The 72,089-nt window shown below is 43.1% G+C and overlaps 1 protein-coding gene across 1 annotated transcript; it reads left to right on the top strand.

Moving 5' to 3' along the window:
• Window positions 1–34,512: 34,512 nt before the first annotated feature.
• On the top strand, window positions 34,513–70,088 carry LOC145398810 (cytochrome P450 2L1-like). Its single transcript, XM_080271619.1, has 7 exons — window positions 34,513–34,846; window positions 35,969–36,168; window positions 39,812–39,926; window positions 57,457–57,637; window positions 57,949–58,066; window positions 61,891–62,035; window positions 70,036–70,088. The coding sequence occupies exons 1-7, from the start codon at window positions 34,513–34,515 to the stop codon at window positions 70,086–70,088; spliced, it is 1,146 nt and encodes a 381-aa protein (XP_080127745.1).
• The last annotated feature ends 2,001 nt before the right edge of the window (window positions 70,089–72,089 follow it).

The following is a 72,089-nucleotide window of genomic DNA, read 5'->3' as shown; positions in this document are numbered from 1 at the left end:
GTGTTCGGAATATCTTCAAGAGACAGGAAAAGATCAACTTGAGAGAGAGAGCAGACCAAAGTTAAAGACATTATAGAAGTCTTTAGAACAAAAACTATCGGAAGTGTTATTATTGTGAAGGGCTAGCATAAGCATAAGTTGTGCCACCACAGCTCAGCCATGCATACGGATACGGGCAAAAAAACACCAAAAGTTGCCCATGTTCCCCATTCTCTCTCTCTGACTACACGCACTTCATAGAGAATTTGAGGCCATCAGCTTGAAGTCGAAGGATTGGTGAATGTTATGACATTTTTTTATTTTTGGTTAAGTACTAGCTGAGATATTAAGGTTTAAAAAAAGGTTATTTTCTCTGATGTCCGGTTGGGAGAAGGGTCGGCAGAAATATGTGCCAGACGTCATGGGCTAAGGTGGAATTGGAGAAGAAATTCTGGGTGAAGTGTTCTGATGTATCTGTAGAAGAAATAGCTACAGGGTGATCAGAGTGGAAAAGAGGAGGGAAAGATGATGAAGTAAAGTTGTTAAAAAGTTTTTGGCAAGGTGCTAGAAGGACAAAAGAATATGAGTTGAGGAATTCAGAGCATTAAAAATGAATGAAATTATTTTTAGCAGAGCGAAGAACAGACTTCCCATAATTATGGGCAGAAACATAAAAGAGGTGAGACTCAGGGATGGCTTGGCTCCAGTACCTTTGGTAGGCTTTCTCCTTGTTGTGGACAGCAAGAGAAGAAGTGAGATTAAACTATTTTATTTTTTTGAATTAGTCATACGATATCATACGATATGAGCAAGGCATGTATGTTTCCATTCCTGAAAGAATAACCTCCATAATGCGGAAGACTCACTAAGATGGCTCTTGGCCATGGAAACATCAATCATTCCAGGGAAAATCAAACAAGTACTGCCTAAGGGTCTCCCAATCACCAGCTCCAAAGTGCCACAGCTGACGCTTCTTGGGAGGGTATATAGGCCTTACTGGGGTGATAGGACAGGTTAAGGAGATTAGGTTGTGATCGGAGGAGCCCAACAGAGAGGAAGGATTAACAGCGTAGGCAGAAGCTTTAGTTGTAAGGAAGATGTTAAGTATGTTGGAACGGTCTCCAAGGTGGTCAGGATAGGGTGCTGTACAAACTGCTCCAAGTCATTTAGGATAGAAAAGATGTAGGCTTGTTTACCAGGTGGATCAGTGAGAGGGGAGGAGAGCCAAAGGTGGTGATGAACATGGAAATCACCTAGAATGGAGATTTCAGAGAAAGGAGACATTGTTAGGATCTGTTCCATCTTAGAAGTAAGATAGAGAATTTTGCATAGCCAACAGATTTAGGGGATAAGTAAACGGCATATATATTTAGTCATAGAATGACAGGATAGCTGAAACCAGAGAGTAGAGAATCCGGAAGATTCGAGTTCAGGAACACGAGAGCAAGGTAAGTTGTTGGATACATCTACACGATAGTCACGTTTGGCTTTGAAAAGAACATAGAGAAAGGAGGATACAGAGAAAGGTTTGTTATCAGTCGCCTCAGACAGTTGTCTCAGTGAGGAAGAGATGATGAGGTTTTGTGGAGGAGAGGTGGTGTTCAACAGGAAGAAAGTAAGAGGAAAGGCAGCGAATGCTGCAGGTATGAAGAAGCGAGTGAGACAGTGGTTCCAGGCATCTTGCTTGGTCGTCACTGGGAGAGGGGCTGATGTTGGTGACTTTGATGGTCCCCCCTCCCCTGGGGACTCCGAGGCTTGGTGATAGGATGTTATTTTTTGTTAGATTTCTAATAGGAAGTGTAGTATGTAATGTGCATATAGTGTGGTGTTGACAGTTCGAGGAACCTGTATTAGAGAGTATGCTGACCTACTCTTTGTGTTACCAAAACACTGAAAAAGTTCAGCACATGGAGATGGTCAAAAGCTAGTCCTGAACGCTGATGAAGTAGGAGCTCCAGCTCTCTCTCTCATCAACTTTCCATCCACACTGAGAGTACCACACTGCTCGACTGGTGTAGGCCCCTCGAACCAGAGGGAGTTAACCGACAAAATCATTAAAAGCCAGAAAACGCAATTAAAATATTGGAATTTGGGGGGAACCATATTTCCGTAAATATTGAAGATACAAGAAAAAGTTATTTATGAAAGAGATTTGAAGTTGTCTATCGGTGTGTGTGAAGAAAAAAATGGTACTTATTTTTTTATTTATTACGGTCGATAATTAAAATGACTTCATAACTGAATCATAATTAAAGTCAACCTAATTCTTTATTATTTCGCCAAAAGTTAGGGCAAAAACTAATCAAAATAATTGATTATTAATAAATTTTGTTAAATAATTATCACCTCAAAATCCACTTTACTTGGGTTTTCTTGTGTATAATATTCATAACATGCTTCATTGCTATGAATATTATTGTAATTATCACTTATTTGGAAAAATATAGTTACCACATTCAGAGAGACAGCACTCTTGCCTGGCAGCACTTTTCACGGACACCATTTCATTATTGTTGACGTAGTAATGATATTGTTTCAACTCTTGAAGGAAACTAAAGACACTTCACTGTTTTCTTAACTAAAATTATTAATGAATGACAAGGCTACTACAATAAACTTAAATAGCAATCACGTATAATATCGTTCTTTCCTGCCAATACTCTTCATTTTTTCATGGTTATTGCGTAACAATGCTCCTACTCGTGACAGAAATTAAAGACACTTCACTGTGTTCTTAACTAGAATTACTAATGACTGACAAGGCTATTATAATAAAGTTCAATCGTAATCGCCAATAGTATAATTCTTTCCTGGCAATACTCTTCATTTTTTCATGATTATTGCGTAACAATGTTCCGGCTCTTGACAAACTAAAGACGCTTCACTGTGTTATCTAAAATTATTAATGACTGACAGGACTACCATAATAAACTTATATAGTAATCACCAATAGTATCATTCTTTCCTGGCAATACTCTTCATTTTTTTCTTGATTATTGGCAATGACGACCTAAAAGCAGAGTGAAAGAAGAGTTCTGGACAAAAGTAGATGCGTGCATGGAAAAGTTTGAAAGGAATGAGAGAGTGTTTTTGATTGGAGATATGAATGGAAAAGTAGGGAATGTGAAGGTGGATGGAGTAGTTGGTGAGTAGGGTGTGTCTGCAGAAGTGGATGACAATGGCAGTGCTCCAGTGGCCATTTGTGCCGGGAGGGGGTTGTTGATAGCTAATACCCTCTTCAGACACAAAATGATCCAGAGGTACTGTATATGTGGCGAGTGATGAGAATGGTGGGTGGTGGACTGAATGAACGGAAGGCGATGATTAATTGTGTGTCTTTGGAAGACAGCATGAGAAGGTGTGTAATGGATGCAAGAGCATAATATAGAGGTTGGGGGAGTGGACTTTCCGACCACCACTTGGTGGTGATGAAAGTGAAGGTTGAAATGAAGTGGAGGAATAGAAGAAAGGAAGGACAGGAGGAAGTAGTTCATACAAGGAGGGTGGAAAGGTTATAAGAGGATGGAAAAAAGTCAGAATAAATATTATAAAAGAGAAGTGGAGGAGCAATTGGGTAAATATGATTTCGAGCAGATGGCGGATGTGGAAGGTGTGTGCAAAATATTCACGGAAAAAATCTGTGCAGCATGTGAGGTGGTGTGTGTTGTGAAGAGAAGGCGAAAGGGGGTTTAAGGAACAGCATGGTGGAACGAAGAGGTGAGACAGGCTGTGGCACGAAAGAAGAAAGCATGTAGTGAGTGGATGAGAAACAGGAGTGTGGAGGAAGTTGAGAGACAGAAGAGAGAGTTATGTGTAGAGAGGAAGAGAGAGGTGACAATATTTGTAAGAAAGTAAGAAGAGTGTGGATGAGGTATTTGGAAAGAATTTGGGTATAAAGTGGAGGAAATGTAAGAAAATGTTCTGGAGTGAGGTAAAGAGAGTTAGACAGGGTGTAAAGAAGCTAGTCGGGGAATGAAAGATTAAAATGGTACCGTAGATTACTAGTGGAGAAGGGAGAAAAAGTGAGCAGATGGAGAGAACACTTTAAGGAATTGTTGAACATGGAGAATGAAAGTAATGCGAGTATAAGTGGCTGGGAATGGCTGGGAGAAGGAGAGATGTGAGAAGAGAGGAGGAAATCAGTAGGATAGAAGTTGTGGAAGAAAAATGGGGAAAGGCCCAGGGATTGATGGAGTGTGTGCTGAAATGCTGAAGCATGGGGGAGAGATAGTAGTAGAAGGGATGTGGAAGATGTGCAGATTGGCCTGGGAAAATTATTCCCCTGTACAAAAGAAAAGGGGAAAAAGAAGTGTGTGGTAATCATTGGGGCATTTCTCTAATTAGTGTAACAGGAAAAGTATATGGTAGGATGCTAAGTTATTGACAGAGTTAGGGAAATAAGAGAGGAATTAGTTGAAGAACATGGAGGTTTTGGGAAGGGAAGAGGTCGTGTAGATCAGATATTCATTCCAAGGTCTTTAGTGGAAAAGTTTCTAGAGGAGGGAAATAAGTTGTATGCGGCCTTCATGGATTTGGAGAAAGCATATGACAGGGTGGATAGACAAGGACTGTGGAAAGTAGTGAAAAAATATGGAGTAAATAGGAAGTTGTTGAACGCCGTGAAAAGTATGTATGAGGGTGTTAAGGCTGCAGTGTGTGTGGACAATGAACTGAGTGAAGTTTTCTATTTGAAGGTTGGATTGAAACAGGGATGTGTCATGTCTGCATGCTTGTTCATTCTGTATATGGATGGGGTTATAAACGAGAGAGAAGGTAACACAGTGGATGTTGGAGTGGCCCTAATGAGAGAAGGCAGTGTGTGAAAACTCCCTGTACTGTTGTCTGCAGATGATACTGTGTTGTTAAGTGAAGACTAAGGGGAGCTGCAAGGCTTGGTGGATGAGTTTGGGAGAGTATGTAAGAAACGGAATCTAAAGGTGAATGTAGGGAAGGGTAAAGTTATGGTCTTTGAGAGAAATGAAGTCACTGAATGTACACTGAGGCTGAATGTGGAGGAAATGGAAAATGTGAATGCATTTAAGTACTTGGGTAGTGTGATGAGAAAGGATGGAAGTTTAGAGGGTGAAGTGCTTGAAAGGGTACACCAGGGAAGAAAGGTGCCTGGTTCTTTGAAAGCGGTGGTAAGAAACAGGGAAGTGAGGATGGAAGTGAAAAAGTTACTGCATGACAGTATTGTGATACCAACTCTAACGTATGGAAGTGAAACTTGGGCCTTTTTGGAGGGACACAAGTCAAGAGTGAGGGCAGTGGAAATGAGTTATTTGAGAGGAGCATGCAGAGTCACAGGGAGAGACAGACTGACAAATGAGGAAATGAAGGAGCACTGTTGTGTGGATGCAGATGTGATAGGAAGAGTTAGGAGAAACACACTGCGGTGGTTTGACCATGTGGAGAAGAAGCAGAGCGAAAGACTGACGAGGAGAGAGTATGTGAGTGAGGTGGAAGTGGGGGAGAGGGAGAGGGAGGCCAAGGATGAGATGGAGGGATGGAGTGGAGAGGTATATGAGAGACGGGGGTGTGAGCTTGGAGCAGGGCAAAGAATTGGCAGGGGACAGGGCGACATGGAGGCGATTTGTTTGTGGCCACTTTTTACGGCATTAAGGCGTCTGGTAATAGATAGATAAATAGATAGGTATTTGTGAAACGTTATGGGGAGGTAAAAAGAACAGCCAATGCAATCTGGCGGGAACACACTTCCTTTATGACCTACAGCAGCTTGTACAGCACCCTACCCATATCCCTGACCGCCTTGGAGATAGTTCCAACATACTTGACCTCTTGCTTACAACTAATCCTTCTGCTTATGCTGTAAATCTTTCCTCTAAGTTGGGCTCCTCCGATCATACCCTTATTACCTTAACCTGTCCTATTGACCCAGTACCGTCTATGGACACCCCAAAGAAACCCCGGTTGTAACACTTTGTAGGTGCTGAATGGAAGGCCTTCAGCATTACTTTGATTTTCCCTGGAATGATTATTGCTTCCATGGCCGAGAGCCATCTGAGTGTACCATGCACATTACGGAGGTTATTCTCTTGATCATGGAAGCATACATTCCTTTCTCATATCCTCTGACTAATGCAAAAAAAAAACACTTAGTTTGATCACGCTTGTTCTAATGCTGTCCACTACAAGAAGGCCTACAAAAGATACTGGAGCCAACCCACCCCTGAATCTCATCTTTTTTAGGTTTGTGCTCGGAATCGTGCTAAGTCTGTCCTTCACTCTGCTAAAAATAATTTCATCTGTACTAAATGTTCTCAACTCTCCAATTCGATTTCTTCCCACTTCTTCTGGCACCTTGCCAAAAACCTTTCTACCACCTTTACCTCATTATCCTTCCCTCCCCTTTTCCACTCTGATGGCTCTGTAGCTATTTCTTCTACTGATAAAGCAGACTCTTTGCTCAGACTTTGTCCTCCAGTTCCACCTTAGATGATTCCAGTGCTGTCCCTCCATCTCTTCTCCCCTCTGACTTCCTCATGGCTTACATTAAAATTTCTTCAATTGGTGTAATTCTGCCATCTCTGGCCTCAGTACTAACAAGGCTTATGGGCCTGTTGGGGTCCCTCCTGTTGTTCACAAGAAGTGTGTTTCTGTGCTTACACCCTGCCTAGGTAACCTTTTTCGTCATTTTGCTTGTCAGCTTGCACCTTTCCTTCTTGCCGCAAGTTTGCTCTCATTTAGCCTGCCCCAAAGAAGGGTGACCATTCCCAGCCCTCTAACTATCGCCCAATTGCTTTAACATCCTAAATTTCAAAAGTATTCGAGTCTGTTCTTAACAGAAAAATTTTAAAGCATCTTTCGTATCACAACCTTCTTTCTGATTGTCAGTATGGCTTCTGCCAGGGACGCTCCACCAGCGATCTTCTCACCTACCTTTTAGACTCCTGGTCATCCTCCTTTCGGGACTTTGGCGAAAGCTTTGCCATTGCACTTGGCATCTCAAGGGCTTCCAGTTGAGTCTTGCATAAATCTTTAATTTCCAAACTACCCCTTTATGGTTTCTATCCTTCTATTTGTGCCTTGATCTCTGGCTTCCCTTCAGGTCGTTCTGTCGCTGGTGTTATGGACAGCCACCGTTCTTCTCACAGAGCTATCAATAGTGGTATTCCTCTGTCCTATCACCAACTCTTCCTTTTATTCATCAGTGACCTTCTAAGCTGTACTTCTGACCCTATCGACTCATATGCTGATGACTCCACCCCTCACATTTCCATTCGTTTCTCGCAACGTCCATCTCAGCAGTTACTTCAACAAACGAGGGACGAGGCTGCAGAACACCTAATGTCGGACTTGGCTCATATCTATGACTGGCGTAAAAATAACCTTGTTTTTTCAATGCTTCAAAAACTCAGTTCTTACATTTATTAACCTGACAAAAGCTTCCACAGGAGTACCCTCTAATTTATTACAATATCCAGCTCAATCCTGCACCATCTTTAAACGTACCTGGGGTTTCATCCTCTCGTGATTTATTTTGGAAAGAAAATATTACCTCTCTTGTAAAATCTGCTTCCAAGAGATTAGGTGTGCTAAGCCGACTCCATGCCTTCTTTTTCCCTGCACAGTTGTTGATTTTATACACGAGTTTTATTTGCCCTTGTCTGGAGTACAACTCTCATGTGTGAGGAGGCTCCCCACCCACAGCTCTTCTCAACAGGGTGGAGTCAAAGAATTCTCGTCCCATTAACTCTCCTCCTCTTACTGGCTCCCTTCAACCTCTGTCTCTTCGCCACACTCTTGCACCATTATCTCTTTTCTTTCGCTACTTCAATGGGCGCTGCTCCTCTGAACTGTCTGCTTGCATCCCTGCACCACTACGGAGGGCACACAACACCCGTCAAGCAACAAACTCTCATCCCTTTTCTGTCCAACTCTCTAATGCAAGAATTAACCGCTACTCCCAGGCCTTCATATATGCAACAGGTCAACTCTGGAACTGTCTCCCTCTGTCTGTTTTTCCTGTTGCCTACAGTCTCCAGTCTTTCAAAATCAGTGTGTCCAGGCATCTCAGAATGAGTGGATCTTGAATGTGGATCTCTGTTGTCACGGTTTTGTTTTTTGTTTTTGTTTTTTTTCTTGGAGGGAGCAATTTGCAGGCCCATGGCATTTGGTTCCTTCTTCCTGGAAAAAAAAAAAGTGCTGTACTCCTCCATATGTCACCACCACCTAGGCACTAATGCCTAATGCCTACCGTCCATACTGAATACATGCTTGGGTTGTCTGTTCAGAACTGGTATGATGGTATGAACAGGGATTTTTATAGCATAGTAATGTGGTGGAGAGGTATATGAGAGAGGGGGGTGTGAGTTGGGAGCAGGGCAGTGAAATGGCGGGGGACAGGGCGACTTGGAGGCGATTTGTTTGTGGCCACCCCAAACGGGATTGAGGCGTCTGGCAATAGATAGATAGATAGATAGATAGTAATGTGTTTTGTGAAGAAAACAGTAGTCTTTTTTTTTTTTTTTTTAATATGTGTCCGACTCTGGGCATAGGCTTCACAGCCTGCTATCAAGGCCCAGCAGTCCTCCTACATACCATACACCTCTACATGTCACCACTTCGGCGCTAACACCCACCGTCCATATTGAATACATGCTAGGGCTGTCTCATACAGGACTGGTGTATTGGTATTAGCAGGGGTATTTTTACGACATGTCGGCGGGTCTTCTGGTAGATCAGTAAAGCCTGATTTAATGAAATTCAAATCCTTAAACTGTTCCCTGCCCCAGCCGGGATTCGAACCTAGGTCCGTAAGCTTCAGGCCGCCTCTCTACCGATTAAATAGTTAAGACCGTCAACTGCTCCAGTCTGTGATCGGGCTTGCGTCCATTTAGACAGCAGACTACTTCTCTAGCCACTTGACCATCACCTCTCTCTCTCTCTCTCTCTCTCTCTCTCTCTCTCTCTGGCAGCATGACGTTGCATGGAGGTAGTGAAATTTGACCCACTTTATGCACAATTCTTCTTTAGTTTCTGGGGTTCTAACGCCCATATATCAATATTTCCAGAGGTATATTTCATGGGCCTGCTTTAGAGGTTCAAAACATGATAAAGTAACTGATTGTGTAGCTTGAGGTGGTAAAAATATGAACAAGATAATTTATAGTATCGAAGCAGGTGATAAAAAAAGTACCATGTTAAATCATTACATCGCCGCAGGTGATTGATTCATATTATTGCTTTATGTGGTAAAAGTATGGCAAAACAACTTATGGTATCACCGCAGATGATGAATAAATACTAAGATGATTCATGGTATTGACTTATACTGAGAAAGATTAGTAAAATAAATCATGGTATCACCCCAGGTGGCAGTGACAGGCGTTGGGAGTGATGGTCGTGCAGGTGGTGTTGTGGGGGACGTTGCTGCTGCTGATGTGGCTCGTCTTCCTCAAAAAACCTTCAGCACTTCCACCAGGTGTGAGATCCTATTATCTGTTAAAGCTTGGCCTAAAACTGCCCTTTCTCCTTTCTAAACGTTAAGTTGTTGCCAGTTCTCTTTCTCCCAAGCTGTGACGCCGAACGCCAATGTGCGAGCTTCGAAATATTCTGAAGCGGGAGAGCGAGGGGAGGGATGTGTCGGTGTAGGTGTCGGTTTATGGGGGAAGAACGAGAGCTGACGGGGAGGGAGACAAGATTGTCAGTTGGGTGAGATAACGGAGCAGTACTTTGAGTGTCTTTATCTGCTTGTCAACGTTGGCCTCGTAAAACAAAAACAAAAAAGGCATTTCATTACCGTATGATTGGTTTCACCATTCATCATCATTTTTATTATTATTATTATTATAATTATTTTTATCATTACCGTTATTAATATCTATTATTATTATTATTATTATTATTATTATTATTATTACTATTTTTATTATTATTGCAGTAGTGGTGGTAGTAGTAGTAGTAGTAGTAGTAGTAGCAGTAGTAGTAGCAGCAGCAGCAGCAGTCTTAGTAGCAGTAGTAGTAGTAGTAGTAATAGTAGTGGTAGTAGTAGCAGAGGTAGAACAACCATCTATTGTAGTGGTTACAGCAGTAGTAGCAGTGGTGATGGTGATGGTTGTATCATGTGTTTTATAACGAAAATGAATATAGCGAAAACCATAATTATATGCTACTTATTAGTATGGTCAGTACAGCAAGGAACCCTTAACAGCTCGTTCTCCCTCCCTGTCTGTTTCCACAGTCCAAGTCCTCTGGGATGTTGGTAGTTGAATATGACACTGCTGCGTCTCGCAATCAGTTGAAACAATTATTACGAACAAGCAAGCGAAGTTTACTGTCGGTGTATGAGCGACAAATTACCCATCAACGGTTTGGCGCAACCCAACCATGACGTTTATCAGAGGCTAACTATTTACCTACTAAGGGTAGAGCAGTTGTTTTTTTATTCATGTTTTGTCACCAATTCAAATTTGTATTTTATGATTCACAAATCCATTATCGCACCGTAACACTGTACAAAAGGTAAAACAATCTAAAAAGCTCGCTAGCTTGATATGCGCGAAAACGCACTTCGTACTGGTGATGAGACTAGAATACAAATGTCGTGTTTGTATGCGTCATTTACATCATTTATACGACTGAGACTTGACCACTGCCAAACCAAGATTATCTGGTGATTCCAAAGAAAAAGATCTCCACAACCGACGTAATATAGACACACACACACACACACACACACACACACACACACACATACATCATTATGTCCAGCCTGTAACATTCCACTGCAGGACATAGGCTTCTCACAATGTTTTCACGTGATTTTATCTGGGAGGGAAGATAGCCAATATTATTTGTTCTGGATGGTTTATGACTCAGGTTGGGAGAGTGCTTTTAGTCTGGCTGTTGCTGGCAGGCGCTTCCAGTATGGTTACACACATTTAGCTTGGCCTTACTGCTTCGAAGCAGTACTCAAACCTACTTTCCATTGTATGGTAGTACTACATGCACAAGCTCATCTCCACGTCCGAAAAGGGGTGGGGTATGAGATGGCCTGGCCGACCTCCTCCATGCCCTCTTCGTCCATACCCTTGAAAAACCATCACCGCCTTTTCGGCTGGACTCTGGCTCAAGAGGGTCTCAGGAAAGGTGGGGGAAGTGGTGGCCTTGTCATCCTTCTCTGTGCCCTCCTCGCCCTTATCCCCGAAGGGGGAGTCATATGATGTGGGTGGGGGGAAAGCCAATACACCCATTCTGATCGGCCTACTACTCAGGTGGGGGGAGTGCTTTAAGTCTGACTTTCGCTAGTAGGTCTTCTAGCATGATTGCGCCTTATCTGGACTGGCCCTACTAGGTCGAAGTAGTAGGCAAGCCTGCTCAACACTACGATGTAGTACTCCACGAGCGGGACACGCAGACAAACACATGGATAGATTAATAAACATAGATAGGTATCCGAATATCAGTATTTTCATTTACTTTGGATTTATGCGGATTTATGAATCTGGCACATCTGTAGGCGATACAATTGTATCTGTCACACAGTCTATACATTTTTCTATTATTTTTACTATACTTACACCTATGCTTGCGATGCAAGACTGGGTTATTAAATAGGTCGGAGTGTCTCTCTGCCTGTGTGTGTGTGTGTGTGTGTGTGTGTGTGTGCTAATAAATTATTGGTAGAAAATCTCGGCAATACATAAAGAAATAGGTAGTTCCAGGTGAATGTAAATGTCACTTAGGCTTCTCCCTTCCTTTCTGATATATATTTTTATTACAGACATAGATTACAAGGCATAATTCAAAGGGGAAATTACCATGGTAATGTAGCGAATGAATGCATGTGAGGTGTTGTCAGGTGATAATTAGCCAATTCCTGGTGTATACCACTATCACTTACCTTATTTTTTTTTGGTATATATTATTTTGTATAAGTATACGGCATAGGGCTTATTTCAATGGATGAAATCTGTGGAAAAATCCGGGGGAGATTTGCTTAGCGCAGCACGGCCTGCGAGGTGAGAGGACAGGGTAATGGAGGGGAGGTAGGGAGGGGAGTCAGGAAGGGGGGAAAATCGCTAAAATGTCAACAATGGATGGGAATACAGATGAGATTTGGAGTGCTGACTAGTGTTGGACATTGGCAGTATTGATAGATGATACAAGCCACCACTTGAAAGCCCGAGATAATTCAAAATAACACAGAATCACAAAAGTGACGCCCCGCGGTATGATCCATTGCACCCGAGCATCACGAAAGTGACGCCCCGCGGTTCAGGGGTTAAATAACTCATTTCCTACTACACACGTGTTAAATTTTATGATGATATCTTGAGGAGTTCCGAAGTTATCGTGCTCACACACACACACACACACACACACACACAAATTGAAAACAACACCAGCTTCGCTATCGCGGCTGGTAACAAGTGAAATCTGCGTCGTTCTCGTTGGCCTTGGGTCTTACACCCACAAGGGGACACATGCTTAACATCAGACAGGCATGACTTCAGACTGTGGCGTGATAGTGTTACCAGGATTATCATTGTGTTTTGAGATAAATTCTTTTAGATCACATAGTCCCGTACATAGTGTAACCTACCTCATTAGTTTTCTGAAACAGTTCAGTCACTATCACTATTTTTCTTCAGTCAACAGCAAGAGTTACATTCAGTGACCTTTACTGTTATGCTGCTATGACTATTTTTGTTTTCCTAAATCAGTCAACATAAAGTATTCATTTATCCGTCTGACTATCTATCAGTCTATATCTATCTATCTAGTCAGACAATTTTATCTCGGAAGGGGTGGCCACAGACAAATCGTTTCAGTGTACCCCTATCCTATGCCACAGGCTGCTCTTCCTCCAGCTAACAATATCCTCACGCATATTACCTCCCCACCCTATCCCTCCATATTCAGTCTTTGGCAAGAATATTACCTATGTCGCATATCCACAGGTATAGTATCAAGCATTGGTTTGCGATGGCACAATAACAGGCGGTTCACCCTGCGGCAGCTGCGGGACCTGGGAATGGGAAAGTCCAAGCTGGTGGCAGCCATGCACACGCAGGCCACGCAGTTGGTGAAAGAGCTCAAGAAACAGGTAGACAGTCCGGCGCCCTTGCCTCATGCCTTCAATGTTGCTGTCGTCAACATTATATGGCAGATGGTGGCCGGTAGGTTGATTGCAAGTACAATTGTACAAGATATATGCGGTAGCATCAGGACCCTAATATCAGACTTCACTAAAGTCGCTGAAGTCTGTAGGGATGAAGTTGGAGAATCAGGGTTTCACTAAAGTCTACAGAAGTGAGGCACCTCGTTTCAGTAAACCATTATGATCGACAGATGAACGCTACTGCTCCTAGAGATGCTCCTGGAATAAAAATGTAGGAAAATAACAAAGAAACGGACACATTTCTACTGTACAGCTTCAGTATGCATAATTATTTACATTTCTCAAAGTCTTGGTATTGCATGCATGTGCTAGTCTTGCTTCACTTTTTAAAAGCAATGAACGCCGACACTGGGTGCCAAATAGCTCCAACACGGCCAATGTGCGGCTATCGAGTACCATGGGCAAGTTTTTGATTTGACATTGTGTCCTTACCATCACCAATCCATAAGTGGAGCTACTGGTTTAAATTCGGGGTTTTCTTTTTCCTTGGCCATCTACCAGGCTTCCGGTTATACCACTTTTGTGGTAGTGCACATGTAAGTCATAGTTTCTCCTCACCCTGTACCCCTATCTCTAGATGAGTACCGCTATCTTTGGACTGCATGAGTAACAGTGTCACTACGAACAGTTTCATGTGCACTGTTCATTCAGTCAAACAAAGCTTCAAAGTACCAACTTACCATTGAACAAAAGACTGTGTTCGGGATGAAACCCAGGCTACGACTTCCTTCTTGTAAGGAGTGGGACTGAGGGTGACCAGAAACTGTGGTTATGTGGCTCGCAAGTGTACCTTTCAGGAATGAAGGTAACTACCCACATCATACCTCCAGAGATGACGTCCATTATATCAAATCGGAAGAATAATGTGCTTTCCATTTACCTGAAATGTAGAGCAGTTTTGATAAAATGTCCAAAATAGTTCATGAATAGTTCATGAAGCTTTGCTGAATATTACAGTACCAATGAAAATCACGCAACCTTTCTACATCGGGGTACTACCAATTTAACTCGCCACCGGGAATCCACCCGAGGTCTGAGGGTTATATATTTATCACAGAACCCGCAAGCTTCATTCATCTTAATTAACTGGTGCATTAACTACATCGTTTTATATTCCAGGTACACAGTTTGCACCGGGGGATCCCAAGTTAAAGGAATTTGAAAATATCATGGACTCACTGCTTGAATCTCTGGATCGCATCGCCATCCCTGACTTCTTCCCTTGGTTACACAACATCCTGCCGTCCTGGTTCATGGCACGCATGTTTAAGCTCGATATGGCGGAGAATACTAAGAAGAGGTTCCTGGACTTCTTCAGTGTGAGTACCAGTCACTTATTTCCCTTTTACCCGTCTTATTCTATTTTCTCTTCCATTCTCCCATTTCCTTCCTCTTCTTCAATCACACTCCTTGCTTTTCACCCCCCTGTTCTACCAGGCGCTCTGCTCTCCTCTCCTTCTTCTTTCCCTCTTGTTTCTTCTCCCTTTTCTTCCCCCTTTTGCCTCCCTCTATTCACTTTATTCCAATCTCACTATTCCCCCCCCCCCTCCTCTCTACTAATTAACTTCATTCTGCCCAGGAAGATTCGTGGTGAGGGAGATAGCAAATACTCTCTCTCTCTGTCTCTCTCTCTCTCTCTCTCTCTCTCTCTCTCTCTCTCACACACACACACACACACACACACACACACACACACACAGCCAGGGAAGTACAGGTTATAGGAAGCTAAAACTTACCGACAAGCTGTATGGTAGCTGAGGACTGACCCAACTTGTTGGTAGCCATGCAGGAGTAGTTACCAAACTGGCGCTTCTCAATGCTCAGTACACGCAGGGTTGCGTCTGTGAACTCATCGGCTGTGGCGAACTGTGATACCCTGAAAAAAATGATGGCTTAGATATATGCTCATAAAATAAATGAAGATCATTGAGACAGACAGCTATTCAACTTTGCTAAGTCTCAGTCTTCTCTTAAATTATGACATGCAAACACTTAATTACAATCCAGGTCCCTCCTTTTCTTCAAGGTACAAACAGGATAGGGTAAAGAAGAATTTGTCCAAAGGTTTCACTCAGTAGAGGAATATGATACCCTGCTAGAAAATACTTAAGTTGAAGCTAGAAATTACTAATGATTCTCATGCTTTTCTGGATCTTTATACTGATAAAATACACAATACACACACACACACACACACACACACACGCACGCACGCACAGTCTGACCTCTGACCTGCTGTGGTTAAGATGCAACTTCCATCACTCTTCCCAAACCCCCCTTAAGATGGCGCCTGCCCAACAAGTCTCCTGCTCCTCGTGCCTGAACGGTTTCATCTGAGACTCCATGGTGAAAGAACGAAGTGGCTACACGTATTCTTCATTTTGCGAGATAGCGAGTCAGTTTAGTTTAGAAATTTGGAAAAACGGTAAAGCAATGTTAAAGTGATATGTTAGAGGGTGGCAAAGTACGACTGGAAGGGTGAGCGCTAAGGCAATATAAGCAGTGGAAGTGGAAATAGAAGTGTCGGGTAAGGTTGATAGCTAAAAAAACTAGGATGAGTAATGGTGAGACCAGGCGAGATTGTAGTGCTGGCTTCCAACCATTTAAGAGAAAATGAAAGGCTAAGGTAAGTAACAGTGATAGGAGTGTAACTTCTGGGAATAGGTTTCACGTTCTGCAAGATTAAGTGTAGCATGAGCCTAAACTCAGACTTGTCGGGGATTCATTGATTAGGCATCAGGAGAAGTTTTGTGCTAAGCATTCCGGGAGGTGGTGTTTTTGCTTTCCTGGGTGTAGGATACAGGACGTGACTGAGAAGGTTGATTAACCAGTCGGCAACACTTCAGGGGACTCGGTTTAGGTTACTCTAATGGAAACCAACAATGTAGCTTCAGGCAGGTCAGAAGAGATACTTCGGAAGGATGGGGACTTTGTAAGGCAGTTCAAGGAAAGCCGCAGAAAGTTGGGTATCTTCGGTTTTGTTACAAAGATTTAACGTTGGTTTCATGATCCTCAGTAGAATGGTAAGAATCAGTAGTAGGTTACGTCTATGTACGAAGGAGGGAGTGCTGTTTGTTAACTTTTTGGGCATTTTTTTTTTTTTAAGAGCTTGTATGGTAGAGGTAGCCTTCAACTCCATTAGGTAGGGTTTAGGTAGGGTTCTAGATGACGGGGATGCTTTAATTAATGGCATAGTTGTTAACAATTCAAACCATGAGGCTAATGTTTGCAGGGTAAGTGAGGTGATGTCAAATCACCAGGCCTGTCAGGTAGACATGACCTCACCTGAAGTACAGGTACTGTAGACAATCAGGGGATTTCCGAGGATAGAGGGGAGGTCACATCAATGGTTTATAAGTGCTGCAGTCTCTATTGATGATCTAAATTAGAGGTTCTCAACCTAGGTACACGAACCCACAAGGGCTTTGCAAGAGGGTTTCCAGGAAGTACTTGGATGGCTGACGAAAGTGTATTAAAATCTACTGAAGGAGAGAGAGAGAGAGTACGACGTTTATAGAGGCACATATCAGGATGCCTCACATGCAAACAGCAGCTGTGAGTAAGGATGGATGTACTGTGCCATTAGGGGCAGCTGGCCGCAACTGAGGCACGTACCGGTACTTGTTGCTCCACTGTCTCCAGATATTTTTGTTTACGCAAATGAGGTAAGTTCTTAACACAGTGATGTGTATGCTAGTGAGGTTTTTACAGTGTGATAATGATTTTCTTTACTTAGTGATGCTATGGCATTTTGGAAACTCATGTTTGTGACTGGTTGTATGTCTGGCTACTCAGCAGCAAGTCTTAGATTTTATTGGTGTTGGTGGAGGTATGTACTCTCTCAGTGCTCTAGTTGGTTTGTTCTTTTGAACTGGTGATATTATGACTACCTGAGACTGTTTCTATGGTGTGATTTTACTTAAGATAGTAATAATATGACTGCCTGAAATTGTTTCTAATGTGTGATCTTACGAAGGCAATGATAATATAATTGCCTGGTGGTGTTTTCATCGTTTGATCTTTTGATATCATGACTGCAAGAAATTGTGTCTAGTGTGTGGTGAATGCCTGAAGCTGATTGTACAGCGTTATCTTACTACGATGATAATGTACGTGCCTGATGGTGTTTTTATTATATAATCTTATGACGTGCCATTATTATAACTGTATGTCAATGTCAGTGCCTTTACGTAAGGCTTTAGTTATGTAAGTATTTTCTGTGACAGTTCCGGGTACCGTTATGGCCTCATCAGCGGAGAAACGTCAAAATGATGAAAGATTTATTCACTATGAATTCACTAGTATCTTAAACAACGTGTGTGAATTTCCTCATTGTGTTATGTGCCACAAATGCCTAATCACTGGAGTGCATGAAACCAAGCTTTCTCAAGTGACATTTGAATAGTCGTCATTCATATCTGAAAAATTAGAATGCTGCATTCTTCAAGCATTAGGAAGAGGAAATGAAACAAGGACGCTTCGATCGTTTGGGACAGTTCAGTCAACAAAATGAATCTGGGTTACGTGCATCGTACATTTTAAAACCGAGAATTGTATAGCATTGCAGAAAAGTTAATCACTCCCTGCTGTTACGATATAGTCTATCGTGTTACTGGATGTGATGCTGAGCAGGTCACATCGGTACCCCTCTCAAATGACTGTTCATCGACGAATATTAGATATGTCTGAAGATTTTTGAAAAATGATTGCTGAAATAAAAGTCATTTTTAAGCAAATTTTCCCTCCAGCTTGGTGAGTCGACTGACGTGACTGTTTGTGCACTCCTGGTGCTTGTACATCAGTGGTAGGGATTTTGTGGAGGATATCCTGTTCTGTCATGCTTTAGAGTTGACTACGAGAGAAAAAAACATCTTTCATGAAGCTTCTTTTTTTTTTTCTTTTTAAAGGGTATAATCGCAGAACACCGAACCACATTTGACCCAGACAACCCAAGGGACCTGATTGATGACTGCCTGATGGAAATGGATGAGAGGAAGGACGACCCTAATAATACATTTGATGGTTAGTTTTTCTTCAAAGGGTGAAATATTTATTTACATTTTTAGTCCCTCACGATGGTAATGCCTTTTTCCTTGTGTTCTGCCTGTTTCCACACACTTTATTTACCTCTAGAATTATTTGTGTGCCTTAAGGAATTAAAAAGGGAACTCCACTAACATTATACACTGTTCACTGCGATGGACGTGGTGACAGTCGGTATATATAGATAGATAGATAGATAAACATATATATATATATATATATATATATATATATATATATATATATATATATATATATCCATGAGCAGAACCCCACTCCTACCTGACGCATCCCCAGGTCGCGGATATACTAGGTACCATCTTAAACGGCACAAACCATGGGACCCCCTGTACATATATAGGGCTCCATTGAATAAACTGAATATGGTGTTACAAAAATTACATGTCACCAGAAACTATGTGGCAGGGAGGTGAGATTATTTGTCACAATCCTCCCAACCAAACATGTGTTCTATTGCAAAGTATTTGATGGGCGTTCCTGTTTGATCGTCATCTACTAAAGGTCCAACCACACTGCCTCCTGTGCTTACAGGTAGTGTGCCACAGAAAGTGAGTAGGCACTGTCTCGGTAAATTAGAGACCTGGGCATTAAACAAACTGAAATCCATGAAGATTTATACGTACAATGTAAGAAGCCTCGCAAAAGATCACAAACCTGATATCTTAAGGACTGAATTAGAAAACATTAGTTGGGATTTTGTAGGTTTGAGTGAAATCCACAGAAAAGATGAAAAGGTAATTCATCTCCAAGACACCAAACACCTATTATTCTACAGAGCAAGGGAAAATGAACAAGTTAGTGGTGTAGGTCTTCTAATTAAAAGAAACTTTGCAGACAACATTGTCAAATTCAGCAGTGTATCTGACAGTAACATGGACTGTAATTAGGGTATGCAAATAATGCACCGTGAAAGTAATACAAGTATATGCACCGACTTTTCAAAGCCCAGATGAAGAAATAAAAACATTCTATGACGACATTTCCCAGATTATGGAAAAAGAAAAGACCACATATACTATACTCATGGGAGACTTCAATGCAAAAGTTGGCAAATCAAAAAATGGAGATACATGTATGGGAAAATTTGGAGTGGGAGAAAGGAATGAAAGAGGTGAAATGTGTAACATGAGAAAAATGAACACATTCTTTCTCAAAAGAACAAGGGGAAGATGGACACAGGGAAGTCCAAATGGAGAAACAAAGAATGAAATTGACTTCTTTATAGCATATAAGAATAACACGATCATAAATGTCACGGTTATCAACAGAGTTAATGTAGGATGTGACCACAGAATGGTGGATTGCACTGCCAGATTTTCAGAACTGAAAGAAAGAAGATTAAAAATAAAAATATATGCCAATAAATGTAAGCGAAAACAATGCAGCCTTTCAGTCAGAAATAACGAACAGATATCAGGCTCTAAGTTATGCTGAATGTGACACTGATGAGTTCAGTGATAGACCAACAAAAGTACTAAGAGAATCTGCGGAGGTAGTAGATAAAAACAAATACAACCAAAGCCAAGAAGTATATAGAAAAGACACTCGAGCTCATGAAAGGATGAAAACAAATGAAATTGAAAACAAAGAAAGATGAAAAAGAACGAGGGAAATTAAATAAGTTTATCAACAAGAGACAGAGAGAAGAAAAAAGAAAGAAAAACGTGAATCCAATTAAAGAAACCATCAAGAAGGGAAAAATTCTGAAACAGGTCGGAAGTAAAATGGCATTAGGAGGGCAACAAATTAAGTCACTGAAAGAAAAAAAAACAGTGAAGTCATCAAATGCAGGGATAAGATGGTAAAGGGTTGAAGAATTTTACAAAGAACTGTATGCATCAAAGACAACAGTATCAATAGCTGAATTTTCAGCTGACACAAGTGAAATACCTGAGGTAACACCAGACGAAGTAAATTTTTCTCTTAAAAATATCAAAAGAAGGAAGACTCAGGAGAAGATAGAATATTAGCAAATTTGCTGTTGGATGCAGGAGTGGAAGGACAAAACAGGCTCGCCCATTTTTTACTCAATGCATAAAAAAGAAGAAAATTCCTAAAATATGATGTAATGCAATAGTTATTTTACTTTACAAAAAAGGACACTCAAAGATCTTAGTAATGAAGAAAGCATTAGGGAGCCGAATGTTAATCGCCAGCCAGAATATGCTGTTGGCCAAGTTACAAGGGTGGCTGCCTCTCCCCAGCGGGAGGGTCAAGGGGCGATGCCCCCCGGGAGGGGGCTGGGTGATGGGGCCCCCAGGGGGGGCAGGGAGTGGTGCCCCCCTGGGGGAGCCGGGGGGGCGGCGAAACCCCCCGACTCCCCCGGGGAGGGGGACGCCGTCCCTTAACCCCCCCGGGGGAGAGCAGGAAGATTTTGGACATACCTTGATACCCTGAAGGTTTCATGTTGATAGATCAAGCCTTTCATAAGGTATAATGAGAGCACACACACACACACACACACACACACACACACACAAGGCCGTACGCAAGCGCGCGGGCCCTAAAGGCGGGCGAAAACTATCGACCCATTAACTTATTGTCAGTTTTTTACCAACTCTTCACTAAAGTCCTTGCTAATAGAATAACAACAAATATGGAAGAAAACCAACCTCGTGAATAGGCAGATCTCTTAAATATTCATTCTCTGATCATTTACACAGTGATTTAGCTAACTGAGAAAACTACAGAATATATTAAACCACTGTGCTTCGGTCTGTTGATTACGAAAAGACTTTCGACTCAGTGGAGTACATAGCAATTATAAATTCATTGCGAGAACAAGGAGTAAATAAGAATATTGTAAAACTTCTTGAAAACATATATAAATAGGGAATTGCTACAGATGAATTACGTAAAGACTAGGAAAAAATTAAGGTTGAGAAGGGCGTGAGTCAGCAAGATACAATTTCACCAAAATTATTTACAGCATGCCTAGAAAGTATTTTCAGAAAGCTAGATTGGGAAAACAAGTGAGTAAACATAGCTGGACAAAAATTAAACCATTTAAATTTTGCAGATGGCATTGCCCTAATCACAAGAACAGCAGACATTGCAAGAAATGTTAAATGACCTGAACAGAGGAAGTCTCAGAGTTGGTCTGAAGATGAACTAGAGTAAAACTAATGTTTAATCCAAATACACCAAAAAGCTTCACCAGAATAAGCGAAGAAGTTCTTGAAGAAGTCGACGAGTACAATTACTTGGAGCAAATACTAAAACTAATGAAGGACCATGATGCATTACAACTGGATGGGAATCTTTCAGTAAACATACAGACACCATGAAAAGTAGCTTACCGGTAAAGAATGCATGAAAGGTAAAGTATATAACTAATGTATAATTCCAGCTATGACGTACGGTTGTGAGACCTGGAAACTGACAAAATCGTTGGAAAAACAACTAAACCATTCTCAAAGAGCAATGGAAAGGTCAGTGTTCGGAATATCTTCAAGAGACAGGAAAAGATCAACTTGAGAGAGAGAGCAGACCAAAGTTAAAGACATTATAGAAGTCTTTAGAACAAAAACTATCGGAAGTGTTATTATTGTGAAGGGCTAGCATAAGCATAAGTTGTGCCACCACAGCTCAGCCATGCATACGGATACGGGCAAAAAAACACCAAAAGTTGCCCATGTTCCCCATTCTCTCTCTCTGACTACACGCACTTCATAGAGAATTTGAGGCCATCAGCTTGAAGTCGAAGGATTGGTGAATGTTATGACATTTTTTATTTTTGGTTAAGTACTAGCTGAGATATTAAGGTTTAAAAAAGGTTATTTTCTCTGATGTCCGGTTGGGAGAAGGGTCGGCAGAAATATGTGCCAGACGTCATGGGCTAAGGTGGAATTGGAGAAGAAATTCTGGGTGAAGTGTTCTGATGTATCTGTAGAAGAAATAGCTACAGGGTGATCAGAGTGGAAAAGAGGAGGGAAAGATGATGAAGTAAAGTTGTTAAAAAGTTTTTGGCAAGGTGCTAGAAGGACAAAAGAATATGAGTTGAGGAATTCAGAGCATTAAAAATGAATGAAATTATTTTTAGCAGAGCGAAGAACAGACTTCCCATAATTATGGGCAGAAACATAAAAGAGGTGAGACTCAGGGATGGCTTGGCTCCAGTACCTTTGGTAGGCTTTCTCCTTGTTGTGGACAGCAAGAGAAGAAGTGAGATTAAACTATTTTATTTTTGAATTAGTCATACGATATCATACGATATGAGCAAGGCATGTATGTTTCCATTCCTGAAAGAATAACCTCCATAATGCGGAAGACTCACTAAGATGGCTCTTGGCCATGGAAACATCAATCATTCCAGGGAAAATCAAACAAGTACTGCCTAAGGGTCTCCCAATCACCAGCTCCAAAGTGCCACAGCTGACGCTTCTTGGGAGGGTATATAGGCCTTACTGGGGTGATAGGACAGGTTAAGGAGATTAGGTTGTGATCGGAGGAGCCCAACAGAGAGGAAGGATTAACAGCGTAGGCAGAAGCTTTAGTTGTAAGGAAGATGTTAAGTATGTTGGAACGGTCTCCAAGGTGGTCAGGATAGGGTGCTGTACAAACTGCTCCAAGTCATTTAGGATAGAAAAGATGTAGGCTTGTTTACCAGGTGGATCAGTGAGAGGGGAGGAGAGCCAAAGGTGGTGATGAACATGGAAATCACCTAGAATGGAGATTTCAGAGAAAGGAGACATTGTTAGGATCTGTTCCATCTTAGAAGTAAGATAGAGAATTTTGCATAGCCAACAGATTTAGGGGATAAGTAAACGGCATATATATTTAGTCATAGAATGACAGGATAGCTGAAACCAGAGAGTAGAGAATCCGGAAGATTCGAGTTCAGGAACACGAGAGCAAGGTAAGTTGTTGGATACATCTACACGATAGTCACGTTTGGCTTTGAAAAGAACATAGAGAAAGGAGGATACAGAGAAAGGTTTGTTATCAGTCGCCTCAGACAGTTGTCTCAGTGAGGAAGAGATGATGAGGTTTTGTGGAGGAGAGGTGGTGTTCAACAGGAAGAAAGTAAGAGGAAAGGCAGCGAATGCTGCAGGTATGAAGAAGCGAGTGAGACAGTGGTTCCAGGCATCTTGCTTGGTCGTCACTGGGAGAGGGGCTGATGTTGGTGACTTTGATGGTCCCCCTCCCCCTGGGGACTCCGAGGCTTGGTGATAGGATGTTATTTTTTGTTAGATTTCTAATAGGAAGTGTAGTATGTAATGTGCATATAGTGTGGTGTTGACAGTTCGAGGAACCTGTATTAGAGAGTATGCTGACCTACTCTTTGTGTTACCAAAACACTGAAAAAGTTCAGCACATGGAGATGGTCAAAAGCTAGTCCTGAACGCTGATGAAGTAGGAGCTCCAGCTCTCTCTCTCATCAACTTTCCATCCACACTGAGAGTACCACACTGCTCGACTGGTGTAGGCCCCTCGAACCAGAGGGAGTTAACCGACAAAATCATTAAAAGCCAGAAAACGCAATTAAAATATTGGAATTTGGGGGGAACCATATTTCCGTAAATATTGAAGATACAAGAAAAAGTTATTTATGAAAGAGATTTGAAGTTGTCTATCGGTGTGTGTGAAGAAAAAAAAAATGGTACTTATTTTTTTTATTTATTACGGTCGATAATTAAAATGACTTCATAACTGAATCATAATTAAAGTCAACCTAATTCTTTATTATTTCGCCAAAAGTTAGGGCAAAAACTAATCAAAATAATTGATTATTAATAAATTTTGTTAAATAATTATCACCTCAAAATCCACTTTACTTGGGTTTTCTTGTGTATAATATTCATAACATGCTTCATGGCTATGAATATTATTGTAATTATCACTTATTTGGAAAAATATAGTTACCACATTCAGAGAGACAGCACTCTTGCCTGGCAGCACTTTTCACGGACACCATTTCATTATTGTTGACGTAGTAATGATATTGTTTCAACTCTTGAAGGAAACTAAAGACACTTCACTGTTTTCTTAACTAAAATTATTAATGAATGACAAGGCTACTACAATAAACTTAAATAGCAATCACGTATAATATCGTTCTTTCCTGCCAATACTCTTCATTTTTTCATGGTTATTGCGTAACAATGCTCCTACTCGTGACAGAAATTAAAGACACTTCACTGTGTTCTTAACTAGAATTACTAATGACTGACAAGGCTATTATAATAAAGTTCAATCGTAATCGCCAATAGTATAATTCTTTCCTGGCAATACTCTTCATTTTTTCATGATTATTGCGTAACAATGTTCCGGCTCTTGACAAACTAAAGACGCTTCACTGTGTTATCTAAAATTATTAATGACTGACAGGACTACCATAATAAACTTATATAGTAATCACCAATAGTATCATTCTTTCCTGGCAATACTCTTCATTTTTGGCAATGACGACCTAAAAGCAGAGTGAAAGAAGAGTTCTGGACAAAAGTAGATGCGTGCATGGAAAAGTTTGAAAGGAATGAGAGAGTGTTTTTGATTGGAGATATGAATGGAAAAGTAGGGAATGTGAAGGTGGATGGAGTAGTTGGTGAGTAGGGTGTGTCTGCAGAAGTGGATGACAATGGCAGTGCTCCAGTGGCCATTTGTGCCGGGAGGGGGTTGTTGATAGCTAATACCCTCTTCAGACACAAAATGATCCAGAGGTACTGTATATGTGGCGAGTGATGAGAATGGTGGGTGGTGGACTGAATGAACGGAAGGCGATGATTAATTGTGTGTCTTTGGAAGACAGCATGAGAAGGTGTGTAATGGATGCAAGAGCATAATATAGAGGTTGGGGAGTGGACTTTCCGACCACCACTTGGTGGTGATGAAAGTGAAGGTTGAAATGAAGTGGAGGAATAGAAGAAAGGAAGGACAGGAGGAAGTAGTTCATACAAGGAGGGTGGAAAGGTTATAAGAGGATGGAAAAAAGTCAGAATAAATATTATAAAAGAGAAGTGGAGGAGCAATTGGGTAAATATGATTTCGAGCAGATGGCGGATGTGGAAGGTGTGTGCAAAATATTCACGGAAAAAATCTGTGCAGCATGTGAGGTGGTGTGTGTTGTGAAGAGAAGGCGAAAGGGGGTTTAAGGAACAGCATGGTGGAACGAAGAGGTGAGACAGGCTGTGGCACGAAAGAAGAAAGCATGTAGTGAGTGGATGAGAAACAGGAGTGTGGAGGAAGTTGAGAGACAGAAGAGAGAGTTATGTGTAGAGAGGAAGAGAGAGGTGACAATATTTGTAAGAAAGTAAGAAGAGTGTGGATGAGGTATTTGGAAAGAATTTGGGTATAAAGTGGAGGAAATGTAAGAAAATGTTCTGGAGTGAGGTAAAGAGAGTTAGACAGGGTGTAAAGAAGCTAGTCGGGGAATGAAAGATTAAAATGGTACCGTAGATTACTAGTGGAGAAGGGAGAAAAAGTGAGCAGATGGAGAGAACACTTTAAGGAATTGTTGAACATGGAGAATGAAAGTAATGCGAGTATAAGTGGCTGGGAATGGCTGGGAGAAGGAGAGATGTGAGAAGAGAGGAGGAAATCAGTAGGATAGAAGTTGTGGAAGAAAAATGGGGAAAGGCCCAGGGATTGATGGAGTGTGTGCTGAAATGCTGAAGCATGGGGGAGAGATAGTAGTAGAAGGGATGTGGAAGATGTGCAGATTGGCCTGGGAAAATTATTCCCCTGTACAAAAGAAAAGGGGAAAAAGAAGTGTGTGGTAATCATTGGGGCATTTCTCTAATTAGTGTAACAGGAAAAGTATATGGTAGGATGCTAAGTTATTGACAGAGTTAGGGAAATAAGAGAGGAATTAGTTGAAGAACATGGAGGTTTTGGGAAGGGAAGAGGTCGTGTAGATCAGATATTCATTCCAAGGTCTTTAGTGGAAAAGTTTCTAGAGGAGGGAAATAAGTTGTATGCGGCCTTCATGGATTTGGAGAAAGCATATGACAGGGTGGATAGACAAGGACTGTGGAAAGTAGTGAAAAAATATGGAGTAAATAGGAAGTTGTTGAACGCCGTGAAAAGTATGTATGAGGGTGTTAAGGCTGCAGTGTGTGTGGACAATGAACTGAGTGAAGTTTTCTATTTGAAGGTTGGATTGAAACAGGGATGTGTCATGTCTGCATGCTTGTTCATTCTGTATATGGATGGGGTTATAAACGAGAGAGAAGGTAACACAGTGGATGTTGGAGTGGCCCTAATGAGAGAAGGCAGTGTGTGAAAAATCCTGTACTGTTGTCTGCAGATGATACTGTGTTGTTAAGTGAAGACTAAGGGGAGCTGCAAGGCTTGGTGGATGAGTTTGGGAGAGTATGTAAGAAACGGAATCTAAAGGTGAATGTAGGGAAGGGTAAAGTTATGGTCTTTGAGAGAAATGAAGTCACTGAATGTACACTGAGGCTGAATGTGGAGGAAATGGAAAATGTGAATGCATTTAAGTACTTGGGTAGTGTGATGAGAAAGGATGGAAGTTTAGAGGGTGAAGTGCTTGAAAGGGTACACCAGGGAAGAAAGGTGCCTGGTTCTTTGAAAGCGGTGGTAAGAAACAGGGAAGTGAGGATGGAAGTGAAAAAGTTACTGCATGACAGTATTGTGATACCAACTCTAACGTATGGAAGTGAAACTTGGGCCTTTTTGGAGGGACACAAGTCAAGAGTGAGGGCAGTGGAAATGAGTTATTTGAGAGGAGCATGCAGAGTCACAGGGAGAGACAGACTGACAAATGAGGAAATGAAGGAGCACTGTTGTGTGGATGCAGATGTGATAGGAAGAGTTAGGAGAAACACACTGCGGTGGTTTGACCATGTGGAGAAGAAGCAGAGCGAAAGACTGACGAGGAGAGAGTATGTGAGTGAGGTGGAAGTGGGGGAGAGGGAGAGGGAGGCCAAGGATGAGATGGAGGGATGGAGTGGAGAGGTATATGAGAGACGGGGGTGTGAGCTTGGAGCAGGGCAAAGAATTGGCAGGGGACAGGGCGACATGGAGGCGATTTGTTTGTGGCCACTTTTTACGGCATTAAGGCGTCTGGTAATAGATAGATAAATAGATAGGTATTTGTGAAACGTTATGGGGAGGTAAAAAGAACAGCCAATGCAATCTGGCGGGAACACACTTCCTTTATGACCTACAGCAGCTTGTACAGCACCCTACCCATATCCCTGACCGCCTTGGAGATAGTTCCAACATACTTGACCTCTTGCTTACAACTAATCCTTCTGCTTATGCTGTAAATCTTTCCTCTAAGTTGGGCTCCTCCGATCATACCCTTATTACCTTAACCTGTCCTATTGACCCAGTACCGTCTATGGACACCCCAAAGAAACCCCGGTTGTAACACTTTGTAGGTGCTGAATGGAAGGCCTTCAGCATTACTTTGATTTTCCCTGGAATGATTATTGCTTCCATGGCCGAGAGCCATCTGAGTGTACCATGCACATTACGGAGGTTATTCTCTTGATCATGGAAGCATACATTCCTTTCTCATATCCTCTGACTAATGCAAAAAAAAAACACTTAGTTTGATCACGCTTGTTCTAATGCTGTCCACTACAAGAAGGCCTACAAAAGATACTGGAGCCAACCCACCCCTGAATCTCATCTTTTTTAGGTTTGTGCTCGGAATCGTGCTAAGTCTGTCCTTCACTCTGCTAAAAATAATTTCATCTGTACTAAATGTTCTCAACTCTCCAATTCGATTTCTTCCCACTTCTTCTGGCACCTTGCCAAAAACCTTTCTACCACCTTTACCTCATTATCCTTCCCTCCCCTTTTCCACTCTGATGGCTCTGTAGCTATTTCTTCTACTGATAAAGCAGACTCTTTGCTCAGACTTTGTCCTCCAGTTCCACCTTAGATGATTCCAGTGCTGTCCCTCCATCTCTTCTCCCCTCTGACTTCCTCATGGCTTACATTAAAATTTCTTCAATTGGTGTAATTCTGCCATCTCTGGCCTCAGTACTAACAAGGCTTATGGGCCTGTTGGGGTCCCTCCTGTTGTTCACAAGAAGTGTGTTTCTGTGCTTACACCCTGCCTAGGTAACCTTTTTCGTCATTTTGCTTGTCAGCTTGCACCTTTCCTTCTTGCCGCAAGTTTGCTCTCATTTAGCCTGCCCCAAAGAAGGGTGACCATTCCCAGCCCTCTAACTATCGCCCAATTGCTTTAACATCCTAAATTTCAAAAGTATTCGAGTCTGTTCTTAACAGAAAAATTTTAAAGCATCTTTCGTATCACAACCTTCTTTCTGATTGTCAGTATGGCTTCTGCCAGGGACGCTCCACCAGCGATCTTCTCACCTACCTTTTAGACTCCTGGTCATCCTCCTTTCGGGACTTTGGCGAAAGCTTTGCCATTGCACTTGGCATCTCAAGGGCTTCCAGTTGAGTCTTGCATAAATCTTTAATTTCCAAACTACCCCTTTATGGTTTCTATCCTTCTATTTGTGCCTTGATCGCTGGCTTCCCTTCAGGTCGTTCTGTCGCTGGTGTTATGGACAGCCACCGTTCTTCTCACAGAGCTATCAATAGTGGTATTCCTCTGTCCTATCACCAACTCTTCCTTTTATTCATCAGTGACCTTCTAAGCTGTACTTCTGACCCTATCGACTCATATGCTGATGACTCCACCCCTCACATTTCCATTCGTTTCTCGCAACGTCCATCTCAGCAGTTACTTCAACAAACGAGGGACGAGGCTGCAGAACACCTAATGTCGGACTTGGCTCATATCTATGACTGGCGTAAAAATAACCTTGTTTTTTCAATGCTTCAAAAACTCAGTTCTTACATTTATTAACCTGACAAAAGCTTCCACAGGAGTACCCTCTAATTTATTACAATATCCAGCTCAATCCTGCACCATCTTTAAACGTACCTGGGGTTTCATCCTCTCGTGATTTATTTTGGAAAGAAAATATTACCTCTCTTGTAAAATCTGCTTCCAAGAGATTAGGTGTGCTAAGCCGACTCCATGCCTTCTTTTTCCCTGCACAGTTGTTGATTTTATACACGAGTTTTATTTGCCCTTGTCTGGAGTACAACTCTCATGTGTGAGGAGGCTCCCCACCCACAGCTCTTCTCAACAGGGTGGAGTCAAAGAATTCTCGTCCCATTAACTCTCCTCCTCTTACTGGCTCCCTTCAACCTCTGTCTCTTCGCCACACTCTTGCACCATTATCTCTTTTCTTTCGCTACTTCAATGGGCGCTGCTCCTCTGAACTGTCTGCTTGCATCCCTGCACCACTACGGAGGGCACACAACACCCGTCAAGCAACAAACTCTCATCCCTTTTCTGTCCAACTCTCTAATGCAAGAATTAACCGCTACTCCCAGGCCTTCATATATGCAACAGGTCAACTCTGGAACTGTCTCCCTCTGTCTGTTTTTCCTGTTGCCTACAGTCTCCAGTCTTTCAAAATCAGTGTGTCCAGGCATCTCAGAATGAGTGGATCTTGAATGTGGATCTCTGTTGTCACGGTTTTGTTTTTTGTTTTTGTTTTTTTTCTTGGAGGGAGCAATTTGCAGGCCCATGGCATTTGGTTCCTTCTTCCTGGAAAAAAAAAAAAAGTGCTGTACTCCTCCATATGTCACCACCACCTAGGCACTAATGCCTAATGCCTACCGTCCATACTGAATACATGCTTGGGTTGTCTGTTCAGAACTGGTATGATGGTATGAACAGGGATTTTTATAGCATAGTAATGTGGTGGAGAGGTATATGAGAGAGGGGGGTGTGAGTTGGGAGCAGGGCAGTGAAATGGCGGGGGACAGGGCGACTTGGAGGCGATTTGTTTGTGGCCACCCCAAACGGGATTGAGGCGTCTGGCAATAGATAGATAGATAGATAGATAGTAATGTGTTTTGTGAAGAAAACAGTAGTCTTTTTTTTTTTTTTTTAATATGTGTCCGACTCTGGGCATAGGCTTCACAGCCTGCTATCAAGGCCCAGCAGTCCTCCTACATACCATACACCTCTACATGTCACCACTTCGGCGCTAACACCCACCGTCCATATTGAATACATGCTAGGGCTGTCTCATACAGGACTGGTGTATTGGTATTAGCAGGGGTATTTTTACGACATGTCGGCGGGTCTTCTGGTAGATCAGTAAAGCCTGATTTAATGAAATTCAAATCCTTAAACTGTTCCCTGCCCCAGCCGGGATTCGAACCTAGGTCCGTAAGCTTCAGGCCGCCTCTCTACCGATTAAATAGTTAAGACCGTCAACTGCTCCAGTCTGTGATCGGGCTTGCGTCCATTTAGACAGCAGACTACTTCTCTAGCCACTTGACCATCACCTCTCTCTCTCTCTCTCTCTCTCTCTCTCTCTGGCAGCATGACGTTGCATGGAGGTAGTGAAATTTGACCCACTTTATGCACAATTCTTCTTTAGTTTCTGGGGTTCTAACGCCCATATATCAATATTTCCAGAGGTATATTTCATGGGCCTGCTTTAGAGGTTCAAAACATGATAAAGTAACTGATTGTGTAGCTTGAGGTGGTAAAAATATGAACAAGATAATTTATAGTATCGAAGCAGGTGATAAAAAAAGTACCATGTTAAATCATTACATCGCCGCAGGTGATTGATTCATATTATTGCTTTATGTGGTAAAAGTATGGCAAAACAACTTATGGTATCACCGCAGATGATGAATAAATACTAAGATGATTCATGGAGGCGTTTTGTCTGCGGCCACCCTTTGCGGGATTAGGGCATCGGGCTATAGATAGATAGATAGATAGATTCATGGTATTGACTTATACTGAGAAAGATTAGTAAAATAAATCATGGTATCACCCCAGGTGGCAGTGACAGGCGTTGGGAGTGATGGTCGTGCAGGTGGTGTTGTGGGGGACGTTGCTGCTGCTGATGTGGCTCGTCTTCCTCAAAAAACCTTCAGCACTTCCACCAGGTGTGAGATCCTATTATCTGTTAAAGCTTGGCCTAAAACTGCCCTTTCTCCTTTCTAAACGTTAAGTTGTTGCCAGTTCTCTTTCTCCCAAGCTGTGACGCCGAACGCCAATGTGCGAGCTTCGAAATATTCTGAAGCGGGAGAGCGAGGGGAGGGATGTGTCGGTGTAGGTGTCGGTTTATGGGGGAAGAACGAGAGCTGACGGGGAGGGAGACAAGATTGTCAGTTGGGTGAGATAACGGAGCAGTACTTTGAGTGTCTTTATCTGCTTGTCAACGTTGGCCTCGTAAAACAAAAACAAAAAAGGCATTTCATTACCGTATGATTGGTTTCACCATTCATCATCATTTTTATTATTATTATTATTATAATTATTTTTATCATTACCGTTATTAATATCTATTATTATTATTATTATTATTATTATTATTACTATTTTTATTATTATTGCAGTAGTGGTGGTAGTAGTAGTAGTAGTAGTAGTAGTAGCAGTAGTAGTAGCAGCAGCAGCAGCAGTCTTAGTAGCAGTAGTAGTAGTAGTAGTAATAGTAGTGGTAGTAGTAGCAGAGGTAGAACAACCATCTATTGTAGTGGTTACAGCAGTAGTAGCAGTGGTGATGGTGATGGTTGTATCATGTGTTTTATAACGAAAATGAATATAGCGAAAACCATAATTATATGCTACTTATTAGTATGGTCAGTACAGCAAGGAACCCTTAACAGCTCGTTCTCCCTCCCTGTCTGTTTCCACAGTCCAAGTCCTCTGGGATGTTGGTAGTTGAATATGACACTGCTGCGTCTCGCAATCAGTTGAAACAATTATTACGAACAAGCAAGCGAAGTTTACTGTCGGTGTATGAGCGACAAATTACCCATCAACGGTTTGGCGCAACCCAACCATGACGTTTATCAGAGGCTAACTATTTACCTACTAAGGGTAGAGCAGTTGTTTTTTTATTCATGTTTTGTCACCAATTCAAATTTGTATTTTATGATTCACAAATCCATTATCGCACCGTAACACTGTACAAAAGGTAAAACAATCTAAAAAGCTCGCTAGCTTGATATGCGCGAAAACGCACTTCGTACTGGTGATGAGACTAGAATACAAATGTCGTGTTTGTATGCGTCATTTACATCATTTATACGACTGAGACTTGACCACTGCCAAACCAAGATTATCTGGTGATTCCAAAGAAAAAGATCTCCACAACCGACGTAATATAGACACACACACACACACACACACACACACACACACACACACACACACACACACACACACACACACACATACATCATTATGTCCAGCCTGTAACATTCCACTGCAGGACATAGGCTTCTCACAATGTTTTCACGTGATTTTATCTGGGAGGGAAGATAGCCAATATTATTTGTTCTGGATGGTTTATGACTCAGGTTGGGAGAGTGCTTTTAGTCTGGCTGTTGCTGGCAGGCGCTTCCAGTATGGTTACACACATTTAGCTTGGCCTTACTGCTTCGAAGCAGTACTCAAACCTACTTTCCATTGTATGGTAGTACTACATGCACAAGCTCATCTCCACGTCCGAAAAGGGGTGGGGTATGAGATGGCCTGGCCGACCTCCTCCATGCCCTCTTCGTCCATACCCTTGAAAAACCATCACCGCCTTTTCGGCTGGACTCTGGCTCAAGAGGGTCTCCAGGAAAGGTGGGGGAAGTGGTGGCCTTGACATCCTTCTCTGGGCCCTCCTCGCCCTTATCCCCGAAGGGGGAGTCATATGATGTGGGTGGGGGGAAAGCCAATACACCCATTCTGATCGGCCTACTACTCAGGTGGGGGGAGTGCTTTAAGTCTGACTCTCGCTAGTAGGTCTTCTAGCATGATTGCGCCTTATCTGGACTGGCCCTACTAGGTCGAAGTAGTAGGCAAGCCTGCTCAACACTACGATGTAGTACTCCACGAGCAGGACACGCAGACAAACACATGGATAAATTAATAAACATAGATAGGTATCCGAATATCAATATTTTCATTTACTTTGGATTTATGCTGATTTATGAATCTGGCACATCTGTAGGCGATACAATTGTATCTGTCACACAGTCTATACATTTTTCTATTATTTTTACTATACTTACACCTATGCTTGCGATGCAAGACTGGGTTATTAAATAGGTCGGAGTGTCTCTCTGCCTGTGTGTGTGTGTGTGTGTGTGTGTGTGTGTGTGCTAATAAATTATTGGTAGAAAATCTCGGCAATACATAAAGAAATAGGTAGTTCCAGGTGAATGTAAATGTCACTTAGGCTTCTCCCTTCCTTTCTGATATATATTTTTATTACAGACATAGATTACAAGGCATAATTCAAAGGGGAAATTACCATGGTAATGTAGCGAATGAATGCATGTGAGGTGTTGTCAGGTGATAATTAGCCAATTCCTGGTGTATACCACTATCACTTACCTTATTTTTTTTTGGTATATATTATTTTGTATAAGTATACGGCATAGGGCTTATTTCAATGGATGAAATCTGTGGAAAAATCCGGGGAGATTTGCTTAGCGCAGCACGGCCTGCGAGGTGAGAGGACAGGGTAATGGAGGGGAGGTAGGGAGGGAGTCAGGAAGGGGGGAAAATCGCTAAAATGTCAACAATGGATGGGAATACAGATGAGATTTGGAGTGCTGACTAGTGTTGGACATTGGCAGTATTGATAGATGATACAAGCCACCACTTGAAAGCCCGAGATAATTCAAAATAACACAGAATCACAAAAGTGACGCCCCGCGGTATGATCCATTGCACCCGAGCATCACGAAAGTGACGCCCCGCGGTTCAGGGGTTAAATAACTCATTTCCTACTACACACGTGTTAAATTTTATGATGATATCTTGAGGAGTTCCGAAGTTATCGTGCTCACACACACACACACACACACACACACACACACACACACACACACACAAATTGAAAACAACACCAGCTTCGCTATCGCGGCTGGTAACAAGTGAAATCTGCGTCGTTCTCGTTGGCCTTGGGTCTTACACCCACAAGGGGACACATGCTTAACATCAGACAGGCATGACTTCAGACTGTGGCGTGATAGTGTTACCAGGATTATCATTGTGTTTTGAGATAAATTCTTTTAGATCACATAGTCCCGTACATAGTGTAACCTACCTCATTAGTTTTCTGAAACAGTTCAGTCACTATCACTATTTTTCTTCAGTCAACAGCAAGAGTTACATTCAGTGACCTTTACTGTTATGCTGCTATGACTATTTTTGTTTTCCTAAATCAGTCAACATAAAGTATTCATTTATCCGTCTGACTATCTATCAGTCTATATCTATCTATCTAGTCAGACAATTTTATCTCGGAAGGGGTGGCCACAGACAAATCGTTTCAGTGTACCCCTATCCTATGCCACAGGCTGCTCTTCCTCCAGCTAACAATATCCTCACGCATATTACCTCCCCACCCTATCCCTCCATATTCAGTCTTTGGCAAGAATATTACCTATGTCGCATATCCACAGGTATAGTATCAAGCATTGGTTTGCGATGGCACAATAACAGGCGGTTCACCCTGCGGCAGCTGCGGGACCTGGGAATGGGAAAGTCCAAGCTGGTGGCAGCCATGCACACGCAGGCCACGCAGTTGGTGAAAGAGCTCAAGAAACAGGTAGACAGTCCGGCGCCCTTGCCTCATGCCTTCAATGTTGCTGTCGTCAACATTATATGGCAGATGGTGGCCGGTAGGTTGATTGCAAGTACAATTGTACAAGATATATGCGGTAGCATCAGGACCCTAATATCAGACTTCACTAAAGTCGCTGAAGTCTGTAGGGATGAAGTTGGAGAATCAGGGTTTCACTAAAGTCTACAGAAGTGAGGCACCTCGTTTCAGTAAACCATTATGATCGACAGATGAACGCTACTGCTCCTAGAGATGCTCCTGGAATAAAAAATGTAGGAAAATAACAAAGAAACGGACACATTTCTACTGTACAGCTTCAGTATGCATAATTATTTACATTTCTCAAAGTCTTGGTATTGCATGCATGTGCTAGTCTTGCTTCACTTTTTAAAAGCAATGAACGCCGACACTGGGTGCCAAATAGCTCCAACACGGCCAATGTGCGGCTATCGAGTACCATGGGCAAGTTTTTGATTTGACATTGTGTCCTTACCATCACCAATCCATAAGTGGAGCTACTGGTTTAAATTCGGGGTTTTCTTTTTCCTTGGCCATCTACCAGGCTTCCGGTTATACCACTTTTGTGGTAGTGCACATGTAAGTCATAGTTTCTCCTCACCCTGTACCCCTATCTCTAGATGAGTACCGCTATCTTTGGACTGCATGAGTAACAGTGTCACTACGAACAGTTTCATGTGCACTGTTCATTCAGTCAAACAAAGCTTCAAAGTACCAACTTACCATTGAACAAAAGACTGTGTTCGGGATGAAACCCAGGCTACGACTTCCTTCTTGTAAGGAGTGGGACTGAGGGTGACCAGAAACTGTGGTTATGTGGCTCGCAAGTGTACCTTTCAGGAATGAAGGTAACTACCCACATCATACCTCCAGAGATGACGTCCATTATATCAAATCGGAAGAATAATGTGCTTTCCATTTACCTGAAATGTAGAGCAGTTTTGATAAAATGTCCAAAATAGTTCATGAATAGTTCATGAAGCTTTGCTGAATATTACAGTACCAATGAAAATCACGCAACCTTTCTACATCGGGGTACTACCAATTTAACTCGCCACCGGGAATCCACCCGAGGTCTGAGGGTTATATATTTATCACAGAACCCGCAAGCTTCATTCATCTTAATTAACTGGTGCATTAACTACATCGTTTTATATTCCAGGTACACAGTTTGCACCGGGGGATCCCAAGTTAAAGGAATTTGAAAATATCATGGACTCACTGCTTGAATCTCTGGATCGCATCGCCATCCCTGACTTCTTCCCTTGGTTACACAACATCCTGCCGTCCTGGTTCATGGCACGCATGTTTAAGCTCGATATGGCGGAGAATACTAAGAAGAGGTTCCTGGACTTCTTCAGTGTGAGTACCAGTCACTTATTTCCCTTTTACCCGTCTTATTCTATTTTCTCTTCCATTCTCCCATTTCCTTCCTCTTCTTCAATCACACTCCTTGCTTTTCACCCCCCTGTTCTACCAGGCGCTCTGCTCTCCTCTCCTTCTTCTTTCCCTCTTGTTTCTTCTCCCTTTTCTTCCCCCTTTTGCCTCCCTCTATTCACTTTATTCCAATCTCACTATTCCCCCCCCCCTCCTCTCTACTAATTAACTTCATTCTGCCCAGGAAGATTCGTGGTGAGGGAGATAGCAAATACTCTCTCTCTCTGTCTCTCTCTCTCTCTCTCTCTCTCTCTCTCTCTCTCTCACACACACACACACACACACACACACACACACACACACACAGCCAGGGAAGTACAGGTTATAGGAAGCTAAAACTTACCGACAAGCTGTATGGTAGCTGAGGACTGACCCAACTTGTTGGTAGCCATGCAGGAGTAGTTACCAAACTGGCGCTTCTCAATGCTCAGTACACGCAGGGTTGCGTCTGTGAACTCATCGGCTGTGGCGAACTGTGATACCCTGAAAAAAATGATGGCTTAGATATATGCTCATAAAATAAATGAAGATCATTGAGACAGACAGCTATTCAACTTTGCTAAGTCTCAGTCTTCTCTTAAATTATGACATGCAAACACTTAATTACAATCCAGGTCCCTCCTTTTCTTCAAGGTACAAACAGGATAGGGTAAAGAAGAATTTGTCCAAAGGTTTCACTCAGTAGAGGAATATGATACCCTGCTAGAAAATACTTAAGTTGAAGCTAGAAATTACTAATGATTCTCATGCTTTTCTGGATCTTTATACTGATAAAATACACAATACACACACACACACACACACACACACACACACACACACACACACACACACACACACACACACACACACACACACACACACACACGCACGCACGCACAGTCTGACCTCTGACCTGCTGTGGTTAAGATGCAACTTCCATCACTCTTCCCAAACCCCCCTTAAGATGGCGCCTGCCCAACAAGTCTCCTGCTCCTCGTGCCTGAACGGTTTCATCTGAGACTCCATGGTGAAAGAACGAAGTGGCTACACGTATTCTTCATTTTGCGAGATAGCGAGTCAGTTTAGTTTAGAAATTTGGAAAAACGGTAAAGCAATGTTAAAGTGATATGTTAGAGGGTGGCAAAGTACGACTGGAAGGGTGAGCGCTAAGGCAATATAAGCAGTGGAAGTGGAAATAGAAGTGTCGGGTAAGGTTGATAGCTAAAAAAACTAGGATGAGTAATGGTGAGACCAGGCGAGATTGTAGTGCTGGCTTCCAACCATTTAAGAGAAAATGAAAGGCTAAGGTAAGTAACAGTGATAGGAGTGTAACTTCTGGGAATAGGTTTCACGTTCTGCAAGATTAAGTGTAGCATGAGCCTAAACTCAGACTTGTCGGGGATTCATTGATTAGGCATCAGGAGAAGTTTTGTGCTAAGCATTCCGGGAGGTGGTGTTTTTGCTTTCCTGGGTGTAGGATACAGGACGTGACTGAGAAGGTTGATTAACCAGTCGGCAACACTTCAGGGGACTCGGTTTAGGTTACTCTAATGGAAACCAACAATGTAGCTTCAGGCAGGTCAGAAGAGATACTTCGGAAGGATGGGGACTTTGTAAGGCAGTTCAAGGAAAGCCGCAGAAAGTTGGGTATCTTCGGTTTTGTTACAAAGATTTAACGTTGGTTTCATGATCCTCAGTAGAATGGTAAGAATCAGTAGTAGGTTACGTCTATGTACGAAGGAGGGAGTGCTGTTTGTTAACTTTTTGGGCATTTTTTTTTTTTAAGAGCTTGTATGGTAGAGGTAGCCTTCAACTCCATTAGGTAGGGTTTAGGTAGGGTTCTAGATGACGGGGATGCTTTAATTAATGGCATAGTTGTTAACAATTCAAACCATGAGGCTAATGTTTGCAGGGTAAGTGAGGTGATGTCAAATCACCAGGCCTGTCAGGTAGACATGACCTCACCTGAAGTACAGGTACTGTAGACAATCAGGGGATTTCCGAGGATAGAGGGGAGGTCACATCAATGGTTTATAAGTGCTGCAGTCTCTATTGATGATCTAAATTAGAGGTTCTCAACCTAGGTACACGAACCCACAAGGGCTTTGCAAGAGGGTTTCCAGGAAGTACTTGGATGGCTGACGAAAGTGTATTAAAATCTACTGAAGGAGAGAGAGAGAGAGTACGACGTTTATAGAGGCACATATCAGGATGCCTCACATGCAAACAGCAGCTGTGAGTAAGGATGGATGTACTGTCCCATTAGAGGCAGCTGGCCGCAACTGAGGCACGTACCGGTACTTGTTGCTCCACTGTCTCCAGATATTTTTGTTTACGCAAATGAGGTAAGTTCTTAACACAGTGATGTGTATGCTAGTGAGGTTTTTACAGTGTGATAATGATTTTCTTTACTTAGTGATGCTATGGCATTTTGGAAACTCATGTTTGTGACTGGTTGTATGTCTGGCTACTCAGCAGCAAGTCTTAGATTTTATTGGTGTTGGTGGAGGTATGTACTCTCTCAGTGCTCTAGTTGGTTTGTTCTTTTGAACTGGTGATATTATGACTACCTGAGACTGTTTCTATGGTGTGATTTTACTTAAGATAGTAATAATATGACTGCCTGAAATTGTTTCTAATGTGTGATCTTACGAAGGCAATGATAATATAATTGCCTGGTGGTGTTTTCATCGTTTGATCTTTTGATATCATGACTGCAAGAAATTGTGTCTAGTGTGTGGTGAATGCCTGAAGCTGATTGTACAGCGTTATCTTACTACGATGATAATGTACGTGCCTGATGGTGTTTTTATTATATAATCTTATGACGTGCCATTATTATAACTGTATGTCAATGTCAGTGCCTTTACGTAAGGCTTTAGTTATGTAAGTATTTTCTGTGACAGTTCCGGGTACCGTTATGGCCTCATCAGCGGAGAAACGTCAAAATGATGAAAGATTTATTCACTATGAATTCACTAGTATCTTAAACAACGTGTGTGAATTTCCTCATTGTGTTATGTGCCACAAATGCCTAATCACTGGAGTGCATGAAACCAAGCTTTCTCAAGTGACATTTGAATAGTCGTCATTCATATCTGAAAAATTAGAATGCTGCATTCTTCAAGCATTAGGAAGAGGAAATGAAACAAGGACGCTTCGATCGTTTGGGACAGTTCAGTCAACAAAATGAATCTGGGTTACGTGCATCGTACATTGTAAAACCGAGAATTGTATAGCATTGCAGAAAAGTTAATCACTCCCTGCTGTTACGATATAGTCTATCGTGTTACTGGATGTGATGCTGAGCAGGTCACATCGGTACCCCTCTCAAATGACTGTTCATCGACGAATATTAGATATGTCTGAAGATTTTTGAAAAATGATTGCTGAAATAAAAGTCATTTTTAAGCAAATTTTCCCTCCAGCTTGGTGAGTCGACTGACGTGACTGTTTGTGCACTCCTGGTGCTTGTACATCAGTGGTAGGGATTTTGTGGAGGATATCCTGTTCTGTCATGCTTTAGAGTTGACTACGAGAGAAAAAAACATCTTTCATGAAGCTTCTTTTTTTTTTCTTTTTAAAGGGTATAATCGCAGAACACCGAACCACATTTGACCCAGACAACCCAAGGGACCTGATTGATGACTGCCTGATGGAAATGGATGAGAGGAAGGACGACCCTAATAATACATTTGATGGTTAGTTTTTCTTCAAAGGGTGAAATATTTATTTACATTTTTAGTCCCTCACGATGGTAATGCCTTTTTCCTTGTGTTCTGCCTGTTTCCACACACTTTATTTACCTCTAGAATTATTTGTGTGCCTTAAGGAATTAAAAAGGGAACTCCACTAACATTATACACTGTTCACTGCGATGGACGTGGTGACAGTCGGTATATATAGATAGATAGATAGATAAACATATATATATATATATATATATATATATATATATATATATATATATATATATATATATATATATATATATATATATCCATGAGCAGAACCCCACTCCTACCTGACGCATCCCCAGGTCGCGGATATACTAGGTACCATCTTAAACGGCACAAACCATGGGACCCCCTGTACATATATAGGGCTCCATTGAATAAACTGAATATGGTGTTACAAAAATTACATGTCACCAGAAACTATGTGGCAGGGAGGTGAGATTATTTGTCACAATCCTCCCAACCAAACATGTGTTCTATTGCAAAGTATTTGATGGGCGTTCCTGTTTGATCGTCATCTACTAAAGGTCCAACCACACTGCCTCCTGTGCTTACAGGTAGTGTGCCACAGAAAGTGAGTAGGCACTGTCTCGGTAAATTAGAGACCTGGGCATTAAACAAACTGAAATCCATGAAGATTTATACGTACAATGTAAGAAGCCTTGCAAAAGATCACAAACCTGATATCTTAAGGACTGAATTAGAAAACATTAGTTGGGATTTTGTAGGTTTGAGTGAAATCCACAGAAAAGATGAAAAGGTAATTCATCTCCAAGACACCAAACACCTATTATTCTACAGAGCAAGGGAAAATGAACAAGTTAGTGGTGTAGGTCTTCTAATTAAAAGAAACTTTGCAGACAACATTGTCAAATTCAGCAGTGTATCTGACAGTAACATGGACTGTAATTAGGGTATGCAAATAATGCACCGTGAAAGTAATACAAGTATATGCACCGACTTTTCAAAGCCCAGATGAAGAAATAAAAACATTCTATGACGACATTTCCCAGATTATGGAAAAAGAAAAGACCACATATACTATACTCATGGGAGACTTCAATGCAAAAGTTGGCAAATCAAAAAATGGAGATACATGTATGGGAAAATTTAGAGTGGGAGAAAGGAATGAAAGAGGTGAAATGTGTAACATGAGAAAAATGAACACATTCTTTCTCAAAAGAACAAGGGGAAGATGGACACAGGGAAGTCCAAATGGAGAAACAAAGAATGAAATTGACTTCTTTATAGCATATAAGAATAACACGATCATAAATGTCACGGTTATCAACAGAGTTAATGTAGGATGTGACCACAGAATGGTGGATTGCACTGCCAGATTTTCAGAACTGAAAGAAAGAAGATTAAAAATAAAAATATATGCCAATAAATGTAAGCGAAAACAATGCAGCCTTTCAGTCAGAAATAACGAACAGATATCAGGCTCTAAGTTATGCTGAATGTGACACTGATGAGTTCAGTGATAGACCAACAAAAGTACTAAGAGAATCTGCGGAGGTAGTAGATAAAAACAAATACAACCAAAGCCAAGAAGTATATAGAAAAGACACTCGAGCTCATGAAAGGATGAAAACAAATGAAATTGAAAACAAAGAAAGATGAAAAAGAACGAGGGAAATTAAATAAGTTTATCAACAAGAGACAGAGAGAAGAAAAAAGAAAGAAAAACGTGAATCCAATTAAAGAAACCATCAAGAAGGGAAAAATTCTGAAACAGGTCGGAAGTAAAATGGCATTAGGAGGGCAACAAATTAAGTCACTGAAAGAAAAAAAAACAGTGAAGTCATCAAATGCAGGGATAAGATGGTAAAGGGTTGAAGAATTTTACAAAGAACTGTATGCATCAAAGACAACAGTATCAATAGCTGAATTTTCAGCTGACACAAGTGAAATACCTGAGGTAACACCAGACGAAGTAAATTTTTCTCTTAAAAATATCAAAAGAAGGAAGACTCAGGAGAAGATAGAATATTAGCAAATTTGCTGTTGGATGCAGGAGTGGAAGGACAAAACAGGCTCGCCCATTTTTTACTCAATGCATAAAAAAGAAGAAAATTCCTAAAATATGATGTAATGCAATAGTTATTTTACTTTACAAAAAAGGACACTCAAAGATCTTAGTAATGAAGAAAGCATTAGGGAGCCGAATGTTAATCGCCAGCCAGAATATGCTGTTGGCCAAGTTACAAGGGTGGCTGCCTCTCCCCAGCGGGAGGGTCAAGGGGCGATGCCCCCCGGGAGGGGGCTGGGTGATGGGGCCCCCAGGGGGGGCAGGGAGTGGTGCTCCCCTGGGGGAGCCGGGGGGGCGGCGAAACCCCCCGACTCCCCCAGGGAGGGGGACGCCGTCCCTTAACCCCCCCCGGGGGAGAGCAGGAAGATTTTGGACATACCTTGATACCCTGAAGGTTTCATGTTGATAGATCAAGCCTTTCATAAGGTATAATGAGAGCACACACACACACACACACACACACACACACACAAGGCCGTACGCAAGCGCGCGGGCCCTAAAGGCGGGCGAAAACTATCGACCCATTAACTTATTGTCAGTTTTTTACCAACTCTTCACTAAAGTCCTTGCTAATAGAATAACAACAAATATGGAAGAAAACCAACCTCGTGAATAGGCAGATCTCTTAAATATTCATTCTCTGATCATTTACACAGTGATTTAGCTAACTGAGAAAACTACAGAATATATTAAACCACTGTGCTTCGGTCTGTTGATTACGAAAAGACTTTCGACTCAGTGGAGTACATAGCAATTATAAATTCATTGCGAGAACAAGGAGTAAATAAGAATATTGTAAAACTTCTTGAAAACATATATAAATAGGGAATTGCTACAGATGAATTACGTAAAGACTAGGAAAAAATTAAGGTTGAGAAGGGCGTGAGTCAGCAAGATACAATTTCACCAAAATTATTTACAGCATGCCTAGAAAGTATTTTCAGAAAGCTAGATTGGGAAAACAAGTGAGTAAACATAGCTGGACAAAAATTAAACCATTTAAATTTTGCAGATGGCATTGCCCTAATCACAAGAACAGCAGACATTGCAAGAAATGTTAAATGACCTGAACAGAGGAAGTCTCAGAGTTGGTCTGAAGATGAACTAGAGTAAAACTAATGTTTAATCCAAATACACCAAAAAGCTTCACCAGAATAAGCGAAGAAGTTCTTGAAGAAGTCGACGAGTACAATTACTTGGAGCAAATACTAAAACTAATGAAGGACCATGATGCATTACAACTGGATGGGAATCTTTCAGTAAACATACAGACACCATGAAAAGTAGCTTACCGGTAAAGAATGCATGAAAGGTAAAGTATATAACTAATGTATAATTCCAGCTATGACGTACGGTTGTGAGACCTGGAAACTGACAAAATCGTTGGAAAAACAACTAAACCATTCTCAAAGAGCAATGGAAAGGTCAGTGTTCGGAATATCTTCAAGAGACAGGAAAAGATCAACTTGAGAGAGAGAGCAGACCAAAGTTAAAGACATTATAGAAGTCTTTAGAACAAAAACGGAGGTGGGCAGGTCATGTAGCAACAATAACGGATAAACAATGGAGCAAGAGGCAAACTGACTGGGCTCCAAGAGATTGTAAGCGTAGCAGAAAAAGGTCAGACATGAGGTGGAGAGATGAGATGGAGACGATTGCAGGCAAAACGTGGCAGAGATTGGCTCAGGCAAGAAATTCGTGGAGAAGGTTGGGGGAGGGAGGTCTTTATTCAGCAGTGGACTTGCATTGGCAGATGATGATAATATATATATATATATATATATATATATATATATATATATATATATATATATATATATATATATATATATATCTAGTGTTGAGAGCTGGATTGCTAGCTAGATTGTGCTGCAGACTTCCCCGACGTTTCTCGTATTTTTCTCAGCTCCATGTCAGAGTTGCCAGTTAGCCCTCTAGTTGTGAGCAGCGGTATTTTTTAAGTCGTACATTAATTTCTCTGCTCTTCTTCTCCATAATGTTTTATTAAATGTGATTGTTAAATTATGTACTTTTATCTCAGTTTGAATTCTAAAGCATTTAGAGTGTTATCCTGTGTACGTAAACTCTGGATGTTTTGGATGTCTCTGAGTTGGTAACTGTTTCTCGTCGAGGGAACTCGTAGATTCGAGTATAACGCAAGCTTATATAAGGATAAGGAAGAGACTAGAGCAGTTTCAGTCAGTTTTCAGTTCAGTTTGAGTGTCGTTACGTGTCAGTGCAGTCAGTGAAGTTTGCATATCTTCGGTACTTGTGAAAATAGTGAAGTGTTGGCAAGCATTAAGTGTCGGTGCAGTTAGTGAAGTTTGTATAACTTCAGTACTTGTGAAAATAGCGAAGTGTTGTTGGCAAGCATTGTCAGTGCAGTTAGTGAAGTCTGTATGTCTTCGGTACTTGTGAAAACAGTGAAGTTGGCAAGCATTAAGTGAAATTATTTGGAAAGAAATGACAGTGAACTTAAGAAGCCAGTGTTTACTTCTGCCTTACCTGGTCTTGTTGCACACCGAAAGGCAGACCATAGGAAGAACAACTCTCTGGGCAACGTCTGTCCTATACTGTACTATTGCTGTTGACGCCTGCGGCAGTGTGGGACGGGGACGTAACAGTGGCGTCAGGAGCGTGGATCATAAAGTACTGCAATGAGTCTAACCTTCGACACGGAGGTAGGTGTACAGACACGAGGCCAAGCAAGGCAAGAGGAGGCATAGCTGGCTGCTATTTACTACAAGCACAGAATGAAGGACAGAAAGAACTCAAAGGACAGTTACAGGCACATAATAAAGAACTCAAAGAACTATTACAAGCACAAAGTGAAGAACTGAAAGACCGATACGAACAGCTTCAAGAGGAATTACAGGAGCAACAGAGGGAATTACAACTGAGGATGCAAGGACAGCTGGATGCTTCCATGGGGGAAATGAAGAACAGCAACAGTTTAAGAAGGAATGCCAAGCTAGAGCAGCAGAAGCATGAGGTACGCAATAATGTGATGGAGTGTAGACATCATGTAGACGACCAGCTGAAGCATGTAGACAGCCATTTGAAGGTAATTTGTGAGAGAAATGGGGCTGTAGAGAAATATTGCTCTGCTGAGCCCCAGGTTAGTGTACAGGGAGTATATGTAGAAAATAGACAGTGTATGGTGGATCTGGGCGAATCCCAAACATCTAAAGGTAGCATTACAGGGCTGAATAAGCAAACTGCTGAAGTTTTAAGTCCTGGACTTAATTATGATGCCCCAGTTTTTAGGCCCCAAACCAGTGAAGTGCATGGCTATAGTGGGGGTCCAGTTAAAAAGCAACCTCAGGAATTTGATGGTAGAGAATCTTGGGAAGCTTACCGTGTGCAGTTTGAGTTACTTGCTGATCAGAATGGTTGGGATGATAGGCACAGGGCAGTGCAGATTGCTACTAGCCTCTAGGGTGCCGCAGTGAAAATTCTGGGCCTGACGTCAGTAAAGGAGGGGAACAGTTATCAGTCCTTAGTAGAAGTATTGGAGTGCAGATATGGAATCATGTACCAGACTGAGGTTTACAGAGCAAGATTCCAGACCCGTACGGGCTGGAGGAGTTTCCCTACAGCAGCCTGCTTGTGTCCTGGAGAGTATGTCATACAAGCCATACCCTGGAGCAGCACCTAACTTGTTGGTTATTCTTCTAAGGGACCAGCTCATCGATGACCTTGATAATGCAGAGTTGAAAGTGCAAGTGAAGCAGGCACAACCAAGAACCATGCAAGAAGCACTAGCCAGGGCTGTAGAATTTGAGTCCTATGTCAGGTCCAGTACGTCCACTTTTCAGGATGGTCGTAGTGCAGGATTCAAGGCAAGAAAGGGGCAGGTATGTGAAGTGGAAAAATTTGAAGGAAGTTGCTGGTACTGTGAAAAGCCAGGACATAGGAAAGAGGACTGCTACAAGTGGAAGAGGGAACAGGAGAACATCAAAGGGGGTTGCTGGTTCTGCAGGAAGCTGGGACACAAGAAGGACGATTATTACAAATGGAAGAAGGAGCAAGAACGGAGCAGTGCAATGAAGTCTTCAGTTGTAACAAAAGGGTGTTGGACGTGAAGTGAAGTGGGACACTTCAGTTCTGAGTGTCCAAAGAAGAAAAAGGAGGATAAGAAGAAGGTTGAAGAAGACCAGAAAGAAGCAGAAAACAAATGGAGGCTGGAGTTAAGGGGCAACCACCAGCCGGCTTTTCGCAAGTATCCCCACTACCGAGAAAATGCAAGAGTACTGCAATCGACAGTCTGCAAGTAGATGGAAGAATAGATGGAAAGAAGTGTTTTCTGGTGATTGATTCAGCCTAAGAGCAGACATTTCTGAGGCCTGAAGTGTTACATCAGTATCTGCCTGAGTCATCAGAACAACTGTTTGGCGTAAATGGCCACTGCACAGAACTGAGGAGACCCCTGGATGCCCGGACTGAAGTGACAGGGCAAGAGGCTACTCTTCCAGTCTATGTGGCTGACATGGAGGATCCTTGCTTTCTTGGTCTGGACTATCTGATGTCCATGGGATGTGAGCTGTACTTCTGCTTCATGAAGCTGAAGGTTTCAGGAAACTCAGTTCCTGTCATGGCAGTGAAATGTACCAGTTCTGGTGGCGAGGTGAGGGTGCTCCACACTACTGTGACACCCCCAAAATCAGAACTACTGCCTCAGTGTAAGGTGAACGGCTCTTTTGATAGCTGTCTAGGGGTAGTGGAACCTGATGTATGGTGCAAGACGAAGGCTAGAGTAATGGTGGGGAGAACTTTGGTGGAAAAAGGTGCAGGTTAAGTGCCGGTTGTGGTGGCCAATTTCTCCTATGAGCCACAGAAGAAGAAATTCTGGGATTGTGCCAGGTGGTGGACGCTGAATGGCATCAGAGGAAGGCCTGTAAAAGGACGGTAGTCAAAGAAGATGGGTATCTGCCAGTCCGCTTACAAAACCTAAATTCATGGAGTTCCCAATGCCTGGATGGCTCACAAGTGCTGAAGTTCAGGCAGCTGCTGAAGAAGTTTGCTGATGTCTTCTCCACCGGAGACCTAGATCTGGGGTGCACTGATCTGGTGGAGCATTCTATAGATACTGGGGATCACCACCCGATTAAGCAGCCAGTGCGCAAGATGGCGCCAGCTCAACAGCAAGAAATGGAGTAGGTGATGAAGAATCTCCAAAGTCAAGGAGTGATAAAAAAGTCCAGCAGTCCTTGGGCATCAGCAGTGGTTCTGGTAAGGAAAAAGGATGGCTCAATAAGCCCTGAATGAAGTGACAGTGAAGGATGCATACCCCTTGCCAAGGATTGATGACACACTGGATGCTCCATCAGGTGCCAAGTGGTTCTCCACCCTAGACATGAAGGCACGATATCACCAGGTCAAGGTTGCAGAGAAGGACAAGGAGAAAACAGCCTTTTTGGATGGGCAGGGTTTATGGCAGTTTAAAGTGATGTCTTTTGGCCTGTGCAATGCCCCAGCTACTTTTGAGTGTCTCATGGATCGTGTACTGGAAGGCCTGCACCGGCACACAGCTCTTATCTATCTGGACGATGTAATTGTGTTTGGACGGACTTTTGACCAGGAATTGGAGAGGCTGTCAGAGGTACTCAACAGGATCTGGGCAGTGCACCTCAAGCTGAACCCCAAGAAGTGCTATTTGTTCCAAAAGGAAGTGAAGTACCGGGTACCTGGAACAAATTGTAGGCAAAGGCGGAGACCGTACAGATTCAGAGAAGGTGGCAGCTGTGAAAAACTGGCCGGTTACAACTTGTGTGAAGGACCTATGGAGTTTCCTGGGCCTGTGCACCTAGTATTGGCATTTTGTCAAAGTTTTTGCAAAGATAGCTGCACCTCTGCATAAGTTGTTGGGGAAGAGGCAGAAGTTTATGTAGAGAGCAGTGACCCAGAAGGCCTTCGCTTAATTCATGCATGTGTTGGCAAGTTCTCCAGTATTGCCATACCCACATCAGAGTCGGCCATTCATTCTGGACTGTGATGCTAGTGACCATGATATTGGTGGAGTCCTGTCACAGAAGAAGGGTGACAAGGAGTATGTTGTGGCATATTACAGCAAGAAGCTCAGCCCATCACAGCAGAACTACTATATGACCCATAAGGAGCTCTTGGCAGTAATGAAGAGCTTTGATTTCTTCCATCCCTACTTGTCTTGATCCTACTTCATCATAAGGACCGACCATGCAGCACTCAAGTGGCTGAAGACGTCAAAGAATCTGGAAGGACAACTGACATGCTGGCTCAGGAAGCAAGACCAACACAGTTATGAGGTGCAGCACTGTCCTGGGTCGGTACATGGCAATGCTGACAGCCTGAGTCATCAGCCTTGTGACCCAGAGTGCCGGCAGTGTAGTAAAAAAGAAGATCATAGTAAGAAACGCAGCCATACTGCAGTGACAGGGCCAGCGTCAGATGAAGAAGACCTCAAGAGGACGCAGATGGAGGATGCAGATATATAACCAGTGCTAGAGTGACTGCAGCAGAGTACAGTGCGACCATCTTGGGAAGAGGTTTCTAGGTTTAGCCCTGCAACCAAGAGTTATTGGTGTCAGTGGCACCTTCTTCGTTTGAACAATGGGCTACTGGAGCATCTGTGGGAGACACCCAATGTCCTCAGCAAGTATATTCACCTAGTGGTTCTGAAGAAGATGAGGTCTGAGAACTTGGAGAAGTCCAATAACCAGATTACTATTGAGCACCTGGGAGTGAAGAAAATTCTAAGTCAGCTGCAACAGAGGTTCTACTGGACTGGTATGCAGCAGGATGTTGAAGAGTGGTGTCGGGCCTGTAATGTATGTTGTTTCAAGAAGGGACCCAAGAAACGTGGTTGTGCCCCTCTTCAGCAGAACCAAGTGGGTGTACCGATGGAAAGAGTCTCGGTGGACATTGCTGGACCTCTGCCACTTACTGAAAGAGGAAACCAGTATATATGTGTTCCCATGGACTACTGCACAAAGTGGCCAGAGGCCTATGCTGTCCCTAATCAAGAGGCTGCATCTGTTGCTCAGGTGTTGGTTGACCAGTTACTTCGAGTCTGCTGTGTTCTGTGAGTGCTGCACTTTACTAGGGATCAAGAAGACTAAGATGACCCCACTAAGGCCATAATCAGATGGGATGGAGAAACTCAGCTGGACCCTGAGACAAGAACTGGCCAAGTACTACGTACAGGGACAAATGGAATGGGACCAGAAATTACCTGTGTTGCTGATGGCATATCAGTCCGCATCCCATGAGTCTACTGGCTACACCCCTGCAAAACTGATGCTGGGCCACGAGTTACGTTTACCCATTGACTTGTCAATGGGAAGACCACCTGGTGAAGAGTTGCTTACAAACACCTCCAGCTATGGGAAGCATCTTCAGGAGGCTGGCTGAGGTACATCATCAAGTCAGAGGAGCCGTTAAGTTTTCAAGAGGGGTGATGAAGTGCAAGTATGATGCCAAGGCAAGTGAGGTGAGCTTCAAGGATGGTGACAAAGTTTGGTTATACAATCCTCAGCAGAAGAAGGGACAATCACCAAAACTGTAGAGCCCATGGGACGGGGCTTACACTGTGTTGGACCGCCTATCAGACGTAACGTACCAGATTCGGGGAGACAGGAAATCTCGCCAAGAAGTGGTACATGTGAATCGTCTGTGGCAGTACCATGGGCCAGAACAGTATAGCTGGAACATCTCCGAGGAATCATGCTCTCCCACAGCCGAGGATGTTGAGGAGGACCAACGAGCGGAAGTACAAGAGGATGGTGGCAGTTTCCCAAGAGCAGAAGTGAATCAGGAAGGGGACCAAAACCTTCCAGGAGGAGAGGACTGTGTGGAGGAGCAGGCACGTCGTCGGAAGCAGCATAGGAGAAGACCTTATAAGTTGAAGGATTATTCTGTGTATAGTTAGATATTTCATTAGGATTAATTATGTTTGCTAATATTCTGTAGTTTTGACGAGACGACAAAAGGACTAGGGAGGGGGTTGTGTTGAGAAGCTCCATTGCTAGCTAGATCGTGCTGGAGAAATCCCAACGTTTCTCATATTTTTCCCCGCCACATGTCAGGGTTGCCAGTTAGCCCTCTAGTTTTGAGTGGAGGTATTTTGTAAGTTGTACATTAATTTCTGTGCTCTTTTTCTCTCTAATATTTTATTTATGTGATTTTATTGAATTACGTACTATTATCTCAGTTTGTATGCTAAAGCATTTACAGTGCTATGCAGTGTAAGTAAACTTGATGTTTTGGATGTCTCTGAGTAGGTAACTGTTGCCCGTCGAGAGTGTACTCGAAGATTCGAGTATAATGCAAGCATATACAGTATAAGGACAGGGATGAGATTAGAGCAGTTTCAGTTAGTCTTCAGTTCAGTTTGAGTGTAATTAAATGTCAGTGCAGTCAATGAAGTTTGCATATATCGGTACTTGTGAAAATAGTGAAATGTTGGCAAGCACTAACTGTCAGTGCAGTTAGTGAAGTTTGTATATCTTCGGTACTTGTGAAAACAGTGAAGTGAAGTTGGCAAGCATTAAGTTCAATTATCTGGAATATAAAGACAGTGAACCTAAGAAGCCAGTGTTTATTTACAACGCCTCAGCTGGTCTTGTTGCACCCCGAAAGGCTGGCCATAGAAAGAACAACTCACTGGGCAAAGTCCTTCCTATACTGTACTACCGCTATTGGAGACTGTGGCAGTGTGGGACAGGGAAGTAACAATATGTGTGTGTTTGTGTGTGTCTGTGTGTGTAATTCACCGGGTCGGTCAGGATCACTCGATGGTCGTGATCGTCAGCTTTTACCCTCCCGGAAGGGAGCTGAGAGCTCATATAGTCCGATCTAAGGGCAAGACTGTGACCTTCACACACGCACACACCCGTCCCCTTGCTCAAGGGGGACAGTAACCACCCACTTCGTCAGTGAAACTTTTCGGAACCTGAGCGAGGCGCGAACTCCCGTCCACCAGTTGGCAAGCGAGAACGTTACCACTGTGTGTGTGTCTCTCTGTGTGTGTTTGTGTTTGTGTGTGTGTCTCTCTGTGTGTGTTTGTGTTTGTGTGTGTGTGTGTGTGTGTGTGTGTGTGTGTGTGTGTGTGTGTTTCAAACAAAGATGCACATAAATATACGTGGTATAGAGGGAATGGAGATCGTGCTAATAGGAGCCTGATTGATTACGTGCTCGTAGAGATATCGATGCTGGGAAGTGTTGCTGATACGACGACAGGAGAGGACGATGAGGAGGTTTGTCGGATCATATGATTGTGATACACAAGATCAAGCTGCGTGGAGTGAGGTGGACCATGAGAAAGAGGAGTAGTCAGGAGGAGAGACTGAAAGTCGAGAACCTGAGGATGAAAGAAGTGGCAGATGAATACAGGGCCAAAGTAGGGGAGGAGTTAGAATCAGTGAATTAGAATGAAATGGATCTGGACAGCTTGTGGAATTTATATAGGGATTGCTTAGAAATGCTGAAGCGTTGTGCGGTGGGGCAAGAGTAACAACAAAGAAGAAAGGTGCAGCATGGTAGGATGAAGAGGGTAAGAGAGCAGCGGAGGAAAAGAGGAAGAATTAGCTAGAATGGATACAGGAAATAAGAACTGAATATACTGAGAGCAAGAAGCACATAAAGAGACTAGTAAAGAGGAAAATGAAGGAGGTAACTGATGATCTAGGAAGAAAAATGAATGCAAACTACTCCGAAAATAGAAAGTTATTCTGGAAAAAGGTGCAGAAATGTAGAGGTGACAGTGGAAAGAAATGTGAAAGTATGAAGGAGGGAAGTGGTGGATTATTAACCCATGGGGATGAAGTAAGAACCCGATAGAAAGAATATTTTGAAAGTCTGATGAACGGAAATGGAGAGAGCAAAGTGATTGTTAACATAATTTGTTTGGGGGCTGTACAGAAAGGGAATGCAGTGCTAAATGGTGACACTGGCACAAGTGAGGAACACAGAGAAGCAGCTGAAAAATGGGAAAGCAGCTGCGGTTGATGAGGTGTGTACAGAGATGATTAACTCCCTAAGTGCCGGGTGATGTTATATATCCGATGTAAAATCAGTGGGCCAGGGAGGCCGGAGAACGGCTATAACCACAAGAGTTTTTGCGCCACAGTTTGAAGTGGCCGCCACTTGATCTCGTCACCAAAGGGTGAGGATAGCCTCCTGGCACCTGAGGCAAGCATACCTCAGTCGTTTCTGTGCCTTTGCCAGGTGTAGGACAATGTTTTCTTAAGCCTCTCGTCCAATTCTGTTCCTGCCTCACATGGACACCTTGCCTCATACACCATTGCCAAGCCTCTTTCCAAGGATACTAGGAAAGGGCTAAGTGATAGTGCCATAGGGCATATCTTGGATTCAGCTGTGTCTAGTCTGTCTAGTAATGGAGAATTTATAACGTTGAAAGCAAAGCCAAAGTCAGGGCTGCTAGCACACACGCAAATACCGCCTGCCTCGTGGCGAAAAATTACGTATATTTTTTACGTCCTTACTCATCAACGCAACCACTTAGAGAACTGGGGATGCATTTATTCGCAAGAAGAGTTGGTGAGTAATATGGCTTTTAATTTGTTTCCCTCACTACTATACTTTCCAAGATATTAAGGTTTGAAAACAAGCAACTATGGGGAAAATGCCCATACAGAGGGGGCAGGTGGTAGTATAAGTCACCAGACATCCAGTGGTTAAGTGTAGTGGAGAGAGGGAAACGAAGTGCTTGTTGGAGATATGTAAGGAGGCATAGATGAGTGAAACTATGCAAGTAGAGTGGAAAAAGGCAGCAAATGTATGGTACCACGGACAAAAGAAATGGTGATAGAAGTGAGTACAAGAATTACTGTGGTATAAGTCTATTGAGTGTTGCAGGGAAGGTATATGGAAGTATTATTGTAGAGAAATTAAGAGCGACATCAGAAGTCCTAGTGAGTGACGAACAGGGTGGCTTTAGGAGTGGCAGAGGATCTGTGGATCAAATATATGCAGTGAGACAGATAGTGGAGGCTTGTGAGAAGGATTATATAGTGTTTATGACATTTATGGACCTGGAAAAAGCATACAACAAGACAAAGTAGACAGAGAAGGGTTGTGGAAGGTTTTGCACGTGTACAGAGTAGATGGTAAGCTGCTAGGTGCCGTCAAGAGTGTTTATGATGGTAGTGAGGCATGTGTAAGGGTAAATGGGCATCTGTGTGAATGGTTCACGATCAGTGTGGGCGTGCAAAAAGGTTGTGTGATAGTACTGCAGCTATGTGAATATACTGTGCCTTTAATGATGGAAGCATGAAATTTGGCACACTTACATTTATACCTTAATGAAAATGAAGATAACTGGCAATAGGACCATCGCAGATTTGTCCTGTGACAAAACTGGAGGCCGTTTTCCAAGATGGCCACCACTGGCTGTTATAGTCCCTTTGAAATGGTAGCTGAAGTTCACTGTAGTGATAGGAGAACTGATTCATTCGTATTACCGTATGTACATCACATCAGTAGTTTATATACAGTAAGTCTAGATTACTGTATGTTAGTTTGTTTACCGTAACACAGCCAAAACGGCGCACCGTAGCGCATTGTGTCATAGGGTAGGGTACAGTTAAAATGAACTAACTTGACGAATAAAACAATTTCCAAGCCAGTCAGACCAATGGTTCCATAGTTATGGTAACAGACCCTGTTGGCCAAGCGAGGATGGTCAACTAAACTATACTAACTGTACTACACTACACTACACTACCTACGCTACCTACACTACACTCCATTAACTACACCACACTACACTAAATACATTACACTAACTACACTACACTACATTAACTACACTAACACAACTACAGTACACAAACAACGCATCACTAATTACACCATCTACACTAACTGCACTAACTACACTACACTACACTACACTACTGGCTTACAGGCCGCCGAAGGTGGCCTGTATGTAAGCAAGTGGTAGATAATTTCAAATATTGTTATTCTAAGAAATCAGTCAGTGGAAAGTCCACCACAGACACAAAGAGCAGTGCATCGTAGAGCAGCACTCCAACACTTGCAGTGTCCTCTGCAGCCCTTCTTGCAGCCGCAACATATGAGTACCCTACAAGCTTTTGTGTTCTTCTGGTAGTGTTGTTCAACATATTTCCCAGACACCCTGGACCTTATTCCATCCCCATTCACATGGAGATGAAAACACTGGAGCTGCGATCATCATCTGTGCCCAGCAGTGACCAGCCTGATAGGCAACCCCCTTGATATGCTGGATGAATGCAGCCTGTGTAGGATGCAAACCATCAATTGGTCTACTTTCTGGGAGAAAAGTTCCTTCCTTGACTCGTTGACACACTCCTGCCTAATGGTACGATCATAATTATATCAGGACCACAAATCACTCCAGTGGTCCCAGCCATTCCTCTGTTGGCTGTGGGCTAGGTCTGGCGGCCAAGGCGCAGAATGCTGGGGTGACATTTCCATAGGTGTTCCAGGTGTCCCTTGCTGTCCCCTTGCCCCTGCCTCAAAGCTTGACACCGTGGTGCACCAATTGAAAGCGTGGAACATTGGCAAGGCGACACACCGATCAGGACCAAGTGCTTGTGAGCTGCCATATCCGGAAAATAACCCAATATTCTGTCTTTGAGCTTGGTGGAGTGGATGCGTCCTACTACCTCAGTCCCAAGTAACGTCAGTCTAATGCTGTACTGATTCACCAGGCTTTTGAGTTACAGTTACAGTTACAGAGTCCTTGCAGGCATCTTCAGTATAGAATACCGGTTCAGCAAATGCAAAGTCATGGTTTACTGTGTCCACATCACACTCTTCAAATGTTCTGGTTTCTCTTGCTCTGTTTTTCAAGGAGACTAGGCGCTGCACATGATACTAGGCGTCTTGCTCAATTAGGTCTCCTCTACTCAATTTGGCAAGTACTAGTTTGTACTGCAATTTGAAGGCACATTGTTGGACCCGGTCATCAACCCGAATGTTGCTGCTTTGCACATGGACACTCCAGCTGGTGCAGGTTTGCCACAGAATAAGCATGTTCCATTGGATATACCTGTCTTACCCAGACTATGACGGGCGAACTTCTTACAGTCATTTGCAGCATCTTCTATGGGTCTCTTCCTCTTTTCTGCAAGCTGTAGTTCTGTTTTGTTATACTGAAGCCTACATGGGTCGTGCCACATGGTTTTATAATGCTGTAGTGTTGCCTCAGTGCCCTCACCGTCATCAAGACGTGATAGAATAACTGTTCGTGATAAACGACCAATCCTACTGAAACCCACAAGAAGGTCAGCAATTGTCTTGTAGCCAGCTCCCTGCGTGTCAAGTCTGGACTCAGCCACACAGAGATGCACATCTGATGTTTCTTCCTGGCACAGAACACATTTGCTCCAATCTCTTGTTAGACAATGTGTTGATGTCTCAACCTGTACTGGTTCCACCACCTTGTACATTTTCTCCATTGTTACACTGCTACACACCTGATGGAAGAAACCGAGATACTCTATGTTACTCCAGTTTTTCTTATTCCGCCCTCGCTAAAATTATACAGATAGCTCTTTATGATCATCGAATAAGGATACTTGGCATTATCAACCATACTAGACATATATATTGTTGAGATGATGTACTTGATACATATTATTCGGTTCTCTTACCACTACAATGGACTTTACCTACCCCTTCAAGGGGCTATAATAGCTGATGGTGTCCATCTTGGAAAATGGCAGCCAATTTTGTCACAGGGAAAATCGCCGATGGCCCTATAGCCAGATATCTTCCAAAGGGCACGATCTAACTCTGTGCCAAATTTCATGCTTCTATCGTCCAAGGCACAATTCTACCAAAATATTTCACATATCTGCTGTACTATGATGTCCCCATGGTTGTTCAATATATATATGGATGGCGTGATGAGAGGAATCTATCTATCTATCTATCTATCTATCTATATATATCTATATATATATATATATATATATATATATATATATATATATATATATATATATATATACTGCGCTGGTTTGTTGTCCGTCTGTCTGTTTGTCAGCAGGATTACTCAAAAACTTATGAACAGATATTGATGAAATTTTGTGGAAGGGTGGGCCAAGGAAGAAATTAATAAATTTCGGACCGGTTCCGAATCCGGATCCGGAGTATCCCACACAGTATCTCCAAAAGTTTCAAATGAATTTCAATGAAATTTTGTGGAAAGGTGGGTCATGGACCGAGAAAAAATTTATTAAATTTGGAGGCGGATCTGAATACCGATCCGGATCCTATATCCACGGACCCGGATCCGGTATTACTCAAAAAGTTATAAAAGGAGATTGATGAAATTTTGTGGAAGGGTGGGCCATGGGCCAAGGAAGAAATTATCAGATTTGGAGGGCGTGTCCGGATCCGTTGTATTCCGTACTGTATCTCCAAAAGTTCTCAATGACTTTCAACGAATTTTTTTGGAAAAGTGGGCCATGGACCACGAAAGAACTGATTAAATTTTCGGTCGAATCCAGATCCGGATCCGGATCCTATTTAATGGCATTGACGGAGGCATGCGCTCTCTGAGCGCTTCCTAGTTCTTTGTTATTGACCTCGGCTGCATATCTGACTGTCATTCATATGACGTTTCTGATTCATTGCTGTTATCACCTGACGCTGTTGCTAAACTCTCAGAGGGTGTTTATTAGGTTACAGGACACTATATGTAACCCCTGCTGATGGAAAAATTGCTCCTATTTTAAATGAAATTGTCTTGCAGAATCAGGAAAAAACGTGCTGGAAGTGAAAGAACTCCATAACCCAGAGGACTTTTTTTTTTATTGTAGTCTTATTATTTCCATCCTTTTTTTTTTTTTTATATAGCTTAAGAGAGACTTTTTGAAGTTGTATGGCAACATACAATTAACTTACTACTTCAACAAGAGGAAAACTCAATAGAGCGCATCTTTCCATTCATAATGGGTTAGGATTTCTCATCACCGATTAGGGTTTCACAAGATATGTATTCCGGATCCAGAATCTGTAATACGATCCGGATCGGTCCCAAAAGTTAATCGATTTTTCCCTGGGACATGGGCTGTCTACCCACCAAATTTCGTACAAATCTTTCTTTTAGTTTAATTTGAGTAATCCTGCTAACAGACAAACTAACAAACAAACAGGGGTTAAAACATACTCTCCTTGTCGGAGAGAGTAAGTTAAGTTGACAATTTTCTAATGATATTTTAACATCTTCAGGCCGGTGACATACTTTTTTTTTCCTTGCTATCTTCCAACTTGTGTATTTAGCTTAGGGGAGAGTCGGGATCTGGAGGCATTAGATATAGACATAATTTAGCCTTTCATACTATCCGTCCTTCCTTAGTTGTTGAGAATCGTTTGAAGACAATAAGAATACGACTGAAATGTACGTCATTTGAGTGAAACGTTTAATGACAATAAAATGGCACTTCCTGACCCTTGCATCATCCTCACCAGAAAGAGATCTGGGCCTCCTGATCTTCGACTTGTTCGTTGCGGGGAGTGAGGCGACCAAAGACACGTTAATCTGGATGATCTACTACATGGCCACCAACCCACACATCCAGCGCAGGATGCAAGCTGAGATAGATAAGGCCCTGCCCCGGGAAACTCAGGTCACACTGCAGGATAGGCCCAGGTCAGAAACACGCAAGTGTGGTTGACTTGTGTCTGGTGGTTAGATTACATTATTTGTAGTGACGGCCCTGCAAAGTTTTTATAACCATAAGGTTACTAGAAGTTTTTGTCATGTTGCCACCAAGAGATGTAGACTATCCATCTGCTCTTAAATTTATCAGACTACGGTCGTCTAGCCTCGGGTCCCTACACTTCAATGGAGGTAATATGGAATATACTATTACTGTCTTTTTGTCTTGATTACAGTGTTGTAAATTGATCAGACGGAAGAATTAAACCCACATGTTAAACTTATTTATCCTCCCCCCCCAGGGTGCCATACATGGAGGCGGTGATTCATGAGACTTTAAGAGTGTCGTCACTGAGTACCTACGGTATCCAGCACCAAGTGACAGAGGACACCACCCTGGCCGGCTACATTATTCCCAAGGTCAGTAACAAGTTGGGCAATAAGGAGGTGGTACTCTGGTCACTTAAGTACACTCCTCAGCACTTCACATTATTTTTACATATGGCCGGTCCGGTAAATACTGTATTCTGTTTTCTTTGTATCATTATGCTCAAGCCATGTCATTATCAGAATGTATTAAACCGCTCAAAAAAATTATGTGGCTGCAATATGCAAAATACACTGATGAGGAAGCAGTGACAGAAAGTCATCTACGCTAACGAGAATATGATCTTTAGATTTAAGAAGACATTTAGCCATTTGTTAGAAGAGGTGTCCTTAATTGCTTAACGATCGCTTTTATGGTACCAGTAATAAGATACGTACATTTCTCACAAGCTAATAGAATCTGTGGAGACAATATGTTTATCGTGATAATACTATAATAGTCAGCAGGCCAAGACCCCAAAAAAAACTTTTGATGGTATTTTTTGTTCAAAGCTGGCATCCATGCTAGAAAGTATCACTATGGTATGAAGTTCTAGAAACACCCGGTTGCCAATATGACATTTGACCTTTAAGGTCAAATTTAGACGTCAAAAAGTCAAATAAGGTCAAATTTTGTGTTTTCCCTCTTCTGTCGTGTACTTCCAAATAATGTAAGGTTTGGCAAGATACACTGAGGAATTAATGAGATACAAGGGTTGTAAGTTGCAAAATAATAGGTAATTGTGAAGGAATTTAGGATTCAAAATGCTCGTTACTCTTTTATGGGTCGGATTACACACAGAGTAAAGATCCATTCCTTTAACGTCACCTCTTCCTGAAAATAAATCAGATTCTTCATCAAGAAGGCACTACGATGGTTGAATATCATTTTCACTGTGTCCCATTACCTTTGGCAATGTTGCTGTTGACCATGTCTACTGCCTGCGTTGTTAAGGCATCTGTCTGCATCACAACCGCATGCATGTAAATATGGTTGCCCCATCCGATGACAAACGCAGGCTTGTGTCCGACACTTGGTTTTGCATCCACAAGTAACCATCAGCAAACAGCTGCTTGGAACAAATGGCTTCCGTAACCACACCACTTCTAACCGTTTGTTCATTACCTGTCAACCTCCTGTCTCCTGAGGGCTTGGGATAACGACGTCAGGTTTGTTTGCCTGCGGCCACACTTTGACCTGGTGGCTGGTACATGAGAGATGTACTTCAGTGTGTCACTCGTTGGTGGCAGCATTTCAATCGCCTTTTTATCTTTCTGGAGCAAGTCATGTCTGGCCCTATCAACAACCGAAGTAGAGTACAGTGCCTTGTACAACATACATACGAACTCTTTAACTTTGCATAACAGATCATCCTTACCAACACCTTGCAACAGCTCTGGATGTTGCAAATACACACTCAAACACGATTCCTTCCCATGCCCAGCAAAGGACGGGACAATATCGCAGCCAGTTATTGCGTGGAACTCAAGCACATTCACTACTACTCGAGGGAGGTTCTCGTTGATGACACGCACTGGAAAGTATTCCTGCTCCTTGGAGGTGCAGCTACACCTGGCACGGTTCGTCCCTGGGGAGGACGTTTGTGTCACGACACTTGGCGATTATGCTTTCATATCCAGCAACAATGGCTTGAAGGGCATGGAGGACGATCCTTGTGTCCGCCTCCTCGTGGTTTGCCTGTAGTGTTGGGATGACTCCCTGTGTTGTCGAATATTCATCTGGTTTGCTGCCACTAACAACTATCTCCTTGTCTGTCATTGTGCTTGACAAGTCTGCCACTTAGGAACATGGCAAGCTCTTCCTTGTTTTCATCTGAAGCGTCGACCTCCTTTCAGGTTGGTCGCTTCACCTGCCCAACTCTTCTGGTCCTCGTAGCTGACTTGATAGATAAAGGTCTGTACTGGTCAAACACAACTTCAGTCCTGGAAACCATGCCACGGAACTGCATCGCCTCAGTCTTATCGAAGTTTTTGGCATAGTCACCGAAGGTCTTGCACATTGGTGGCTTCACTAGGGACTGAATTAGTGCATGGCCATCGATTATGATGCATGATTTTCCTCTTGTATCCGGTGTTCCTTTGACTTTCTCTACACCAAGATCAGTGGTTAGCAAGGGAAGCATTGCAGACCACTAGATACTATTCATCGTTTTATCTGTGTTTGCCAAACTGGGTGGTACGACTGACAGTTCATGCTCCAATACTTTGTGAAGATCGACTACTCGCCCAGCTTGTGACGCATTGAACAATCTCTGTATCAGTTGCCTGTCCACTTTGAATGTCTTGGTGACCCTCTGCTTTCGGTCTTGCACAGGTGTTTTGTACAGCGTTGCAAACGTCTTTGACTTCTGGTGTTTCTGGCGATCGAAGAAAGGCACAGTCTTCTCCACTAATCTCTTCTTTACATTCTGTAACACGACATCCTCCCCTCTGTCTTTGGCAGTGAGGAGGTCTGCAGTTACCTCTTCTGTGGCAATGTCGTTGGTAGTCAGTGATCTCAGCCTTGTCACAGCAGCGGATATGTCTTCTTTATCGGATGTTGTGAACACCTTGAATCGCCAAAACTGGGCCTCAAGCTTGGATGCAGCATCCCAGTCCTTTCATTTTGGATGGAAGGCTATCTTTTCGGGTTGAGAAATTTTCCTGAATCGTCAATGCGAAGGCCAAAGAGATGCAAAGTGTCCTCCGATACCTGGGACCTCTCGGACCAGGTTGTGCAAAACCGGTCTCTTGCCGTCGTTCTGCTTAATGCCAATTATTCCGTTGGAGAGCTTGCACACCATGTTTACCCATTCGGAGGCTTGGTCGACTGAAACTTGGTTAAATCTGCCTGCATGTCGTTTCACAAAGAAATTTCATGTCAGGAATTCTTCGTGTTCCTCTGGTGCGGTCTTTGCAAGTCCTTTTATGTCTGCGAGATAGATTGATATTTATATTGAAAGATTTCTTCACGTTTACCAACTATTATGGATTTTAAAACCCTTGTATCTCATTATTTCCTCAATATTTCATGCCAAACCTAACATTATTTGAAAGTACAAGATAAGAAGGGAAACAAAATTTGACTTTATTTAACCTTTTGACCTCCAAATTTGACCTTAAAGATCAAATGCCATTTTGGCAACCGAGTGATTCTAAATGCCTGGACCACAGTGATACTAGCACGGTTGCCAGCTCTGAACAAAAAATGCCATCAAAAGTTTTTTTTAGGCATATTTCCTGGGTTTGGCCTGCCGACGATAAGGATGATGTTTCACATGTTGAAAGTGTTAACCCATTCAGCCCGAGTACACCATTTGGTCTCTTCACCCTCATTTCCAATATATTTCACTTTGGTGCCCTTCCTTTATTTCTTCGCAGTTTCACATCAAACTTGGTACAACTATTTCTTGCCCAAATCCATCCAGACTTTTTTGTAGACCTTTTAATGTATTTATGAAGCCAAAGGTCAAACCACACAAACATACACCTTTGGAGCTCCTATGTTCTTGCATGTTCTTTAATGATCATAGGAATTTGTGCAGAAGTATGCTAGTATACCATAGCTTTGTGGAAATCATCCTGGCTTCCCCAGGGAATTTTGAGTCTTTGATTTAATTTTACTCTCGTTGCCACCATCTAACTTAATAAAGCTTATGGAAAACTTATCGTAGCAAAAGGGTTAATGGAGACTGTTTCTGATCCTTTCATTACTAGTCCCTCGAAGTGCTGGTAAAATCATGTGGAAGTAACACACACACACACACACACACACACACACACACACACACACACACACACACACACACACACACACACACAAAGTTCTTGGACTAAGGAGTTATATGATGCATTTTTTTTTTTTTTTTAAATCTTAGGGCACCCTAATCAGCAGCTCCAACACCTCGGTCCATCACAGCCCCCGATACTGGCACCAACCCCACAAGTTCACGCCAGACCGCTGGCTTGACCACAACGGAAAGTTGGACTCAAAGAAGGAAGGATTTCTGCCATTCGGTGTCGGTGGGTGGAATGGACAGATACACTTACATGTAATTTGGTGTTTTCAACAAAGCATTCATATCCTAAGTCACAATCTGAGGATTCATAAAAATAGGGGACGAAATAAACCGAGATTGCTGCCTACTCTGGGAAAAAGAATAAAAATACATATTTATCCAGTCGCTGTTTTAAGTCAGCATTAAGTTCCGCATTGTTTATTAGGTTTTGATCTTCCCACACATTTCGGACCAACTTATTATGGATCTGTGGATGTCTCTCTAAGTTTGTCTTTCAGTATCAGTCAGTTACAGCTGATACACTTTTACGTCTCTGGTAAAACATCTCTCATATTAGGTGGATTATAATTAATTGACTTTTAAGTGACAATTATTAATAAAGCACAACATGCAAATGAATGAATTAATGGTAATGAACTGAGCAGAGATCTTTGTAAGATATTCATTTAATTGAAAGAGGAGCTCTCATTATTTTAGGTTCTCGTAATAGCTTAATAAAAAGGAGTAATATTTTGCAAATAATGCATTATTATGGATATAAATCTTAAACTACGTAAAGCAGAGATGTGATAAAAATCCTTACTACAGTAACAGTTTCGTTATGATAAAACATATGTAAATCAAATAAAACTCTGAAGCGAGAATGATGACGATGATGATGATGGTGATGATGATGATGATGATGATGGCAGTAATGGATATGTTGAAAGTATCATCATCATCATCGTCATCTTCCTCATCATCATCATCAGTCACACCATTTTCCTCCAAATAAACAGGAGCGTAGGGACCCGGAGCTAGGCTACTCACTCCCGACATTTAAGGCAATGGTGATCAGCCCCTTTTGTACCTGAGTGGCATTATGCGAGGAGTAGGCTGTAGCACCAGTCGAGCAGGGCAGTACTCCCAAGGTAGAATGGAAAGCTGCTGACAGGGAGGGCTGGAGCTCCCGTTTCATCAGCCCTCGGGACTACTTCCTGACCATCCCCCATTGCTGAGCTTGTTCAGTGTTTCAGTAACACAGAGAGTAGACCAGCATGCTCTCCAGTACAAGTTCCTCTGTCAACACCAAACTACATGCACTGCACACACTACACTTCCTTTTCAAAACTGGAAAAGAAAAATGGCGACTGAAAACTAAGCCTAGGAGTCCCCGGGGGGAGGACCATAAATGCCCCCACCATCCTCCCTTCTCCCGGTGACGACTCAACTAGCTGCCTGGAACCACTGTCTGACTCACTTCTTCATTTCTGCAACATTCGTGGCCTTTCCTCTAACTTTCTCTTTGTTGAGCACCATCTCGCCTCCTCTAGACCTCACCTTCTCTTCCTAACTGAGACTCAGCTGTCTGAGGCAACTGATGGCAAACCCTTTTCTGTATCCTCCTACTTTCTCTATACTCATTTCAAAGCCAAAGGTGGCTGTTGTGTACATGTATGCAACGACCTATCTTGCTCTCGTGTTCCTGAACTTGCTTCTTCTGAATTCTCTACTCTCTGGCTTCAGCTTTCCTGTCATTCTCTGACTCAATATATCTGTGCTGTTTACTTATCCCCTAAATCTACTATGAAAAATTCTCTGACTATCTTACTTCTACGATGGAACATATTCTATTCATTTCTCCTTTCTCCCAAATCTCCATTCTAGGAGACTTCAATGTTCACTGCCACCTTTGGCTCTCCTCTCCTTTCACTGATCCACCTGGTGAACAAGCCTACATCTTTTCTATCTTTAATGACCTAGAGCAGCTTGTACAGCACCCTATCCATATCCCTGACTGCCTTGGAGAGAACTCCAACATACTTGACCTCTTCCTTACAACGAATCTACGGCTTACACTGTTCATCTTTCCTTTCCTTTGGGCTCCTCCGATCACATCTTTTTTACCTTAACCTATCCTATCGCTCTATTACAGCCTGTGGACCCTCCAAGGAAACGTCGATTGTGGCACTTCGGAGCTGCGGATTGAGAAGCACTTAGGCAGCACTTCTTTGATTTTCCATGGAATGATTATTGCTTCCATGGCCGGGAGCCATCTCAGTGTGCCTTGCGCAATACAGAGGTTATTCTCTCGGGCATTGAAGCATACATTCCTTTCTCATATCCTTTGTCTCATGCAAGAAAGCCTTGGTTTAATCACACTTGTTCTAATGCTGTCCACAAGGAGAGGGCCTATAAAAGGTACCGGAGCTAACCCGCCCCTGAATCACATTTCTTTTTATGTTTCTGCCCGGAATTGTGCTAAGTCTATTCTTCTTTCTGCTATAAAAAACAATTCATCCGTACTAACTGCTCTCAACTCTCCAACTCGAATTCTTCCCACTCCTTCTGGCACCTTGCCAAAACCCTTTCTAACAACTTTACCTCATCATCCTTCCTTTCTCTTTTCTACTCTGATGGCTCTGTAGCTATTTCCTCTACTCATAAAGCAGATTTCTTTGCTCAGACTTTCCCCTCCAGTTCCACCTTAGACGATTCCGGTGCTGTTCCTCCATCACTTCCCCCCTCTGACTTCCTCATCGCTGACATGAAAATTTCTTCAGCTGATGTATTTTCTGCCCTAACTGGCCTCAATACTAACAAGGCATATGGGCCTGATGGAGTCCCTCCCACTGTTCTTAAGAACTGTGCTTCTGTGCTTTCACCCTGCCTAGGTAAACTCTTTCGCCTTTGTCTATCAACTTGTACCTTTCCTTCTTGCTGGAAGTTTGCCCTCATTCAGCCAGTCCCAAAAAAGAGTGGCCATTCCCAACCCTCTAACTATCGTCCAATTACTTTAACATCCTGTATCTCAAAAGATTTTGAGTCAATTCTTAACTATAAATTTTAAAGCATCTTTCCTATCAAAAGCTTCTTTCTGACCGTCAGTATATGGGTTCAGTCAGGGACGTTCCATTGGTGATCTTCTCACCTACCTTTGCAGACTTCTGGTCATCTTCCTTTTGGGACTTTGGCAAAAGCTTTGCCATTGCAGTTGACGTCTCAAAGGCTTTCAGTCGAGTCTGGCATAAATCTTTAATTTCCAAACTGCCCTCTTACACTTTCCATCCCTCTATCTGAGCCTTCATCTACTGTATAGCTTCCTTTCTGGTCGTTCTATAGCTGCTTTTGTAGATGTCCATTGTTCTTCTCCTGGATCTATCAACAGTGGTGTTCTTCAGGGCTCTGCCCTATCGCCAGCTCTTTTCCTTTTATTCATCAATGACCTTCTAAGCTGTACATCTAACTCTATCCACTCGTACGCTGATGGTTCCATCCTTCACCTTTCCATTCAGTTCCCACAACGTCCATCTCAGCAGTTACTTCAACAAACAAGGAATTAGGCTACGGCACACCTAATGTCTGACTTTGCTCGTATCTCTGACTGGGGTAAAAATATTCTGGTTGTTTTTAATGCATCAAAGACTCCAGTTCTTTCACCTATCAACTCAACAAAATCTGCCACAGGAGTATCCACTAATGTTTAATAATATCCAGCTCAATCCTGCATCATCCTTGAATATGCTTGAGATTTCATTCACACAGGACTTATCTTGGAAAGATCATATTACATCTCTTGTCAAATCTTCTTCCAAGAGATTAGGTGTGCTAAGCTGAATCTATACCTTCTTTACCCCTGCACAGTTGTTGACTTTATTCATAGGTTTTATTCGCCCCTGTGTGGAGTACAGCTCTCATTTGTGGGGAGGCTTCCCACATACAGCTCTTCTCAGTAGGGTGGAGTCAAAGGCTTTTCATCTCATTAACTCTCCTCCTCTTACTGGCTCCCTTCAACCTCTGTCTCTTCGCCACACTGTTGCATCTTTATTTCTTTTCTGTCACAACTTCAATGGTCACTGCTCCTCTGAAATGTCTGCTTGCATCCCTCCACCTCTATGATGGGCGCGTAGCACCCAACTAGCAACAAATTCTCATCCCTTTTCTGTCCAACTCTCTAATGCAAGAGTTAACCGTTACTCCCAGTCTTTCATTTATGCAACAGGTCAACTCTGGAACTGTCTCCTTCTGTCTGTATTTTCTACTTCCTATGATCTCCAGTCTTTCAACCACAGTGTATCCAAGCATCTCGAAACGAACAGCTCTTGAATTTGGCTCTCTTTTGTATTGTTTTTGTTTTTTCTTGAAAGGAACGGTTTCCGGGCTCCTGGCCTTTGGTTCCTTCTTCCTTGCATTAAAAAAATAAATTCCCCTCAGGTGGAACTCATGCAAACTCTACCCAGTTGGAGTGTGTTAACTCAGTAATGCACTAGGCGTCATTGGTTATACGGTTACCCCCACAAAGTAAATGGTTTCCTTGTACACAGGACACCATTTGGCTTGGCACTCAGAGTAGAGACGCCTGGACATGAGGTTAAGTATGAATATGATGCCAGTGACCTGTAATAAAAAAATAAATAAAAAAAGAATAGCCAACACATAAGCTTGCCCCCAGCTAAACCCCCTAAGAGTCTCTCCTCACCCACCCATTTCCCCCCATGGAACTATTTTCACCCCATGGACCCATTTTTTTTTCCAATGGATCCATTTTCTCCACTGGACCTGTTTTCTTCTTGGACCTATTTTCTCATTTGACCTATTTCCCTCCATGGACCTGTTTCCCCCACAATACCTATTTCTCGATGGATTTATTTCTTTAATGGACCTTCTTTTTACCCCTATGGACTTACTTTTTCATATGGGCCTGTTTTCTCCCATGAACCTATTTTCCCTCAAGGATCCTCACATGGGCGGATTTTTCTTTCAAGGATTTGTTTTCCTCATGAATCTTTATTACCTACTGGACCAACAGAGTGTTTCTACTTGGACTGAATTCCCGAAAGCACATATTCCTCCGAGGAAATTTTTTCCACATGGACCTCTTCCAATCATGGAACTGTTTACTCCGAGAACCTATCCTCCAATGGACTTATTTTCCCTCATCCACGCACCAAACCCACATTACCCAACCAGCTAAACTACTGCTGTATGCCTGGCACCTATAGTTCCTCCGGGAAGCTTGTTACACCTCCACACACGGCCCCACAAACCCACCTCCCCACCCATCCACTCACCTTGCTCACCCACCTCCCACTCCACTCTGCTCACTCAGCTCATCCACACTGTCCACTCAACTCACCCATTCCATTCACTTTGCCAAGTCTACCCACTCTGCCTCAGCCCAGCCATCCATCCATCCTCCCACTCACACAACCACCACCCACTCTACCCACCCACACGCCTTGCTCACCCAGTTTCTCTTCCCACTCACCAGCCCTGCCCATCCACCCTGCCCACCCCACCCACTACACCCGGCAACTAGCTTCCCCCACCTCCAACACACACACACACACACACACACACACACACACACACACACACACAAAACTGCTTTATTAGTATACATAATCATCATCATCATCATCATCATCATTAAAAAGTGTATGACAAGGCCATATGTAGCTCCCAGTTTGCAAAATGTGTTCAGAACCCAATGACTGCGACCATGTATGCTGCTTCATTCAAGTTTCATATCAAGGTATTCCGTGGAGATGCCCTGGCCACAATACTTCACATCCAGCTCCCTCATCTTCTAAATTTACCACGCACCTCTGACAGGAAGAAATCAGTAGGATAGAAGTTATGGAAGCAATGAAGAAAGTTAAATCGGGGAAAGTCCCAGGAATTGATGGAGTGTGTGGTGAAATGCTGAAGCATGGGGGAGAGATAGTAGTAGAATGGATGTGGAAGATGTGCAGATTGGCCTGGGAGGAAGGTAGAGTCCCGGAGGATTGGAAGTCAGGTATAATTATTCCCTTGTACAAAGGGAAAGGGGAAAAAGAAGTGTGTGGTAATCAGAGGGGCATTTGTCTTCTTAGTATAATAGGAAAAGTGTATGGTAGGATACTTATAGACAGAGTTAGAGAAAGAACAGAGAAATTAGTTGGAGAAGAACAGGGAGGCTTTAGGAAGGGAAGAGGTTGTGTAGATCAGATATTCATTCTTAGATCTTTAGTGGAAAAGTTTCTAGAGAAGGGAAAGAAGTTGTATGCGGCTTTCATGGATTTGGAGAAAGCATATGACAGGGTGGATAGACAAGGATTGTGGAGAGTGTTAAGAATATATGGAGTAGATGGGAAGTTGTTGAACGCTGTGAAGAGTATGTACGATGGTGCGAAGGCTGCAGTGCGTGTGGATGGTGAACTAAGTGAATTTTTCTCTTTGAAAGTTGGGTTGAAACAGGGATGTGTCATGTCTCCATGGTTGTTCAATCTGTACATGGATGGGGTAATAAAAGAGGTACAAGGTAGGGTAGTGGATGTTGGAGCGGCCCTGGTGAGAGAGGATAGTGTTTGGAAACTCCCTGTACTGTTGTTTGCAGATGATACTGTGTTGTTGAGTGAAGACGAAGGGGAGCTGCAAGGCTTGGTGGATGAGTTTGAGAGAGTGTGTAAGAAACGGAACCTAAAAGTGAATGTAGGGAAGAGTAAAGTGATGGTCTTTGAGAGAGGTGAAGTTAGTGAATGTACAGCGAGGTTGGATGGTGAGGAATTGGAAAATGTGAGTACGTTTAAGTATTTGGGTAGTGTGATGAGTAAGGATGGAGGTTTGGAGGGTGAAGTGCTTGAAAGGGTACAGCAGGGAAGAAAGGTTGCTGGTTCCTTGAAAGCAGTGATAAGAAACAGGGAAGTGAGCATGGAAGTGAAAAAGTTACTACATGACAGTATTGTGATACCAACTCTAACGTACGGAAGTGAAGCTTGGACATTGTTGGAAGGACACAAGTCAAGAGTGAAAGCAGTGGAAATGAGTTATTTAAGAGGAGCCTGTGGAGTCACGTGGAGAGACAGGCTGACGAATGAGGATATAAAGGAGCGTTGCGGTGTGGATGTGGATGTGATAGGAAGCGTTATGAGGAACACACTGAGGTGGTTTGGCCATGTGGAGAGGATGGAAGGTGAAAGACTGACGAAGAGAGTGTATGTGAGTGAGGTGGAGGGGGGAAGAGGGAGGGGGAGGCCGAGGATGAGATGGAGGGATGGGGTGGAGAGGTATATGAGAGAGGGGGGTGTGAGTTGGGAGCAGGGCAGTGAAATGGCGGGGGACAGGGCGACTTGGAGGCGATTTGTTTGTGGCCACCCCAAACGGGATTGAGGCGTCTGGCAATAGATAGATAGATAGACCTCTGAATACGTGGGTGTAAGTGGGTTTGAGTGTAACTGGGTGAGGGTGTAGGTTTAGGTCTATGTAGGTGTAGGTGGATGTAAGTGTAATATGGGTTGGGATGTGACGGTCTTGCTGAATGTAGAGGTGGATGTAGGTGCAAGTGTCTGTGCAGGTTGGTTTGAGTGCAGGTGGATGAAGGGTCGGTGGGGCTGGGGTGTACGTGGGTAAGGAGTGTTTTTAAGTATTACTGTAAGTGTACGATGGATAGAAGTGCAAGAAATGTGGCTCAAAGGTGTACGTGAGACTTGAGTGTAAGGTGGAAAAAAAGAGAATTGTCTAGAATTTTTGAAATGTGAAAGAGATATCAGGAAATTACTTGCGATCATCCGAGAGATCCATCTGCTTAGTTTGTTTATAATTTTCCCTACCCTTGGGAGGGAAACAGAGACCTGGATGATGATGATGATGATGATGATGATGATGATGATGATGATGATAATATACTGTTTCTCCCATCCTCCTCGTCCTGAATGGATATGAGTGTCGAATGAGGGTGTAGGTGAGGTCTGTATAGTTGTGGGTGAAGACTAGAGTGTGTGTGTCAGAAAGAGAGAGAAAGAGAGAGAGATAGAGAGAAAGAATACCCCTAGCTAGGTGTAGCGGGACGAGTGTCCCACTGCCACACAGGACAATATCAAACTCGGTGTTGTTGGGTCTAGTTTGTATATTATTGAAGCCGTACAGCATACTGTATGTTACAAGGCTTTGTTGTGAGATAAGGAAGTACTATGTGTGTGGCCTAGTGCCACTGAGAGCGCAGTGAGCTGCTGTAGTGATGATAGAAGCCGGTGGTCTTGTCAGAGGAGCTGGAGCTGCTGCTGCTGAGGAGACTGGAACCGGTGCTGGTGAGCTAACTGAACCTGGTGCCAGTGAACTGGATGGACCAGGTGCTGGTGAACTGATGTTGATGCTCACCCTTGTCTGACTTTCCCGGTATGGCCGCGGACTCACCCGCTCTGCTCCTGTGGGCAAGAAGGGCACACCAGCCAGGAAACCCTTGTGCCATTGTTGCCTGGTGCGCGCTTATGTTGTCTCCGGGACCGCCAAGGGAAGTGGATGCAGAGGAGACTGTTGTAGTGGACGCTGGTGGCGGTCACTACAATACTCCCCTTCCACCCTGGGTACTGTGGGAAGATGGCTGGCTCCAGTGTGTGAGACATAGCACCCTGGGATGCGTACGCCGTGGCCACTATGGGTAGTGTATCCGCCGGTAGCATCCACGGCAGGAACGGGAGAAGAAAACTTTGGAGGAAGAACAGAGGTGTTAATGTCGCCATGGGTAGGGTAATCTGGTGAGGCAGACGATGGAACCCACACGTCAAGCGGGCATGATGTGTGTGCACAGGGGTTTGGGCTGCTGAGTCTGGGGCCCCTGCGTCTGGGGCTGCTGGGGTCGGGGCTGCTGGGGCCATGGCTGCTAGGACCTGGGCTGCTGGGGTCAGGATTGCTGAGGCCAACGCTGCTGCAGCAGGAGCTGCTGGGACCTAACCTGCTGTGGTGGGAGGTCCTGGGGCCCAGGCTGCTAGGGCCAGGGCTGGGGCTGCTGGACCATGGCTGGGGCTGTTGGGCCATGGCTAGGGCTGTTGGGCTATGGCTGGGGCTGTTGGGCCATGGCTGGGGCTGTTGGGCCATGGCTGGGGCTGTTGGGCCAGGGCTGGAACTACTGGGTCAGGGCTCTAGCTGCTGGGCCAGGGCTGGGGCCACTGGGTCAGGGCTGAGGCTGTTGGACCATGGCTGGGGTTGTTGGGCCAGGGCTGAGCCTGCTGGACCAAGGAAGCTGATGCTAGGCCAGGGCTGGGTTGCTGGGTCAGAACTGGAGCTGCTGGGTCAGGGCTGGGGCTGTTGGGGGAGGCTGGAGCTGCTGGGCCATGGCTGAGGCCACTGGGCCAGGGATGGGGCTGCTTGGTGTTGTCCATTGTGTGGGATAGCTCTGGGAGTCACCAATGTAGCGGGACGAGTGTCCCACTGCCACACAGGACAACATCAAACTCGGTGCTGTTCGGTCTAGTTTGTATATTATTGAAGCGGTACAGCATACTCTATGTTACAAGGCTTTATTGTGAGAGAGGGAAGTACTATGTGCGTGGCCTAGTGCTGCTGAGAGCGCAGTGAGCTGCTGTAGTGATGATAGATGCCCGTGGCCCTGGCAAGACATTGCCAGAGGAGCTGGAGCTGCTGCTGCTGAGGAGACTGGAGCCGGTGCTGGTGAGCTAGCTGGACCTGGTGCCGGTGAACTGATTTGATGCTCACCCTTGTCTGACTTTCCCGGCATGGCCGCGGACTCACCCGCTTTGCTCCTGCGGGCAAGAAAAGCACACCAGCCAGGGTCGCCTGTGCTGTTGTTGCCTGGAGATCACGTTTGATGCCTGCGAGACCACATGGGAAATGCATTGCATGGGAGACTGTTGCAGTGGACACTAGTTTTGGTCACTACAAGGACCAGTGGACCATATAGCTCTGCAGGGCAAGGAGAGATCCTTGGACAGACCACAACATTGCTCACCGAGAGAGAGAGAGAGAGAGAGAGAGAGAGAGAGAGAGAGAGAGAGAGAGAGAGAGAGAGAGAGAGAGAGAGAGAGAGAGAGAGAGAGAGAGAGAGAGAGAGACAGAATATAAAACTGTAAACCTTCTCATGTTTGCATGAGAGAGAGAGAGAGAGAGAGAGAGAGAGAGAGAATATAAAACTGTAAACCTTCTCATGTTTGCATGAGAGAGAGAGAGAGAGAGAGAGAGAGAGAGAGAGAGAGAATATAAAACTGTAAACCTTCACATGTTTGCATCCTCTGTTGTACTCATTTCAGTTAATGACAAACGACATCATTCAGCTGACCCTGAGTCATAGCGTAAAAATATTG

The sequence above is a fragment of the Coenobita brevimanus genome, chromosome 46 (genome assembly GCF_032717465.1).
Source record: "Coenobita brevimanus isolate Jiangsu-jjx chromosome 46, ASM3271746v2, whole genome shotgun sequence".
Classification (NCBI taxonomy): Eukaryota; Metazoa; Arthropoda; class Malacostraca; order Decapoda; family Coenobitidae; genus Coenobita; species Coenobita brevimanus.
The sequence above is the reverse complement of the archived record's forward strand: the minus strand, read 5'-3'. Positions and strand labels throughout refer to the sequence as shown.

What these genes read in the sequence shown, in the direction of transcription:
- LOC145398810 (XM_080271619.1), top strand. Translation starts at nt 34,513, where the DNA reads ATGCCACAGGCTGCTCTTCCTCCAGCTAACAATATCCTCACGCATATT. An exon ending in CCGGCTACATTATTCCCAAG is followed by an intron (nt 58,067 to 61,890) that starts GTCAGTAACAAG and finishes TTTAAATCTTAG; the next exon opens with GGCACCCTAATCAGCAGCTC. An exon ending in ATTTCTGCCATTCGGTGTCG is followed by an intron (nt 62,036 to 70,035) that starts GTGGGTGGAATG and finishes TGGTCTTGTCAG; the next exon opens with AGGAGCTGGAGCTGCTGCTG.